At 29.3% G+C, this 65,730-nt stretch overlaps 4 protein-coding genes and 2 long non-coding RNA genes across 10 annotated transcripts; 2 read left to right on the top strand and 4 right to left on the bottom strand.

Moving 5' to 3' along the window:
* The first annotated feature begins 8,150 nt into the window (after positions 1 to 8,150).
* Positions 8,151 to 9,186, top strand: LOC124842854 (E3 ubiquitin-protein ligase MPSR1-like). The gene has a single exon (XM_047319444.2). It carries the CDS (start codon positions 8,377 to 8,379, stop codon positions 9,040 to 9,042), a length of 666 nt encoding a protein of 221 aa, XP_047175400.1. The 5' UTR covers positions 8,151 to 8,376; the 3' UTR covers positions 9,043 to 9,186.
* LOC124842853 (Glucose-methanol-choline (GMC) oxidoreductase family protein) lies at positions 8,897 to 11,595 on the bottom strand. The gene is made up of 3 exons (XM_047319443.2): positions 11,284 to 11,595; positions 10,561 to 11,211; positions 8,897 to 10,383 (listed from the first exon to the last, which is right to left on the bottom strand). The coding sequence occupies exons 1-3, from the start codon at positions 11,456 to 11,458 to the stop codon at positions 9,506 to 9,508; spliced, it is 1,704 nt and encodes a 567-aa protein (XP_047175399.1). The 5' UTR covers positions 11,459 to 11,595; the 3' UTR covers positions 8,897 to 9,505.
* Positions 11,596 to 14,697: 3,102 nt separating this feature from the next.
* Positions 14,698 to 20,228, bottom strand: LOC124842866 (myb family transcription factor PHL8-like). Of its 5 annotated transcripts, none has more exons than XM_088111117.1 (6): positions 20,024 to 20,228; positions 16,218 to 16,294; positions 16,060 to 16,117; positions 15,897 to 15,972; positions 15,712 to 15,781; positions 14,698 to 15,473 (listed from the first exon to the last, which is right to left on the bottom strand). In XM_088111117.1, exons 2-6 carry the CDS (start codon positions 16,272 to 16,274, stop codon positions 14,853 to 14,855), a joined length of 882 nt encoding a protein of 293 aa, XP_087967243.1. In that variant the 5' UTR covers positions 16,275 to 16,294; positions 20,024 to 20,228; the 3' UTR covers positions 14,698 to 14,852. The 5 variants fall into 5 exon arrangements, with proteins under 5 accessions (XP_087967243.1, XP_087967246.1, XP_047175411.1 ...); XM_088111120.1 differs by lacking the exon at positions 20,024 to 20,228 and adding an exon at positions 16,406 to 18,470 and having other exon boundaries at positions 16,201 to 16,294; XM_047319455.2 differs by lacking the exon at positions 20,024 to 20,228 and adding an exon at positions 16,410 to 18,412.
* Positions 20,229 to 47,282: 27,054 nt separating this feature from the next.
* On the bottom strand, positions 47,283 to 50,064 carry LOC148202943 (uncharacterized). Its single transcript, XR_015785330.1, has 3 exons — positions 49,926 to 50,064; positions 48,187 to 48,390; positions 47,283 to 47,969 (listed from the first exon to the last, which is right to left on the bottom strand). It is a non-coding gene; the product is annotated as an uncharacterized LOC148202943 (long non-coding RNA).
* LOC124842846 (cyclic dof factor 1-like) lies at positions 48,201 to 51,660 on the top strand. The gene is made up of 2 exons (XM_047319431.2): positions 48,201 to 48,407; positions 49,903 to 51,660. The coding sequence occupies exons 1-2, from the start codon at positions 48,201 to 48,203 to the stop codon at positions 51,142 to 51,144; spliced, it is 1,449 nt and encodes a 482-aa protein (XP_047175387.1). The 3' UTR covers positions 51,145 to 51,660.
* Positions 51,661 to 53,856: 2,196 nt separating this feature from the next.
* Positions 53,857 to 56,196, bottom strand: LOC148202942 (uncharacterized). Its single transcript, XR_015785192.1, has 2 exons — positions 55,904 to 56,196; positions 53,857 to 54,050 (listed from the first exon to the last, which is right to left on the bottom strand). It is a non-coding gene; the product is annotated as an uncharacterized LOC148202942 (long non-coding RNA).
* Between the last annotated feature and the right edge of the window lie 9,534 nt (positions 56,197 to 65,730).

The raw sequence follows: 65,730 nt of genomic DNA, 5'->3' as shown, positions 1-65,730 counted from the left end.
TTAGTTTGTTTGCAAAATTTAATTAGACTCTTACATTTTATTTGGTTCAATTAATTTTTTTTTTAATTATAAAAAATATTCAATTAGATCTTTTATGTTAAATTAAGGTTAACGTTCTGTTTTTACATGTGTCACTTTGTGATATTTTTTGCAATTTTTTTAATTATTATTTTTTATATTTTAATAAAAAATTGCTGCATATGAAGTCATTGCTATTGCTAGTGTCATAATGTTGACTATTAATATTACTTAAAAAGTGTCATGTATTCCATTTAATTTATATATTTAAAATTTTGATTTAATTGAATTCAATTTTTTTCAAATAGAACATTGTTTTTTTAAAATGGAACTTAGTAATTAAACTTAATATATATATATATATATATATATATATATAATAAAATAATTTTTTAGAATTTATATATTAAATTATTCAATTCAAAATATTCAAATTAATTTTATTTTTTTACATTTTTAATTTCAGTAAAAGAATTTAAACTTATCATTTTTTTTAAATATTAAAAATAAAAATATAAAGTGACACTTGTAATTTTTATATAAATTAAAAAAGATGTAAAATATATTAAGTTAAAAGATTAAATGTATTTCTCACATTAAATCTATAAATAAGTGAGCAAAGAAAATACACTTTTTTTTAATTATTTCAAAAATTAAAATTTAAAAATTACAAGTGCAGTTTTACATTTACATTTTTAATATTTTGAAAAAATTATAAATTTGAAAAAATATTTTAACATTACATATAAGTTGTATTAGACTTAATTACTAATTTGGTTTTATTTTGGAAAAAAACAATATTATTTCATTTTAAAAAATATTAAAACTCAATTGTATCAAAATTTTAAATATATGAACCAAATTTGAATACAAAACATTATCATGTGACAAATGACACTATTAATAATGTCATTAATTTGTTGGGGTGAGTAAAGTAGTCCAACAAGTGGAACACGAGTTTTATTTGTTGGGCGATCAGGATAATCGACTGATGTTGAAACTTTTAAAAATTAAAATAAATAAACTTAGAAATGTTGGGTTTCCTAATGACAACAACTTGTTTAATGTCTTATAGCTCGGTGCCTATAAGCTCAAATATATGTTCTTTTCAGGTGTTGCCTCACTTCAACACCTGAATGGTCTCAATCTTTATCGGGCAACTAGTTTAGTTCAGGAGCTTCAATTTCAACACTTTTATAAGCTTTGACTTCTTTAATAACCCACAATCTTTATCCTTTTGATTATGTTCTTCCATTGAAAAAATTTAGCTTGGGTTTCTTTAAAAAATTATGTTAGCCTAGTCTGAATTCATTCCTTCTCATCAAATTGTGGTCATGAACTAGAACATTCTTTTTTAAGTGTAGAATAGGAACTCCATTGGTCTTTAGTGTCTCTTTGGTGTGTTTTTGCACACATTCCTCCTCTTTTTCTTTAGCTAATTGTGAAGAGACACACTTGGCATAATCCCTAATTTCAAACACCTTGAAAGACATCTCTTCATCTTGAGCTCTGATTTTCAGTTTACCACCATTAGTATTTATAATTACTAGCGATTTTCATGAATGGTCTGTCCAAAATGAGAGAGGCATCAATGTCTTCTTTTATATCAAGAATGACAAAATCAGTGACTCCATAAGGACATTTGACAAGCCGATCTGGCAGTAAAGTCATCTCAATATTGGTTTTAAATTTTTTATCAAAATTTTCCTCTAATTTCTTTGTGAGTTGAACCCCTTCTCCAAATTATGGATTAAGGCTTATGTGCTCTTGTGATTAGAGATGAAAACTTGCATAAATTTGTTGAAGTGTCTCTTCAAGCTTTGACATCTTTCATGCAAGGAAGGTTGTTGTTGTAGATTTTGTTGATGTGATGGTCTATTTCAAGATCCAACTTGTAGCATATTTAGGTGAGACTTCCATCCTTGATTATAATTCTCATAATTACCTTGGCAACCTTGATTATCCATATAATTCACTTTTTCATGGAAAATATTTTTCATGACATGTTGTTCATTAGCATGATCTCCATCACATAACTCGCAATTTTGCAATTGTTGTTGATGTTGAGCTTGAGCAACATTTTGGAGCTCTTGAGGAAATGTTGAGAGTTTCTTCATAAGAGTTTTTAATTGTTTAGTCATTAGTTTGTTTTGAGTTAATAACACATTTTGAGTTTGAAGCTCCTTTATTAGCTTTTTCTGAATTTGAGTTCTCTCATTTTTTCTCTCAAAATCATTTGAACCTATATTCTCTATCAATTCCTTAACGTCTTTAATTTTATCATAACTTCAGTCTAGGCATCTAACATCAACTTTATCACATGCTCGACTCAATGATTCATCATATTTATATGAATGTTGATAATATCAGGGCTGTTATGGGACATTGTGAACCCAAAGTTGTTGATTCTCTGTGATTGCATTTCGTTTTACTTTTCTTGAAGTGATCCATCCTACTCCTATTCCAATCAAGTGAGATGAGTGATATGAAAGATCTTGTCACATCTAGGGATGACAACCGGTCGGGTCGGGCACAGATAGTGCCTACCCGCAACCCGACTCAACAAAAAAAATTCACCCGTTATCCGACCCGCTACCCGCACGGATATCCACTTAAAAAATACCCACGAATATCCATGGATACCCGCAAATATTTTAAAAAATATAATTTTATAAAATATTATAATAAAACTTAAATAAAATTCAAAAAATATATAAAATATAATATATATTAAATTAAATATAAATTAAAATTTAATTTTAATTATATTTAACCTTATAAAATATAAGTTAATGTTAATTTTAATTAAATTTAACTTATTAAAATATAAATTAAATTTTTATTTTTATTTTTTGTGGGTAGTAGATATTCACGGGTACGATAGTATAATACCCGCATTTGGCTTGTTTATAAGCGGGTATTAAAAAATCCACTATCCGCCACTCACATATATATTCACGGATACCAACTATCCGTCGTGGATTTTATCGTGGATATCCGTGAGCGCAACATCTTAATCTCATCTTATATCATTTGTTTTTTATATGAATAATGGGGAGAATGAGAAATTAGTTTAATATGCATTGAGTGCAAATGGTGCTACTAAATGAGGTTTAAATTAGATGGAAGTCATGACCCACTTTTGCCATGCATGCAGGGATTTGGAATCTTATTGGAGCCTTTTTATTCTCTTTCGGCTTTGCCTTCTGCATGTTTCTAAGGCCATCATATGCCATTTTAATGTATACTAGGTTTCATTTTTATGGCATAGTATATAGGCATGATGCATTATTTTAATGGAACATTTATGTCATGTATTTGGCTAACGTACATTCAATAACGTCATTGGGTCTTAGTATGATATGATTCTATTATGAATGAGCCCTCTATGTAATGTGCATAAGCTTTACTTTTTTTTAAATAATAAAAAAATATAAAATAAAAATGATAAAAATGAAAAAATAGTTTTTTTTTCTCTTTTGTGTTTTTCTGGCCACACGTCAGACACTTATTTTTAAATAATTCAAAAACACCAATAAGAAAATAATTTATCTTTTCTATTTTCTAGCATTTGTATGATCATTCACATAGCATAAGATTTATTTTCAAGAAATTCACAAAATATAAAAAATAGTTTTATATTTCACTTTTTTTTTTGTGTTTGTTCCATCGATCACATCATGTGACACTCATTTTCAAGTAATTAGTTTACACTTAACAAATTGGTTTTTACTATAATGAAACTCTTTTTTCTAATATCATTAAAATTCTCCTTGGGTTAAAGAGATAAAAAAACAAATAAACAATAAGACATACCTCACCAAGTAATGAACATGGTTTTTGTCCTACGAAGAAGACCAATGAGGAGGGAAACTTTGCAAAATCCCATTCACATTTTATAAACCCTAGATCTTAACGGCTAGTTTATAGGACAAAAGCTCATTAGTTATATTCTTTTTCACGTATGAATGTGTTGGAAGTTCCACATATAAAAAAAGAGAAACAAACACATCATTCCAACACTGCCAACGTGTATAATATTTAATTGACGATTTAGAGAAAAAAGACCAAATTAAATATAAATTAAGAAATTTGTGACCATATTGAACATCCAAAAAAAATGAGTCAAACATTGAACAAAGTTAACCAAAATAGGGATCAAAAGAGTATTTAAGCCCACGATTAATTTATATTATATAAATTATTTTATCATAAAAATAAAATTATAATTATAAAAAGAAATATAATTAATTTTTAAAATATTATTATAATCAATTTTATATATTTTGTAGATAATTTTTATTATAAATATTTATTTTAATTTTAAAAAATAGTTAAATTTAAAAAAAATCAAACAATTAAATTAAAAAAATCTGAAAAGATAAAATTAAGAGCAAATTGATCTTGATATAAAAAAACGATTACTTATCGAAAAATAAAATTAAAAAAACAAAGATGTGCAAAAAAAAAATGTAAAACTAAATCTCTTTATAAAATAATAATGATAAAATATTGTTTTAAAATTAAAAATGAATTCCATTCAATCTCATTTTCTAATAATTAAAAAAAAAAATCATCAAAGCCATGTGTTCCACGGTTTACATTTTAGAAGTATATATTTGTTTCACAAAGATCTTGATTATTCTTTTGGTGAGCTCAACACACGCACCAGAATTTTTGGTAATTTTATAAAGATTGAGTGTACCTAATTAGTGTAAGTTCTAGACAGACCTAGATTTTATAGTTAGAAAGATCAATATCGTTGAATTGAAGCATAACAAATAGCAGCCAGAGATTTCATCACACAATTTTTTAATAATATAACTAACTAAGAAGATTAATTAGTAGTGTGACTATGATTTATTTACTTAACCAAAGTTTTTGAATATAGTTGGTAGGCATTATTATTTGCCACCCAGCTGTCCACAAAGATTAATAATTCTCATGTAATTAAAAACATTGAATGTATCACAAATGCAACAGCATGTGATGAAACTATTAACATTAAAATATGCATGCTTTGCTCCATCCATATTTTTTTATTATACTCATACTTCAATTGCTACTGAAGTTCTCAACTTCTTGTCTCATTTATTGACCTAACAACATTATTTACATTTTCACGAAGCAACAGAAACAACTTTCCTTTTATATAAAAAGATAAATGTAAATTTTCAGTTTCTTGATAATTTTAGTCTTATTTTCTAACTAAATCAGAATATAACTTTAATAATCTAGAAATTAAAGATATATATTTAAGATCTGTATAAAAATCTACGGGGATGAAGCTATAATTCTAATTAAACAACACTAAAGATATGTAGTAATTGCACTTTAATTTATATTTTTAAAAACTTAAGAAATAATAATAAATGAATTTAGGAATGATAATGGGGCTGGGATGGTTTCATTATCAATATAAAAATTCATCCCATCTTCATATATTCATGTTTATATCTAATTTTAATGTTTTAATATTAATTAATTTTTATAAAATAAAAATCAATAAAAAATATAATATTATTTAATATTTAATATTAAAGAGATATATTCTCCTATCTTTATATTCTCCTATCTTCGTATTTATTGTCAAATATTGAAAAAAAATTATAACTATATAAATTTTAAATTAAAGTTTATAAATTTTAAATCTGAGAAAGAAGTTTTTAACGTAATTAATAGTGTGTCACGTCCTCAAGATATGTGTAATGATGTTCTTAACATGTCATTTCATTTTTTGTTAGGTCATTGTACACATGTTAATTATAATTTTGTTTATAGTTGTAATTAAAAATAAAAAGAAAACATTAAACGTGTAGGGCCAAAACATGAAATCCCTCTTCTTCTTCATTCACAGATGAGGAATCTTTTCCTTTCTTGATTCATGCCAAACAGAAGCATCCAAGGTGCAACATCTTCAACAAATTTCTTAGCATTGTCATTAATGGAGAGCGTGAATGGTGACGATGATGATGAATAAATGCATTATGTTTAACCCTCGGCTTCACACATGACTTTCTATGCTCACCATGATTCCCCCACCATCTATCACTCATAAACCCATACGAATTTGTCACTAAATTCCATAGATTTTTGCTTCACAACATCCAACTCATAACACTGTTATTCATTACATTTTTCTCATCATTGATCTTTGCCTATTACCAGCCTTTCAATCACTACATCATTAGTGTGTATCACTCTCATCTTCACAGTATCCTCTATTACCTTCTCTATTCCTAAGCTCAACTGCTCCATTATGTATACTTAATATAATTTTGCATTCTATACCCCTTTAAGCACAAAAAAATAAATCTTCTTGTTCTCACATTCATATATGCTACCCACTATCATTTTAACCCTGACGTCTACGACAACATAGAAATGTGCGGTGAGACAGAGGCTTGAATGGGGCTACAGTGCTTACGACAAAGAGTGATGGTGAGAGAAACCTTGAAGGAAAGGGTTGTGTTGGTGACATTGATGTATGACACCAATGATAACCACAGTTACAAGCAACAAGGGCGGTCTAATGGTTGTGACTTTGAATGGTATGCTAGGAGAGCGATGCCATTTTCAATTTTAGAAGAGAGGGAATGGAGGGGGAAAAAGGCTATAAACCTTGGATGCTTTCGTTTGGCATAAATAAAGAAGGAGAAAGTTTCCCATGCGTGAATGAAGAAGTTTTGTCCTACATGTTTAATGTTTTTTTTCTTTTAATTTTAATTACAACCATAAACAAAATTATAATTGATATGTGTACAATGACGTATCTAAAATATCAAATGACATAGTGGGAACATCACTACACGTGTCTTGAGAACATGACACATGGTTAGTCACGTCATAAAAAGCTAACATCTTTGGTCATGAAAGACTAAATATGATGCTTTTTTTTAAAAAAAAAAGACAAAAATAGATCAAAGTTTCAATAAGGAACAAAAATCAAAATGATGTGATAATTTAAGAATAAAAAACATATTTAACTCTATTATTAAGTTGTTATATTATAGTAAATGAAAGATAGTTAGTAAAAATAATTACAATTAGAATAATAAATCAAAAAATAAAAATAATTATATAAAATTTTATCAGTATCACACATAATAAAAATAAATAAAAAATATATTAAAAGTGTAAAAATATTATATTATAGTAATAATTTTATTATATAATAATTTTTATATAAATCATTATAAAATAACTTTTTAATATATTACAAACAAAGGTTTTATTACGAAATGAAAAAGTAATAAAATATTTTATAAATTTAGAATTATTAAACAATCATTCCTTTTTTTTTAGTTTTCAAGCCTTACATAATTTAAAAATAGTATAAAATAATTATTTTAAATTCCTCTAAATATGGTCATGTCTTAATTTAGTGTTTTCTTAATTTTATTTTAAATCTTTTACAATTTTCCAGCGTTAATTTTTAATATTTATTATTAATTATAACTAATGTAAGAAAAAATATAAAATATATTTATTATTTTTACTTTTAAAGATAAAACTTTATTTATAATATATTAGAAAATAAATCACTTTACCATAATTCAAAAATAAGATATTAAAACTACTATCTAAAAAAATTATAAATGTCAACTTAAATTATAATTTCTTTTTAATAAAACTAAAATATTAAAAATACAAAAGTTAAATTAAAATTAGAAACAATATAAAATTATTTAACTTATATTAAATGACAAATATATTAATTAAATATATTAAATTAGTATAATTATATTAGTCAATATCTTTTTACTTTTATTAAACTAACTATTTATATCTATTAAAGTTAAAAAATGTGAGAAATTTTAGGCTAATAAATATTATTTTACAGTGACAAAAAAAAACCCATATTTTTGGAATAAAACTTTTACTCCTAATTCTGAAAAAAGAAAAACTATTTAAATGAGGTGAAAAAGAGATCTACCAAAATGACAGAACAAATTGGAAGTGTTTAGTGAAGGAAGTTGCCTCATGATCTGTCTAAACCAAAAAGCTCTATCCTATAATACAAGGTCTGCACATAGACAACCCAAATTCTTCCTTAAATATCTTGGTCTAATGAATGAGACAGATTGAATTGAATTTTGGGGATAAACATGCTCTGTTACCTCATTGGCACACACAATACAGCACAGCACAACAACCCAAACAACTTCCAGATCCTTCCACAACATTCTGTGAGTCATATCAGTGGGTGCATCCTTCTCCCTCCCCCTGTTTCCCCTTATATTCACTCCCCATTTCCCCTCCTTTTTCCATTCTCAAACAATTTTTCCATTATTTTCAATCATTCATCACACCCTCTTCCTCTCTCACCAAACAAAACAGCTTTTCTGAATAAAAATCATGGCTTCAGGAACTGAGGTGCCGGAGAATTCTGTTTTCGAGAGGTTCGACCGAAACAGAGACATAACTCTGTTTCTTCCCTTTCTCTTTGGCCTCTCGGAGGCCGCCCCAGGAAGAGATGGCGACGACCCACGTCACGAAAACGGGAACACTGAAGGCCCCCAGCGTCAAAGAATCATCTTGGTGAACCCCTTCACTCAGGGCATGGTTGTCATCGACGCCGACTCGCGCCTCGAAGCTCTGTTTCGCGAACTCGGCAGCGGAAAAGGTGGTCGGCCTCCGGCTTCCAAAGAATCCATTGAGGCCATGCCAAGTGTGGAAGTTGGAGAGGGTGAAGATTTGGAGTGCGTGGTTTGTTTGGAGGAGTTTGAGGTTGGTGTGGTGGCGAAGGAGATGCCGTGTAAGCACAAGTTTCATGGTGATTGTATTGAGAAGTGGTTGGGGCTTCATGGGTCTTGCCCTGTGTGTAGGTATGAGATGCCCGTGGAGAAGAATTGCGTGATGAAGAGCGAGGAAGAAGGGGGAGAGAGGAGAAGGGACGGTGGTGATGAAGTTTGGGTTAGTTTTTCTTACAATAGGATTAGGAGAGGCCAGGATCATGATCAAGCTGCTTCTTCAAATGATGATTCTCGATCAAGTCCTGAAGATGCTGCTGCAGAGAGTTAGAGAATGGTTTTGATTTTGGGTGTAGAGTGTTGTCGGTTTTGAAATTGGGGAAGGATTGATAAATATATGTACAGGCAAAATTGCACGAAATTGTTAATTATATGATATATTTTCTTGCAATGAATAAATGATGATTTTTTTACACTTCTTGGTTGCATAGATGTGGATTACCGCGACACAAATTTCTGGAATTGCTATTTGGACCGTGTTGAACTCAGAAATTTATATAATTTTTAGGACTAGCGAGAAAGAAAGAAAGGAAAAATTCATGAAGGTTTTCTTGTTCTCTGGTTCAATGTTAATCAATGAATTGGATGAGATGAGAGTGAATGAATTGAAATGAAATGAATTTACATTGCTGAAGCAGAATTATTATTTTGCATGGTACACACTGTTAGGCTTCTAAGCGCTGCCTTGTTGTTTTTTACAAGCTGGTTTTGTTTGGAAGGTAATAATAGAGAAATCATTTTGTTTTATCTTTGGCATTTGAGTCAGAAACTGCATTCCTTTCGCTCAGAATTTTGAGTCCTTGGTACCTTCCTAGCATGAGAAGGGTGGCCATTGGGTTTGTGCCCGGTGACTCTGAAAAAGTCGAGCCATCCAATATTCTCAATCCCTTTAAACCATAAACCTTGTAGTGCTCATCAACCACTGATCCAACCGTGCAACCTCCATGATAATGATAGATTGTTCTCACATTTTTCTTGCAGAAGTTTCTTAGATCAACATCAGCGGATGTCAGTTTTTCTTGCCGTGACTCACCTAGGAAAAATGCAATAGACTTTGACCTTGCAATTCTGTCAAGCAGTTTTGTCATCTTGACACATTCTTCCATGTCATTTTCACTAGCTAGATAGTTGAACCTCACAGAAGGGTTCAGCCTGGGGTCTGTGTTGTTCAGGTGAAGTGCACCTTTTGAAGTAGGCATAGCTATCTTGGCAGCAACATTAACCCTTGTGGAATTGGAACTTAGAGGAAGTATTGATGCTTCAACTATAATTTTGTAGTCATCTGTTATGCCTGCAATTTGGGGTGGATCAGGAAGCCTATTCTGTGGCTTAGAATCCACCAAAACTGCTATACAAGGGTTGTCTTGCATTCCTTTCCCAACCCCTTCAATGTCACGCACTAACGAAATGTTGAACCTTCTCAGCTGTTCTTTTGGCCCTATGCCACTTAGCAGCAGAAGTTGAGGACTACCCAATGCACCTGCTGCCAATATGACATCACCCCTTGAACTTGAATTCTGGACTTCTTTTATGTAGGCTTCATGTGCTTCATCTAATGTGCTATTGCTCTGCATGAAACTTATACCCTTAGCTCTGGTTTCATTCCTGTAACCTGCACTTCAACGATCAAAATTCTGAATTATGAATTGGTCGCTTAAAAATGCTAATCAGACTCAATCAATTTGAGATATTTTTTTTCCAACTACTGACAAAAAGGCTTATTCAATTTAGACTTCAAACTACCTGTTATAGCTAGTTACAAAAAGGCTTATATTTTTGTTTTACTTACTACTGTGATGAAAGAGGATTCTCTTGACAGTGGCATTTATGAGAACTGTGAGGTTCTTTGGGTTCCCTGCATTCAGAAGGTCTGCTGAGGTATGTCTCTTTCCAAATTCATCAAACACACTTCCAGAAATCTTGGTTCCCTTGATATGTTCCAAGCTGAAGCCATTGTATGGTAAAACTCCTGCTTCAAGTATGCTGAATTCAGCAACAGATTGCCATGGTGAGAGATAAAAAGGAGGAAAGACAACCTTTGATTCCACCCATTCATAAGCTTCTTTGACCAGCTTCTTGTCCCAACCAGCTCTGCAAACAAATTCCTCACTTGCTCTACTGTAAAAGCCCCCATTTATAGCTGATGACCCCCCCAGAACTCTTCCTCTCACATTGCCAACTCCATCCTGTGATATGAAACTTTGTGCCACTGACATGTATTTGTCAGTCTCAAGTAATGGAATTCCATAGTTCCTCCTTTCTATCACCAAAGGATTCCCATACGGTGAACCACCCCTTTCTACAAGCAGCACAGAGAATTTCTCTGATAGAGTAGCAGCTAATGGACAACCACATGTGCCTCCACCCACTATAATATAGTCATAAGACTTCCCTGCTACTTCCTTTACATCAGAAGTCATGTGCCATTGCCTAACATTGCCTACGAAGGGAAATCAAGTGAAAATTGTTTCAAGCTCAATAAGAAAACAAAGAAAAATTATATACAACTTACCTGGAGGCTCAAAAGGAAAAGACAGAACCAAAGTTGCAAGAAGAAACAACAAAAATGCTATGAGAAGCCTATTGACTTGGTTAATTTGTGGAAGTTCCATATTACAATGAGCTAATGCTTGACTAGTGAGGAAGTTGTTGATTTTATGTGCCAAAATGTGGGCTGTGCAAATCATTTTCTTTCTCTTGGCTGGTGACACCAATTGATTAAAGTTTACACTGCATAAAACATTTAAAAAATGCGCATGGTGTTACTAATAATTCCTTCTTCCTTTGTTGGCCACAACCGTTGTCTGTTACGGGCATGATGTTTTTGTCTAACCTTGAATTTCATAGGTGGTTGTGATATCAAAAAAGAGAAGGTTTTGTTAAAATAATATTTCGTGTGAATTAAGTCCACACAGTTTTTTGAAGATCAAGGCTAATGATTCCATTCAATCAGTGTTTTTAGTTTCTTAAATCCATCAAAATATCACTTTGTTAGCATGGTCCAAGAGACTTTTTTACGTTAACCAAAGTGAAAATTATTACAAAGTGTGGGCATAATTGCATGTGGGTAAAAATGGAATAATCTATGATGTGGGCTGTAACAATAATAATTATGCATGTAGACATAATTAATGATCTGCTTAATCACATTATAAGTATTCCATTGCATGATGATATGTTTGGAAGAAAAAATAAAGTGAGTGGAAAAGGTGTCACGTGCCTCGCATACGACCATATATGTATTCCATTGTTGACTATGAATATGATAATGAATGAAGGGACCCAGAGGAGTGAGTGTGACTCTTTCATTTCTATAACTTTTTATACAAGTAGTAAATGAAATGATTAAGACTTAATTATTGAGACAACTGAGTTTAAGTATCTAATTCTAATAATAGTATTTACTTTGCCTTTATGCATTATTTTGTAGTACAGAATAAGATGAATTAGCTGCAATTTAGAAAGTATTTTACAATATCATTCATTGTTCACAAACATTTAATCAATATCAATTTTTTTAATCTTTTTCTTTCAATCACATCATATTAATTATATATTCTTTCTAGTTGTTATTTAGAATTTTGGATATTTATGTATAGTTATTATTTTTCTATGCATAATTATTTCAGTTCAATATAACAAAAAATTTAATATATTTTATTTTTTGTATAAAAAAAAACAGTAGTAAATACCAAGATTTTAATTCTGAGTTTTCCTTACAATCTCATAATGATTAAGGTAATTAAATAAATGTTTGATCTTTAATAACTAACATATATATTTATTTAAAGAAAAAATAACTTTAATGTGTGTAATGATCCTTTGAGATAATTCCTACATACTAAACACATTCTTATTAAATATGTAATGAACCTAACTCTTAGAATTCATGTGAATATTCTAATTTCATACTTTTAACTACACATTAACTGGATGCTCATTTTACATTAAATTTTTTTTCTTAAATAGAATATATCAATTCTTATTATATTAAAATAACTATTTACCCCTTTTTTCTTAATTGAATTCTTTTAATTATATTGTTTTTATAATTATAATTAGGTTATATCTTAGATTAATAATATACTAACATTCAATTCTTTAATCTAGTCATAAGTAAACATTCATTCATCATTAAAGGACTAAAAGAAGATTTCTTATTACTTGACCATGTAATTTATATTTGAATACTGTTAAACCAATTTCAAACTGCTAAGAAAAGCAGTGGCTATAGAAAACTAGTTTTAATAGATATATGTTTTCAAATTTTTTTTATTGAATTTTCAATTTAGTATAAAACGTTTTAAAATAATAACTCATAAATCATAAATTTTAATCAATATACTATTAATCACAAAAAAACTGTTTCTCAGAAAAAATAGTTTTACAAACTATTTGTAATACATCTCCATTATATATATATATATATATATATATATATATATATATATATATATATATATATATATATATATATATATATATATATATATATATATATATATAATGGGTTTTTCTACTTATAGCTATTTTCCTTTTGGTGAATCGAAAAGGGTTGTTAGGGTTAGCCGTTACTAAAGTGTAATACTGATCTCAACCTTTTTTAAAAAAAAAAACTCGTAACAACCATCTTAAGACACTGTTAGGCTTTGTGCTTTCTTTTCTTAGTTAAGGTTTCATTGATTTTGTTGTAGTTAGATAGACAATGAAAATATACCAATTGACTTTTCTATTACTTTAATAGGCGAGTAATTTTAGTTTCTGCAGTTTTAATTCTTTAATTTTAGTTTGTTTATTTAAAAAACAGACAATTTTCATCTTTGTATCATTACCAATTTGATTTTAGTTTAATAGTTAAGAAATAGACAATTTTAAGATCAATATTTGTTTATCATCTAATTTTGACACATATGATATGTGATAAACACTACACATTGTAAATCATTAGCAAGTATTAGGTAAGTAGATTTAAGCTAATATACTAATTCTACTTATATGAAGTCATTTGGGTGTTTAAAAAAAAGGGTGAAAGTGTTCTTAATCCACATATATGCACAGTCTTGGATTCCTAAGAGATAATCATTAGAAACCAACAAAATAATTTATGAAAGAACTTGCAGAGATTTATCTATTTATTAAATGGTGTTGAAGGATATGATTATTTAAGAAGAGAATGTCGTTTTCATGAGAACAAACTTCTTTTTCAATTAATTTTATTTATGGTTTATTTAAACAAACCAAAGGGCTGTAAGATGCTCATGAACTTGTTTAATAACAGTGTTCCACATCTAAACATGATATGGATAATGCATTCATTGTAGAGTTAAGGAAGAACATATCATATAATTTAACTAAGTCAATTATTCAAACAACAAGGTTGCCTCCTAATAATCGACAACATTATATCAATAAATTAAAGTTAGACCTCATCAATCAATTATATTTTTCAACTGCATAAGTTTTTTTTTGACTCATCATTCATTCATTCCTTAATTGTTTCCTTTTGTCCACAACTTATGCTCATCACACATCATTATATATAGGTCATAAGTTTCTTTCTTCCCTTTAGACAGTTCAAGTAAACTTACCAAGTAACTTTATTTGAACAACATGGCTAATGTGCCTTCCTAACACCACAGTTTCAGTGAGTTACTTGGAGGTAAACAAGGGTTCAAATTGGAATAATACGGATCATTGTTAGACGTTACCAACACATTTTGGTAGGGCCTTTAGAAGGCGCTAATAATTCAACCAAACCAGTGGGTACCATTACCAACTTGTAACAGCAGAAATTTGTTATTCTCTGGCCCAATATCAGCAACACCAATAGATGGCAAAAGAGAGAGAGTGCTTACTGGTTGGAGAGATATGCCTCACCTCACCATATCATTATACATGCCTAATACCTTTTTTCTTCACCAGGATATACAGTCAAATTCTTCTTTCTTTTCATTATAATCATAAAAGATATACATACTATATTAACAGATTTGTTTAATGACAGATTTTGCCGCATATATTATACATACATACATATACATATACATATATATAATATTAGGGAGTATGTAAAAACTATCTTCATGGTTCCCAAAAGTTTAAGCTGCAATTTAAGTCTAATGTTTTTGAAGTTGTTGAGTCGATGTCAATCTGGCATTGGCTGTTCAAGTCAAGCATTTCTGGTTTTCTGAACTTGTTGCCACTTCTTTTTCCACATGGTTGTTCAACAGCACACTTACCATCATTAGATTTTGTTGCTGCACTTCTCTTTCTCCCACTAGCCTCATTGCTAGAGCCTGTGTTGGATGCTTTATTCTCAGTGTGAAAGCCCATCAACGGCAATTCAACTGAAGCATTATTGGAGCTTTTGAACTCCTCTATCTCTTCCATTGACTGTTTCTCTTCCTTTCTCCCAGAGCTTTCAGAAGATGTTAAGGAACTTTCCAGTGAACACATAGTGCCTCTGTCTCTTTTCCTGTCCCCACAGCTTAAACTCAACCCTCTTGTCTCTGTTAGTTCTGAGATGGGAGAGCTTGGACAAGCATTGTTGATGATGGTGACAAGCTGGGAAAGTTCAGCTTTTGTGAGCTCTATCCCCACTGGGGCAGAATTGTATCCAGCAAGTGCTTCCTGTGCCTTCTTTAGCACTGATTGCAAGTATTTCCCTTGAGCTTCAATTCGGAGCTTCAAATGTTTCTGCACCTGAAATCACCATCCAAAATGATTCACATGTCTTTATGCATCATTCAGAATTGAAACAAGGGCAAGGTTTTTAGAAGATGATCAACAATCGCCATTTTGGCTGCAACTTCAAATATTTTTTCAGTATATATGATCACATTTTGCATATCAAGGAACATTACAAAACAGCAATCGTGGCCACAGTTTTAAAACCTTGATACGAGCAAGTTTAAATTCATAATCATATCTAATGTGCTACCTCAATTTGTTCATAAAGTTTCCTTTGTACTTCCATTTGCATTTGGAGGGCCTGAGCTATCTGCATGTTTCTGGTAAACGAACACAGAACTTGACGAATTAATTCTCTAGGAAATACTATTTCTATGTGAGACACGAAGTCTTTGAAAATAAAATAAAAATATTTGATTAATTTCAAATTATTACTCAGTAATTTGATTCTGGGCCCCAAGACTGATTTCCCTGCTGCAATGGCCATCACTGCTCTTGGTTTCTATGTAATCTGCACCAAAAAAAGGAGATACTATGCCAAGTGAGATAAATACTAATCATGCTATTTTGCTGTTGAAGTAGACACACTACTAGTCACCTTCTTGTTTGCTGTCAGAGCTGGTATCTAGTTGTTGGCTTTTCCCAAGTCTATATTTCTGTAATCCGAAACAGAAAAAATGTCACAACTTATGATTTCCATGTTCAGTGAAGGAAAAACAAAGAATTATAATATCATTACAAAAGGGGAATGAATGCCTGTAAATGGCTCTTCAGGTGGTACAAAGTAAGTCCTGGAATCCCCAACACCCTCATAAGACTCTTTGGAGTTGCTTCTGCCACAAGATGCCAGTGTGAAAAATAGTATCAGATAAGATGTACTACAAAATCTAATGATAACAATGATAGTAATAGAAATACTAAGGTTTATGAAGTTTGTGTTATACTCACTATCTGCACCTCCAAGCTGATTTGTGGCCTCAATGAACCGTTGGTGAAGTTCAGGAGTCCACTTCAGCCTTGGTTTGGCATCAGTGGACAACACAAAATGCATGCTCTGATTTTGCATGTTTTGTAGATCCATTTGCTATTTATGGAGGAGTTACTACTTACTTACTGGCAAAGGACTGAAAAATATGTCTTTTGATCCTTTTAGCTATGCATCAATATGTGCCAGCTATAGTTCTCTTTATAACTTGGAGTTGGTTGTGTTGTTCTATGATCTCACTCCATATCAGGAAACATGAGTGGGGTTATGTTGGGGGAATATATGCCATGAGATGTGGTTCTTCCTCTCTCATCCCATTTCATACCAACTTTTTCTTTTTTCTTAAAAAAAAAATTCCCTCTATTCTTTCTTCTTTGACTTGAATGGGGAGGAGAGAATCTCTGATGCAGCAATAACAGGGAAAGCAAAACAGCCCAATTTTGAGTCTTAAAAGGAGAGAAAAGAGGGAAAGTGTGTGGTTTGTTTTTATCTTTCTGTTTTCTCACTTCACAATCTCCCTCTATGGTTGATTCCCTACTGAATTAGGTAGGCCCACCATAATGAATAATAGGGTACTACTTTCCTAATGCTGTGAGAAAAACTTTGAGGTAAAATAAAAATCATGGGCATGCCGTAAACCAGTTCAGGATATTTTCATCTTGCAATCAAAAGTGAAAAAACTGGACCAACTAATCTTATTTCAACTTTCATTTCTAAAAGGAGATTTTCTGACAGTTATTTTTCCTATGAAGGAAAACTAATTTCAAGCCCAAAAAATGATCATGTTATGGAAAAAATATAACTGTTCATTTAAATACATTATTCCAAACTTATATTCTGAAACAAAAAAAAAGTGGAGTCAAATACTTTAATTATGTTTTTCTTTCATGTAGTGTTTGTTTGTGGTGGCATTGGAAGATTCTTTTTGTTCCATGTAGGGATGGAGGAATCAAAGAATCTAGGATTGGATTTTTGGACCCAGAGTCCCCATGTTTGTACAAAGAAAGTAATGTAGAAGAAAGAGAACTAATCAGGCCTGTTCAAAGATCAAGATGGAGCTGCTATGAAAAGGAAACTAATAAAATACTTGCTTGTTCAAGACACTTAACAGGTAACAATTAATTTGTTACATTATCCTTGCAAAGGAATCGCAACCCCCAAGTTCATTAAGGGACCATCACCACAGTTCAGTGCTTGTCATGACATAACTAAGCACTAACCCAATCAATCAGTGGGGTCATATGTATATATATATATATATAAATCCATCATTGATTGTAAAGCTGTATTCCATCAAGGAATTGAACCTTAACAAAACATGCATAATATAAGAGTCTACAGCACACACAGATCAAAAAATTTCTATTCCAATTGTGTTGTACTTAGAAGTTCCTCCACATGTTGCTGTTGGCTGCAAGGCAACAAAGTAACTAATGGGAGTAAAAATTATTAGTCAGAAGGAGATGACAGAACATACATATGTGGCTGTGCATGCAGATGCAGTTAACTTTTCTTTGTAATATGAATTATTAAGCAAGCCATCTACAGGGCTCACTCATCCATCACAGAAAGAATTTATTCTAAAGGGAATGCGTGCTTTAATGCTGTGATATATATCCAAGCTGAGGAGAATAAAAGAAGTTTTGGCCAAAAATAAAAGGAAAAAAGAAAAGGGTAAAGGGGGTTTATAATGGCCAACAACAAATTGTAAAAGTCAATTCAAGCAAGCCACTCTTCACAGTCTTCTTAGGGTGGCGTTAAGAGTTTGATCACTATAATCAAAATTCAATTATTTGGCCTTAGAAACACTACCATTCCAGTACCATGAAATCCCATGAATTACTCAACAGTGTACCATGATTCAAAACTGAGGAAAATCGACCCCAATTTACTTTAAGCTATCCATTGGAAGAGCAATAACACTTCCACACACATGCACTACACTGGTTAGTTGACTTAGCACGATTCAACTGCTAGTGGAATGTAAGACACAATATTTGGTGTAAAAAACTTAGAAATCCACTAAGAAACAGTTATGAATTCAGATAAGTTTACAATAAAGGGTAGGGTGGGTCCTCCAAGACCAAGAGGGAGAAGGGTAGGTTCTTCCTATGTAAGCATATGCTGCTGCTTTGTGTATGTATCGAAATACATTCAACTGTAGTGGGAAGCTTGGCTGAGATTGGAAGAAAGGAATATTATTATTATTATTATTATTATTGATTGATGACACGTATTTGTGGTGAGTGGAGCAAAGGTTTGAAAGAGAAGGAAAAAAGAGGGAGAGTAATTGCAAGAGGTTAGTCTTTAACAGGTGGTGTACTTGAAGCTCCTTTCTTGCTTTAATATATTCCACAACAGGTAAAGGAGATTCCATGATGATGCTAAATCCAAAGGGACCCCGGTATTTTTATTAGATCAGTAGGAGAAGGTCCGGTGAATCAAAAGTCATTTAAGCAAAGTTGCCTCATCAATTATTACTCTTTTAATGGACCCATCAAGGAAGATCTCACAAATCCAAAAGCAGTGAAAGAAGATGAGAAGAATGTGGCCTCAGGAATCACAAAAAGAGAAGCAAAAGGAACTTGTCAACGTCCCACCATAGAATAATTCAATTTTACTGAAACAAAAACATTTTGTCAAACATAACATGCTCACTTCCTCAAAATGACGTGAGCCATATGTCACTAGGTAAATGCAGGACTTCAACCTAGACTGGTAGAGTAGGCATGAAGCATAGCATTTTCTTTTCTTTTTATCTGCAACATTGCTATTGCTACATGCTTTTTTCTCCATTTCCTTTGCTTAATCTGTGTCACCACAACACCGATGAAAAACCAAAACCAAGACATATTCCGGACAATTAGGAAACTTTAACATCGTATATTCAGACCTATAAGGTGCCATAATTGTATATAGGTTTCAACAGATCAGGTCATGAAAGGTACCTCAGTTTCATCTCAGGACATGGATTCGTGGAAAGTGATAAGAATGGTACAGTTTTAAGGGGAAAAGTGAGTATATAGGAGCTCTAACTAGGCCTCCCCATGTGCTCCAAAATTCCCCTAAAGGGACACTTAACCTATTGTTTTGTATCATCAAAGCATTCTCTATCAGACCAAAGTATGAACAATGCTTCCATCTTCTTGAAGTTTTGCAAATAACTTATTCACATCAAGAATGTTCTCTCAGGCTCAATCCTAGTCTATCTCCAGTTAAAATGGCCCACTACGCATCATCAAAGTAAACACTGTCACAACACTCAGTGCTTCAAATAATTGAACTAGGTGGATGACATAAAACGCATGTATACCAATACCATCCAATTACATCATGCAAATATATATCCCAGGTTCATCAAACACCATGTACAAGAAACAGATATTTTGACATGGGATGTTACAAATTACTCTATGCGTTTTCATGGGATGATACCAACTAAAAAACGTTCTCTCATTTGAACTTGCCTAATACAAAAGTTACATGTAATCATGTGAAAATTATTAATTACATATTCAAACTCTGAAACTTGCAAATTGAAAAACTACAGATTATAACCAAGAATACAGTTTCTTACTCTATCTACAGACCCCCGACCCCCTGCACGACTACAGTTGTTAAACACTGAATGAATGCCACAGATTCATTGATTTCTGGAATCTTATTGGGGGAAACACACACTTGTGCAACCATCCAACGTCTTTCCCGAACTGCCTGAGAAGACAAAAAGAGAATCGTACCAGAATATTCCCCACGTATGTAATTCAGCCAAACCATCACATTTTTTCTGGGCCTCTGCCACACCAATTTCATAGTAATTTAAAGAGCACTGCATCAGAAATTTTCAGAATTAATTTGTTTTCTTTTTTTATTTGGAAATTACCTTCAAGTGGTAATTCTTTTAAAACTTGAACAAAATTGGTAATTTTAGTGTTAAATTGCTCCAAATTAATAAAAAGACCTATAATTAATGTTACCTTACAATATCCATATAGTTCGACAATTTAGTACATATCTGATTCAATTTTTCTAAAAAAAAGTTATTTGAAAAAAATCTTACATGAAGTTAAAAGTTAATCTAAGCAGGCATTTGCACCGCTAATGACAGGGTATTATGAAAATATTTCTCTTTTTAATTTATAGGATGTTGCTTGGATTTAAATTATTATCTAATTTATTTAAGTTTAACATATGTTACCTTTAAATTAAGAAATTTGTTTTCTCTTTTAATTAAGAAATTACTTTCAAGTTGTAATTTTTTTAAAACTTGGATCACATAGGTAATTTTAGTGTTAAATTGCTCTAAATTAATAAAAAAACTTATGATTAATGTTACTTTAAAATATGCATAGTTCAACAATTTAGTACATATTTGATTTAATTTAAAAAAAAAACGTTTCTTTGAAAAAAATCTTACAAAAAGTTAAAAAACAATCTAAACATGCATTTTCACGGCTAATGACAGGGTATTAAGAAAATTCTTGTCTTTTTTAATTTATAGGATGTTGCTTGGATTTAAATTATTATCTAGGTTATTTAAATTTAACATGCTACCTTTAAATTAGGAAATTTGTTCCACTTTTAATTCGGAAATTACCTTCAAGTTGTAATTCTTTTAAAACTTGGACCACTTTTGGTAATTTCAGTGTTAAATTGTTCCAAATTAATAAAAAAATGTATGATTAATGCTACTTTAAAATATGCATGATTCAGCTATTGAGGACATATCTGATTGAATTTTTATAAAGTGAAAGGTTCTTTGAGAAAAATCTTATAAGAAGTTAAAAATTAATGTAAACACGTACTTGCCCCGTTAATGACAATATATTAAGAAAATAATTGTCTTTTAATTTATATGATGTTCCTTGAATTTAAATTATTATCTACTAATATATTAAGAAAATAATTGACTTTCAATTTATATGATCTTCCTTGAATTTAAATTATTATCTCGATTATTTAAATTTAACATGTTACCTATTAAATTAGGAAATTGTTTCCTCCTTTTATATTAAGATTTAAGATTATAAATAGAATATTGTATTAGTTGAAGAATCAACCTATTTGTTTTTAGGAAAAAGAAAAAGTTTTCAAGTTTGTCTAAAAAAATATATAAATTATTTGTCATTTTTTAAGAATTTTTATACTTTTAGAAAATATTAGTACATAGTATTTGTAAGAGTCTATAAAATCATGTTTTAAAATTGATAGTTTATTCTAAATAATAAAACTCGGTTATTATAGTATTAAAAGTTCAACGTATAAATAGAATTTCTATATACGAGTTTTATTATCTAAAAATGGACTATCTTTCTAAAACTTTTTCTCTAAGAGTTCTCTACTCTTTTTCTAAGTTTTCTAAACTCATGTTTATTTGGTTGAAGATCAAATACCATCTGAGTGATCTTTGAAGTGAGATCTTCAACTTCATCTGATTAGTTTTTGCAAAAGAGTAATTTAATTTCTGTTTTTTCCCTTAGTTTGAGTCAGAACCCTTAATTTCTGTAGAGAAAGTGGAAGCCAGGTAGAGGGGTGAGAATTTAGAAATTCAGAAAGTGAAAGACAGGTGTGAGCAACAGAGTAGACCGATCGGTTTTTGACGGTAGTATATAAAGGAAAATTTTAAAATCTGGTGCCACTCTCTGCATGCAACTCATCTTTCTAAAATTTTGAAACCTTCTTTTCTCTTCCTTCTGTCTAACTTTTCTCTAAATTATCCTCATTTTCTCTATAAATTCTCATGTTCTTCTCCATCTAATCATCAATCAGATTGTGTCTGAAGCTTTCCGGGTGGCAAGAGTTCTCTTTTCACCGATCAAGTGATTGTTTGAGCTAGTATGTCCTTCTTGTTATGAGAAAGTCTATTTTCTGGCACATGCAAACCAAGTTTCTGTTTGCATGTGTTTATCTTCTTCTTTTAAAATTTTTGATCACATTTCTGGTCTTGTGGTTGGTCTATTTTTCCTCAATCAGTGAATCTTAGGTTTCTGAGATTTTTGGTGGTGAGCGAGTTCTTCACGGTGAGAGTTCCGTCCAGTTAAGAGGTAAGGGAAGCTATTTAATTTAATTGTTTGAGTGATGATTCTGTGTTTGTGTGAAATTGAATGATTTGATGATTTGGATATGTTGTATGAAATGTTGTGTTTATGAGTTTGGTGATCATGTATAATTCTGCAGAAGTTCTGCAGAAAAGCTGAGTGTTCGGTCTTGACCGCTCGGTCATGGTCAGTCAATAATTCATCAATATAGTTAGATTATTAGTCTTACCCGTGCATGGTCGCTCGGTCTTAGGTGAGTGATTGGCATCCTAGTGGTTTATGATTCTGTAATAATGATCAGTCTTATCGGGTTGGGTAGTCTTGTTAGCGATAATTCTTATACTAGTGTTAGATCTCGTACTTTTACTAGGCTTAAATACATTAGTTATAATGAGATAGTTGTTCTTATACATAGTTCGGTCATATTGTTGTAACGATCGGTTTCTTAAAAGTGTTAGATCTTAACAATATTATTTAGAATCAACCTTAAGTGTTCGGATTAAACTGTTAGTGGTCGTCTTAGGTTATAGCGCTCTGTTTCGTGTTAGTATTTTATTTAGTTCTAGTATTCGGACATTTTCTCATTCTTACCTAGTATGGACCGTTCGGTCCTGTTTTGTGGATAGTGAAATATCGTTCGGTCTTACACTAAGAGTTCAGTTTAATTTATAAGTATTGAGTCTAAGCTTAAGTGTTCGGTTTTGTCATAGTTAGTTAGTTTCCGTTTGGTCGTATTCATGAGTTGTGTTGTTACCGTTCGGTTTTCTTCTATGAATGAATATTTGATATTTTCACTATGTGACTCTGATTATTTGAGATAATAGTATTGGTCAAATGTGTATGGGGAATTTTATGGATATTCCAATAAGGTATATGTTTCATGTAATGTGGAAGAGAATTCTAAGGAGGAATGTCTTAGTGAAATGTGTATTGATGTGGTAAAGTATGAATATGGATAGTGAAATTCACGAAGTTCATCCTGATATTCTGATGATTACCAATTCTCAAGTAGAGATGGGTAATGCATTGTGTGAGAATGGCAGGAGGTCCTAACCCATAGGTTCTTGGGTGAGTTATAACGGACTAACCTCGGGTGCCAACTGATGGTTTTCCAGTTACTACACCACCCGAGTGCATGAACGGCCTCAAGCTACATATTCATACGATCCGGATGGTCGAGTCAAATGTTAGGTCTATACATGAGTATTACGATCGATCTTTAATATTTAAATCTTTAATTTATGTATGTTTGCTTGTGCTTGGTTTTAATCTGATGTAGCGTTCGGGTTTGCATTGTTTGAACTTGTAGAAACTGTATGTATGTATAGTAAATTAAATTAAATTAGCTTACCCTTATTTTTTGTTTGTCCATGTTTCCGTTCATTTTTTCTCTTGCAATGATCACCTTTTAGGTGTGAGCAGAAGGGGAGGAGTGTACGTTCGAGCAGGAGTTGGACGACGAGAATCCTACTGTTTAGTTTATGATCGTTCGGTCATATTAGTGTTTATAGTTTTGGGTGAACTGTTCGGTTACCACTATACTCTTGTATTAACCGATCGGTTATAATTTTGCAGTAGTATAGGAAGCTTCTATAAAGGTTTAAATTTTATGGTTATTTTGTAATAACTAAGGTTAACTTTATGGCCTATAACCGTTCTATCATATTATTAAATGATGACACTTGTATATAGTTTTATGCTATATTTTTGGGATGTTACAGTTTGTGTATTTTTCTGTACATGTGAGCTACCTTGGTTTTTGCATGTGACATCTAAGTCTTTTGTAAGATTCTCTGCTAATCAGTGGTCTTAACTGTATGTCTTGATCATGTTTCTATGGTTTGTAGGAGAATATAGAGCTTCTTAAGTTGTTAGAGTTGTCTTAGGATCTTTAAAATTGTTTGATCATCTATCAAGTAAGGAAAACTAAATATTTTTTTAAGTTTATATATATATATATATATATATATATATATATATATATATATATATATATATAATATTCTTTTCTTGAATTTTTATTTGTAAGTCTTCTACCCATGCTTTGTTTTGGTGTGTGTAGAATACATAATTGAATGATTTCTTTACTTAGTGTACAATTTCTTGATAGATGTTTCAAGAATTATTTTTGATTTTTTTAATTGCATAAATTGTCTTGTAAATGAATAAATCAAGTTTTTAGTGAACATTTCGTCTCAGATTATTTTAATGTAGATTCTGAAAAAATGAAATCAGTGTAAAGTTTTTTATATGTTCTTGTGTTTCATCTTCTATTCATTATTCAATATTTTCGTTAATTATTCTTAATATTCATTCACTCTTACACTTAATTTCTCTTATCATCCATCACTTAACAAAACTTTTCTTGAATTTTTTAAAGATATTCTGTTTTTTTTATTTCCTTTTAAGATAAAAGAAAGGTTGAGAAATTCATAGCCTGATGGAATTTGTGCTCAACAAAAGTGTGGAAGTACTTAAAATAGTTTTCCCAAATCTTAATAAAAGGGAATAGACTAAAATAGATTTCAAGTGACTTTTTTATAGTTTATTTGAGTTTTAAACATAATATTTAAATTGAATTCAAATACACTTTCATACTCAAAATCATGAAAATCATGGACGATTTTTAAATCTCTGATAAAAATAATAAAAACAAAAGTGATGTTGGATTGAAGCTACGTTCATGGTAAGGGGCATAGCCCCCGAATTTGTTTCACTTTCTTTCCTTTATACTAATGAATGCGTTACGTGTGTTTTTTCTTATTGATAATAAAAAATAATATTATAATTATAAAAGTAAATATATATAATTTTTAGTATATAGTTTTTATTTATTTTGTAGATGATTTTTATTTATTTAATTTAATATACAATAGTTAATTTTTATAAAATATTTAAATAAAAAATTAACTAAATATAAATACTAAAAAATAATTCTCTCTTTATATAATAGTATAAATACAGTTTTATATATAAGATACAAAAATTCAAATTTTTCAAAATTTATTTAATTTGAAATTTTTCTCACAAGATATAAATTTGTACTTTTTATATAAAATTTTATGATATAATGCAATAGTTTTCTATAATACATAATTTTTTTTATGATACCATAATTATATATACATATACACACACACACACACATATATATATATATATATATATATATTTGAAAAACACATTTAATCACAAATATTTTTAAATATTTATTTTATTTATTAATATCTTTAATAAAATAAATTATTAATACATTTACAAATTACTTTAATTCATTATAATTAATAATTGAAATTTAATTAAACTAAGTTCCAAATTTAAATTCTTCAGGTATTACAACCAACAAAACCAATTGTTTATATCTATTTTTAGCTCATTCATATTGAGGGCAAACATGAACAAAACTGATATATATGATATACCATTGTTAGAAGTCCCACATCGACTAGAGATAAGGCCAATTCATAGTTTATAAGTGGGTGCAAACCTCACCCTAAAAGCCGGTTTTGTGGAGTTGAGTTAGGCTTAAAGTCCACTCTTAACAACCATGTCCTGAAAAATACAAAACTATTCGTATTTTGATGCTTTTTTTATTAGGTATATGTATCATTCTTGCCAGTATAAGCTAGAAATTATGATGAAGAGAACTATTGATTTTACAGCATTTAATGTGATCTACAAGCCGGTTTTGTGGGGTTGAGTTAGGTTTAAAGTCCACTCCTAACAACCATGTCCTGAAAAATACAAAACTATTCGTATTTTAATGCTTTTTTTATTAGATATATGTATAATCATTCTTGCCACTATAAGCTAGAAATTATGATGAAGAGAACTACTGATTTTACAGCATTTAATGTGATCTAAAAGCAGTGTGGTGCCAACCATGAGTCTCTAAGAAACCAACAAGCACCAAATTCTAAGCTCCTCCTATCCATTGTTGATGTCTGCTCATGTAGACAAGCACCAACCTAATACCAATAGAGCCATGTACTAAGTTTGATTTTCTGTGAAATCTTCAAATTTCGTCAAAATATTTCTTAGATATAAAGCACTACCACACACCTAACAAACCAAATTCTCTTTTAATAATATATAAGAGATAACTTGATCACAATACCTCAATAAATAACCTATGTTTGTTGTTATATTTTAAATATCATGTATTAATCCTTAAAATTACACAAATATTGAAAATATGATAATGTTATTTAAGTCTAGTTTGGCATATTCAATTTGAAGCTTTTCATTTAAGAGTCATAGAATTTTAGCTACTATTAGTGCCATTTTGGGTTTGACATGTCAACCCAACTTATATATAAATAACATAAACTCCACTCTCTTCTCGTCACAAAGCACAATGGCTAGTTCAATTTTCGTCTATAACACGGTAAGTCATAACTTTAATTGAGTTTTACGTTAAAAAATTATAATTATATCTTTGATATTTGGAATGATTATATATATATATATATATATATATATATATATATATATATATATATATATATATATATTGGGTCCCTATAAAATTAATTTTTGATAACTTCAAATTTTAAGAACTCAAAAAAATAGTAATAGTGGTTTCAATTATGACATTCAATTGTTAAAGTTTAACTATAACTAATTTTTTAATTAGAGTTTCATTTCTTTTTTAAAATCTTTTTTTTAAATTCCTTCTTGATCTTTTCTCTAAATTTTCTACTTCATCTTTCATTTGTTTGAAAATTGAAATGCGTCATAGGACTCCTAGCATGAAGAACTACAATCTTACCTAATCAGAATCCTCAATAGAGTAAATTCATCTTTTGTCCTTCTTTTCTATATTTTAAAAATTTTGTTGTATGTAGGATTTTTGGGCTTGCATGTGACATTTAAGGATTGAGGATGGATCTTTGTTTGGTTAGGATGGTTAGATAGTTTAAATCGTTGATTATAATTTTCTATGAGTAGATAGAATAGCTTGTGTAAGATAGAGTATGTAGGAATAACTTTTTAGTCTAAGAGCTTCTTTTCAGGTGAAGGTAATAGTAATTCTACACTTATATATGTTTTTGATTTATGTATTGGTTTCAATTAAGATTATGTGACTGCTTGATTTTGGTTTTTGTTTAATTGGAATTTAACTATGATGAAAAATGTGGTGTGTTTGTAAATTCTTCACTGTGAGTTGATTTGTCAAAATGTTGAACTATTTTGGTAAAATTGATTTGCCACTATTTTTAGATCGTGATGTGGGACTAGATTTGGCTAAGATTATCTAATTTGATGTATTTTATGGCTATTTTGAACTAAAACAAAGATATTTTAAACTAAAAATGAACTAAAGTTGCTTAGATAGTCAAGTTGGACAATCTAATTAAGTCAATTTGGATATTAAAACTCTAACACAGTACCTAGCGAACCACAAAATCATTGGGAACCATTCGTGTAAACCTAAACAGTGAGCACCAAAGGTCCAGAGGTCGAGTGTTATCCTAGGAACATTGGGAACTTCCAAGTCAGTGGTTCTAGTAGTATAGATCCAAGGCCCCGAGCACCACTCTAGGGATTGTTGGGTGCTCACTTCGTAGTGAGCTCTAGGGGATCTGAATTTAGGTTTCAAGGGTAGGCACTAGGCGCCACCTTGTTTTTAGCCCTTAGTCACTCAGAAAAATTGAAATTCCTTTTCCATTAACCGTTAGATCAAGTTGAAATTTTGACAGTTGAATCTTTAGGTTGACCGTTGAGATCTTTGATTAAAGGTCTATGGTTAGAGTAATGTTTTTCATCATTTTTATGTATTTGCAAACATTCCTATATAAATAACACATGAATCATATGTAACTTTTACGCTTAATACCAACAAAAAGATGCTTTAGTAAAAGAATTCTACTAATTATTGGGGTGTTCCAGAAATGGCTATAAAAGTAACAATCTGTTAAAACTTTACTAATTTTTTTGGATCTAACAACAAAAGTTGTAGAAGATTAATACTTTAAAATATTTTTTAAATTTAGAAAGCTAATTAAAAATTATCAGTTTAAAGATCTACTTTCTATTAAGCCCTTAATCCATAAGAATTATAAGAATAATAGTTTTTACATTTTCAACCAAATTAAAATATATTTAATATATTTCTTAAGACAATCATTATAAAAGTTAACAAATTTACCGTACCTTGTAATTTTTTATTAGACTAGAATGTAAAAATCTTATATTCTTTGTTAGACTACAATGTAAATTTCTTCTACAGTATAAACACTATTTACTCATTATTTTCACCATTTTTTTCATTTTACCTTTCTTTCTTGAAAATTATTATTTTCTAACATGATTCATCTAGTACTTTCTTTTATTTCTGTCATATCTCTCTTATTGTAATAAAAAAGTTGTTGATAAATAGCATGCATGGGATTGTACAAACTAAGTAAGAATATCTTGTTATTCTTCAACACCATGATCAAATGGGTTCATCTGCATTATCAACAACTCATCCGTGGTAACAAGATTGTCTTTCTTTGCAATTTGGCAAATGCTAATTAGGGTTCTAAAAACATTGCTATAAAGAAACACAAGTATTTGTCAAACAATTTACTGGTACATCTCTAACAGCATAACTTTTTATAAGTGATTTCTTATCAAGGCACTTTCTGTTTTCATGATTTTTCAGAATTGGATACGTTCCACAGATGAAATAAAAATCAAAGTATGGTTTAAAGTTTCGCTATTATCAATAACTTTGGAGTTCTAGGCCCTTACAGAAACACTTTCCTGCGGAATTTCTTTCCTTTAAGTCTCTTCCTCTTCAAAAACTGGCTGGTACAATGTCAGTTAGGGACTGGTCCTGCCACAAAACGCATCTTTCCATTCTTTCGGAACAATGCACTTTAGAAACAACCCAGACATAATATTGAACTTTTTTTTTTTTCATAACAAGAAAATTGTGCAGAAAACATTTTTTCTTCTTCTCATTACTGTTTTTCTATGAAAAGGCTTCATGTGATCCTTTAGTTCAGAGAGGGAAATAAGATAGTTAATTTCATATTATAAAAAAGGGAAATAATAATAAACTTTCAAATAACATTTTATAATTGAAAAGAATATTTATTTAATTTGTATTTAACCTTTCTATTATTAGGATCAACTACCACAATTAAGGCATTTTCTCTTTTAAAGTTCAGTGTTACATCACAATTTTATTGTAATGAAAAATTAAATATTTAACTTCGATTCAAATTATATATATATATATATATATATATGACAAAGAAGGTTCTGTGTTGGCAACCTCGTTACATACTTGAATCATAATGTCATACAAAAGTAATCAACACAGAAATTATTACTTAATATATAGATTAATTATTTTAAAACCGACATAATTATTTTTTATGTCATATAAATACGTGAATTTTACAATTAACATAAAACATTCAAATTAACTATATAAAAAGGTCTCTCCACAACCGTGAAAGCATCAAATGCTACCGTAACTTACAAATGAGATAGAACTTAATATGTGTGGTAAAAGAATTGATTCTCATACTCATGTTTAATTAGATAATTATATTTTGATAGATTCGACTCTAAAATTTCGAACTAAAATTTGAATATGAAAAAATATATACTTCAAATAAATTACATTATCATAAATTTTGACATCTTTTAAAGTTCATTAATCATTTGTCATGATATAAAATTTTATTAAAAAATAAAATAATACAAAGCATAAAAAATCACACAAAACTCATGACAAAAATTATAATCATAAAACATAAACAATTTATACTTATTAAAAGAAATTTAAATAAATACATAAAATTAAAACATTAAATCACTTAAATTTAGCTTTGCAAATGAAACTGAATTAGCTAACTTATTGATACAATAATTTATAATTTATATTCTTATTTATAGAAAAAAAAAACTTATTTTCTTTAGTTTTTAAATAATGAGGACATTGGTACATGAGATTATGAAGCTTGAATTAAGATTCATCCGGTTACAAAGCCGAAAGTTTCAACCCACGTTGTCCTAATAAGAATGTTATATTTAATGTCGTTAATTAATCTTATTCCTTTTTTATGTTGGGAAAAAGTCTCACTAAATTATAGATTCTCAAAGGATTTATATATATATATATATATATATATATTAATACCTTCATAAAGGAGAAGCAGTTAATATATATATTTCATGTGAACATTAAATGAGAAGTTTGTTGAAATTTTGAAGTTGAGAAGAATATTTGTAGAAGGAATGATTTATTTTCCTAGTTGGTAAGTTGGTGTGCATGTAAAGGTGGTCCATGTAACATTGTAGTGAAGCTTTTAAAGTAATAAAAATGTTGAAGGTGAAGAAAAATTGTGAAATGCATTGGTGCAGTGGTAAGTAAGGAGGGAAGAATGAAGATAAGTGATGGGATGTGAAAGCAGTGAGTGACACCTCACACCCACTTTCTCCATAAAAATGGTCAATTTCTTCATCTTCATTCATGCTTTTCTATCCTTTGACAGACATCCACTAGTTTAACCCTACTTCCCAACAATCATTTCACATCCAAAAAAAAAAAAAAAAGAATATATCCAATGCTTCAAAGCAACGTCTTTTGATTCTTGCACGTGAGAATCTCCAGCAAAATGCGCAGGCAACTAACGTTAAAAAAGCCATGCTACTTACCAACTTTTTCAAACATTTTCATAATGGAAAATGCAGACCTAGTGCTACCTTTTTCTGAGTTTTCTTCTCTTTTTTCAACCTGTCTCTATCAGTGCCAAACCCTAGCTGCTGCTTCTTTCTTTCAATATGTTTAATTACGATCTACATATTTACATGAATGTTTGTATCTAACAAAAAATCAATCATTTCCACAACACTAAAATCTATCAGTCAAGATGATAGATGAATGTCATAGTTATTCAACATCATCATTGTCTGTATATATTCTCTAGTTCTTTGCACATTGTTAAATCAACATTACCTTATTCTATATTCTCTTGTTGTTTGCAATACGTTGGATGTAACGAAATCACCTGTCTCCTTTTTATGTTTCTTCCTTGTTTTGACTCAAAGAAACATGGTAAAAAACAAAAAAACAAAAGATATGTTCATATATTTCTCTCTTAGATTCTCCCTGTAACTATATAATTCAATTTATAAAATCTCTCTCATGTACCTTGAAACTTAATCCTATATGACAATTTAAGCAAATAAATAATTGAGTAACTACAATGAATTTGTATATCTTCTATGACACTAACCTTAACTTTGCACTTGACTACATCTGCATATATGCATATAAGATGTATGTATATAAGTTGAAGTAAGTATGTACTCCAACAAGACATTTTTGAACTGTGATGTTGCAACACATGTACTTCCTACAAAAACCAACCTTTTAGGTTATGTCACCTGAGTTTGATCAGATATCTTTCTGTAATCTCTTTCAGTTAATTCTGTCAATCCATCCACAATCTTATTTGTGCTATCTTGTTTTCTTATTTTGTTCAAGTATCTCACATAAGAGTTTTAATACAATGTACAGAATAAAGATACCAATGAATATAAATTCGATCAATTTGGTTTGAATCTTGATTTTTATTCCAAGAATGTGAACTAAATCAATGAACCAGATAAATTATATATTTTATTTCATTTATATTTTTATTAATTTTTAGAGTTTATGTTAATTAGAATTCAGTCTGGCTCACTTAACATTTTTTTTACTTAATTCATTAATCACATCACACCCACTTTATTCATGATAATATATTTATTACTTTTTGGTGTTAATTATCAAATCATAGTTGTGTACTATTTGCAATTTTAGTTGTGTTTTTGGTCTTCGAGTATAATGTCTTATGATTGATTTAATAGTACTGATTTCGTATGTTGCATTGAGAGAGAAAAATATGCAGAGAATGAGACATATTTCGATAAAGAATTTTCTTTTGAAGGTATTAAGATTTGTTTAGAAAATTTAAAACATTTTATGGTATAATATATTTTTTGGACATATATAATTTTTAAAAAATGAAATTTAAGAATTTATGAAAGTAAGTTAATTATCTAAAATTATGTAATCTCAAATTTTCTCTGAAAGCTAAGAATTTAAAAATATTCAACTCTTTCCTCTTTCAAAAATTACGTCACTCCTCTCTCAAAAATTACGTCACTTCTATATATTCAGGTCGTCTCACTTCAATTAACATGTCATGATGAGCTTAATTAAGGTAAAACAAAACAAAATCATTAGATTGACATTACTTTTATGATTGATATCCATTTATTTTTGTTAAACCCGACTATGCTCATTCGTTTGCTAACATGTTATTATTTTTTTTTGTTAGGATTTAATATTTGTTATGATCTTGTTAGGATTTAATATTTGTTATGATTCAATAACTTGTTAGGATTTAATATCTTATTTGTTATTATTTCTGTTTGGTATTATTATGTTGATATTATAACTAATTTTGTTATAATCTTAATGTATAAATATCTATATCTGCATTATGCAGATTTGGAATAATACACAAATTATTTTTGCTTCTCTATTTTTCTTCCTCTGCATTGCAATCTCAATATTGAGTTTAAATGATGATTCTCATTATTTAAGATTTTTCTTCGCAAATATAGGTTATAAGTGTTATTTCGTAGTTGATGTTAGTAGGAATTTTATTTATCAATATCAATGTTTTTCATATGATGTCAAACAAAATTTTTTCAATTTTTTTGTATTGACATTAATTAAAATTATTTTTACTTGATATTAGTTGAAGTTTATTTTTTTATCAACGCCGACAATAAAATAGGTTAAAGTTATTTTTAAACTAATGATAATTAAAGTTTTCTGGACTAATATGATAATATTTTTCAATGATGTCAGCTAAGGTTTTTTTATCCGCAATGAGACTATTTTAATGTGAATTAAACTTTTTTTTATCTACGTTAACAATAGTTATTTTCTGGTTGAAATGATTAGGATTGTCCATATGTCAATATAAGCCAGCAATATATCTCAATTATCAACAGTTAACTTTTTCTTAATAAATATTACTAGAATTAGTAGTTTATAAATGTAAGCTGACATTTTTTATTTGTAGTTATTATACAAAGATTGTTAGTGATAATTTATGTATTTAATATTCGATGGTAACTAAACTATTTTATATAAATAATAAAATAAAATGTAATCAACTTGTATAATCTTATTTAAACTAAACACATAAAAAGTTAATTAATTTATAAAAATATATTTAAATTTCAAAAATATCACAAAATTTGCTATCTAAAAGACAAATAATAAAATATGGAAACAAATGACTTCCATCCTTCTTTTTCTTTTTCAAATAATGTTTGCCCTTCTTTTTCTTTTTCAAATAATATTTTCCTGGTGCGAGAAAATACCTTTGGCACACAGTGAAAAAAAGTGAATACTTAAGACATGAGAGATCACACACTTCTAGGACACTGCTTCTCATGACCCCCAAAGTACATTATCCTACTCATCTAAAGGAATTTTTCCATATCAACCTATAATGTGATATATTGATATTAAAGTATTACCTAGCTGTGGAATGACCCTGTTTGGATGATTTGATTGGAACTTTAGGGATATACATTCGTAAAACCTAAGAGAAAAGGGATCTCGTAGCTATAAAAATTGCCTAAAAAAGAAAACAAAAAGTCAAGTAGAAATACATGCTACATACTCTTCCATATTTGGTTTTCCAACTATATGATGGTTTTGCTTTGTAAAAAACCATGGCCGCAAGTCATGTCATCAAATATTTAGAAGATTATATAGTATGGTTTCGGACGTAGGGTCGAGAGTCTCCACAAAACACATTTTCACATTTTGTTCTAAGTTAGCTTAGGTAATCCTGTGTGTTTTAGTCCAATTCTTTTTTGTTTGCACTCCAGATCGTCTGAGATGTACCTATTAAAGACACTCTGACACTCAAGTTAGTAATTGATCCGATCAAAGGTTAGAGCAAAATCTTAAATTCACAATAAATTAATTCACCTACCTTCTTACGTTTGACCTCTATTTATAGGTTTTGAGATGAGCTTGAGATTAGTGAAGCCTTAATCATGGCCCAAAATCTCCTAAGCAATATTTATCCGTAATCTTGATTTGACAGGGTATTTAAGAATGGTGGATGTCAGGATACGTACGCTCAGCTTCCTCACATTAATGTACAATACAAAAATAAGATTTTAAATGAGTTAAATTGAAATTAGTAGTAAATAAAATAAGTGACAATTTTAAAATTTAGAAAAGAGATATTGCATAAGTTAAACTAAACCCATAATAAACATGAAATAATGTTGATTCATTGGAGTAACAGTTATAATTGATTTTTTTTTAAAAAAAGTAGGTGAAAAAGATATTACTTGTTGCTCTATGAACGGATGTAATATTTTATGTTTTGTAAAAAATAACGGGAGAAAGAGATATTACATCATTTATTCTCATAATCAATGTAATATTCTATGATTTTAAAGGGATATTACACTGGTTCTAAAAATAATTCATGTAATCAGACACCAAATAATATTGATTTATTGGGATAATTGTTGTAATTGGAAATTGCTTTAGAAAAAATAGAGAAAAAGATATTAAATTGATTGTTTAATGAACTGACATAATATTGAAGATACACAATACATCTATCTTTTTAGAATTTAATTTTTTCCTTTTTCATTCATTTTCTTTTTCATGTTTGGCTTTTATTTTCGCACAACTTCAAGGATTTTCTTGGGCATTTCCCAAAATCGTTTCTATTTTTATAAAGAATTACCGTATTAACTGAATATGGCTATAAATAATACTCGATTTTTTTTCATCATATCAATATATTTTATATCTTTATTCTATTCTAGCTAAATTAAAATAGAGGTTAAGAACAAAATCGAGAGGGGAGATATATTAAGGATTTGAATATAGAGAAAAGTTAAAAAAAAATGAAAAAAGTAATATTTATGATAGATGGTGGAGGAGAGATTTGAGAGAAAAGTATGTTGAGAGGATGAAAGGAGGAATTAGTTTGATGAGAATGTTGTTTGGAGAGTAGAAACTAGAACAACAATAAGATTTTGCAATGATAAGTGAGTTGGAGAACAAATGCCTCTCATTCCAAAAATTCCTAGGTTATACATAAACATAAATTTCAAGGAAGCAACACTTGAAGAAGTAGGTTGAATAATGATGAATGAGAGGAGGTTCTCGTTTGAATGGGAAAGACCTAAAGTTGCAATCTTGATGTAGGAGTTATTAGGAAAAACCTTAAATATATATTGTTACATCCATTTACACAAAAAATTACAAAACCTTATTAGAGGGAAGATTGACTTTACTATAATATTAAATAAAGTAGCAAGGAAAAATATATGGTAGCGTGTATAGAATCCATGCAAAAGTATTAGAAGGAGGAATATAACGAATACATTATATTTGCATTTTTAGATGTGAGTTGTAGGGTTTATATATGACACTAAGGATTGCATAACTATGATGGGAAACAAGGGTTGATACAGAGTAACATAGTGGGATTATGTACGAAATGGGGTAATTTTGAATGGTACTTACGTAATGGGGGGTTGTTTTTAATAAAATATGTTTTTAGTTTTTTAATTTTCATTTAAAATTAAAATTAGTTCATTTTTAAAACTTTGGATTAGTTTAATTTTTTATCTTTAAAAATGTATGAATTTAATTTTTTTTAACCAAATTTTATCAAGTTTATTTTTATTGTTTCAAATGGATTTCTCAACTAAATTGAAGTAGAAATGTGTCAAATATTATTCTAACAATTGGAAATATTACTCATATAAACAATAATATATTATTTTATAATATTTATTTTCTCACTTTATTAAAATTCTATTATTATTTCAAACTATAGAATTTATTTGAGTCTTATTCTATTAAATTTCCCAACTGTTCACTCTGTTAATATAAATAACTATATTCATTTAAATTAACTAAAATATTAATATTAAAAATTATAACATTATATTATATGATAAAAAAGTATTTATTCTAGTTTTATTCTATTAAAATTTTAATTACTCATTTTATTAATATAAATAACTATAAATTATTCAATATTATTACAATAAAGTACTTTAATAAAAATTATTCAATTAAATATTTTAATATTATAATTCTAATTTTAAGCTATTAAAATTTTCAATTATTCATTTTATTAAGAAAGTATTTATCCAGTTTTATTCTATTAAAATTTTCAATTATTCCTTTTATAATATAAATAATTGTAAATTATTCAATATTATTACAATAAAGTATTTAAATTAAAATTATTCAATTAAAATATTCTACCAAAAAAAGAGAACCTGATTAGCACAGTAAGATACAAGAAAGGGAAAAAATATGTTAATTCTATAAATATAAGGCACTTCCACTTATTTTCATAATTCAATACAAAATTACATGAAATTGAAAAGTCTATCTAAAAAAACAAAAAATGCTTTACCAATATTTAAAAGTAGTTAGTTCAATAACTATAGTGGTGTCTATCGTTAAAGATACATTGTGGGTCCAAATTAACCAAATGGTGACAAACCAAACAAAACATCATATCTGCATTACCAAATTAGCCAAATGGTGACGAACCAAACAAATCATTATATGTGCACTGCCTTATTTTAATTCTGAAGGATCCAATTAATACAAAAAAATTTCTTCTTCAACTTATCTTTAGTTAATATGTATAATCAATCTCCAAATAAAGATTACAATCTAAACATTAGAAAGTGTCTAGATTTTCTTATCTATCTGGATTATAAATATAACTAATTTGAAATATATCTTTTCATTTTAGATATATTTATAGTAAATGTAGAACATATGGTGTTTCCAATATTTTTTTTATATCAATGATATAATATAATATGTTATAGTAATCTCTATATTATGTTTACGTGGATTTCATTTTCAATCATTTTCGGTGTAATTTTTCTCAACACATGCACCGTTATGAGATTATTGGCATGAGATTTAATACCTCCTTTAATTAGTTCCACTACCTCTAAATAAATGTTTAATGTTTTTCTTTAATTTTCCTTTACTTAATATACTTAATAGACTCGACATTTATTAAAAAGAGTCAATATAATCATTTATATTTAATCAACGTTAATTAGATAGAAATAATGATTTAGCATAATAATAATATAAATATTTTTAGTCTTATTAAAACATAAATAGGTAAATAGTTTTTATGGACATAGGTCTCCACAAAGTAATAGAAAAATATAAAAGAAATTTTGAGACTGTACCTGTAGGGACCGGACAGCGAACAGACTGGACGTCCGCATAATAATTGTCCAGTCACGCTACCTTGCTGCTCGTCATCAAGAGGGATCGGGCAGCGATAAACCGGACGTCCGTAGGTTCACGATGATCCAATTACGCGACCATGTCGCTCGCCATCTGGATGAACATCAACCCATATGAAGTCAGCCGGCCACATCGCCAATTAACCAGATTGCCTATATGGGCCGGCTGGTCGTAGGACCAAACTTCGGGAGACCGACCGATCACATCGCTAATTAACTAGGTTAGAATTAAGATTAAGGTAAGTAGTCACTAAAAGCTATTGGGCTGACTTTGGGCCGTGATTAACTTTTCACTAATCCCAAGCCTATAGCAAAAATTATAAATACAGATCCAGGATGAGTGGCAGATGGGTGGCATTTACTACGCATTTATTACTGTTCTATTAAAATACGCCATTGCTCTCAAACTGACTTTGGCATCGGAGAATCTTTGACAGGTCTCCACCCACACGTAGCGGAGGAAATGGAGGGAAACGTGAAGAGGGAAACGTGGAGGTATTAGACGACTCAGCCCCTACAACCGAAACAGAGACCGACAGAGATTAATCCTCGAGTTAAAGAAGGAAGAAAATTTAACAACAAGACTTATTCATTGAACAAACATGAAAGTTAGCCTTAATGATCTAACCGTGTCGAATGGTATGATCGTCTTTTAATGGATAAAAGTTACTCTAGGAATAACCGACTAATATTTTTCAAAAACTCACATTAAAATGAAGGTTTGATATTTTGATGTCATGAAACATTTTTCATACCATTCTCACTCTTCCAAATCATTATTTTCTAAAAACATTAAAATTGATCTAAGGAAATGAATTATATTGACTCTTGTAACAAACATTAGAACTACATCAAGTAAAAGAATAAATTGAAAAAAAAATTAACTAATTACTATAAATACTATGAGAAATAAAGGTATTAATTTAAAAAGACAAACTAAAAACAACATTGAAGAATGGCAAACTTGTCATGCTATCTCCAAAAGATAGTGTACTATAGGATACCTAATCCTCCAACTGTCGACCAATAACCCGACGACAATTAAACCAATGCAGGACATTCTCATGCCCGTAATGACATCCGACCACTTAGTGTGGTCGACCACTAGACAACCGACTATAATAACATACGACCATGTGGCGTTGTCGACTAGTTGAGGCTCGACAATCGACACGTCGTCCGCCCAGATCGACACGCATGATGATCGACATACAATATGCGACAACCATATAAGTGATGTCGCGACATGAAGCATTCGTGCGACAAGTCGTCCACTTATGTTGGCACGCAGGATGAGTGATATACAGAAAGCGATACCGCGGTCTAGCGGTTACAGGTAAACAGTTACGCATATTGGCTAACAAGCGCCGCGAATCATGGAAGTACTTGACTAAATATCTGGCAGTTATAACTTATAGATAGCCAACTCCAGTAACCACCCGAGATCTCAGGTAAACGGTTTATTTTACTACTTTAAATACACACAGCATACCAGAAAAAAGGTACGTTTTTCCCCTAAGAGAAAATTAAGAAAGATTCAGTTGCTCTAACCAAGACCATTATTGACTTGAGCGTCGGAGTGCCTTTGCAGGTACCCAGCCCACCGTACTCAGAGATTTGGAGAAGAGAGAAAGAAGACATAGTGAAAGCAACACAGAGAAGGAAGAAAGTAAGGTTGTTAGGTTCGTATCTTGGTCCCTACATCCCTACTGAAACAGATAGCTTTCTGCTTTACTAAAGGTTTCTATAGGTGGGTGGGTTTCATTTGAAGTCGTCAATCAAAAGTTTTAGGATAGTGCCCTAACACAACCTAAATATTAATGGGTAGACATTATAATGAGAATACTGCCAAAATTGACGAAGGAACATTTTTTTTTAATCTTTTGTGTGCAATTTGTTCGTAAAATGGAAGTAATATTATGGTTTGTTGTAAACATTGTTATCTCTTTACCAAACTAGCTTTCAATTTATACTTTATACTTATTCATTAATAATTTATTGGCATGAACATTGGAAGTGACACAAACTTTAAAGTAAAAATAAAAAAAGCACAAAGAGTTGTACTAGAAATAGTGGAATGGAAAACTTTTCTACGCGGGATTACCAAACTTGCCATTTTATCTCAAAAAGTTGGTTTTTTCTTTACAAAAGGTTCCTAGGTGGGATTTATTTAAAGCAACCAATCAAAAACTTTTACTATAGTACACTTTTTTTTTTCTTTTGATCATTGAAAAAATAATCATGTTTAAACAATAGATATGTAGATTTTTTTAATAGATTAAATTCTTGATTTATTACCATATAAAATTAATCCCTTCTTATATTAACTTAATTGTATGTACTATATTGTGGTTACGTTTGGATGTTGTCTTATTCAATTATCACCAAGAGTTCAAGGGCACAATTCCATGACATTGACATGTAATATTTTTTAAATTGTTTTTGGTGTGTCAAAGTTGGAATTTTATTTTATTAACTAATCGGCGAGATAAGCATAAAAACTAATGTTACAATTGTTAAAGTAAAATTCTAATTCAATTAAAGAATAATACTAAAACCAATATTACATCCATATTATTAAAACTCTCTCGTTCTTTCTTCTTCATTCATGCAACTTTTTTCTTTTCTCTTTAAATTTTTCTACTTCAACATCTCTCTAATAATTTTTTTCAAGGATTTGAATCCACCTTCCACTAATTAATGCGCTGAAAATTGTTTCTCGTTGAATAATTTTCAAATTAGAATAAATATATTTACTTTAAATATCATACATTCTTCTTTTCTTTCTTATATTATAGATCTATCTTGGTTTTAGTCAATTTAGTAAATGATCAATCTCATCTTGTTTAGTCTTCTATTGAAATTATCGTGTTTGTTTATGTAGTTTAAATTTGGGTTAAATATGTTTTTAGTTCCTAAACTATTGATCGTTTCTGGTTTTCGTCCCTCTTCCAAAGTAAGATACAATTTAGTCCTCAATCTTTAAAAACCGTTCGTTTTAGTCGAAAAAACGAACGTTTTGAGGACTAAAACGAGGACTAAAAACAAAATTTTGAGGACTAAAACGAACGTTTTTCTAAAGAATGAGGACCAAATTGTACCTTACTTTGGAAGAGGGACGAAAACCAGAAACGACCAATAGTTTAGGGACTAAAAACATATTTAACCCTTTAAATTTTTAGAAGTTTGAAATTTTTTAGCTATTAAAGGTGTTTTGCTCGAACGACTTTTCCGACAGGGAAATGATAACTTTTGCATTTTGTGAGTAAGTTTATGATGTGCTAGAAACATTTAATATAATTTAAAAAGTAAATAAATAAATAAAATATTTTATTGTTATTAATATTTTTATTAACTATTAATGTTATAAATAAATTTTATTTATTCGGTTAAAGGTTTACACTTTATTATGAATTTATTTAGTTATATTTATTACAATTTATTCTTATTTTATTATCTTTCATTTATAAATATTATCTATTTTCATGAAGAAAATATAAAGAAAACAACATTTTATATATAACTGCTCTCACTTTTATATGTTTTTAAAACATTGATGTTCATATGATTCAAAGATTTTTCACTTCACTCGATTATGAATTGTTGTATCTTGAGAAAAAAGAATATAATATTTTTTTCTCTATGGAGAGTGCTATGCTTATTTTAACTCAAATTCTTTCTAATCTTTTTCTCATTTATAATTTTATCTTATACTCTTATCCTTTTAGTAATAGTTTGATTTTATCAATTTTATTATTATTATTTTTTTATTTTTTCTAATATTCTTAGAGAAAAGATATATGTTATTTTACTTTATTGATCATTATTCTTGTTATTGTAAAAGACAAAGATAATATTAAAAGTGTATTTTTTTTTCTGCTGGTAACAAGAAAATGAGATTTTGGTTCACTGAATATTTTATACGTGATTTATAAACTTATTGATTTTTCTATTATATTAATTGAATTTTAACATCTTATAAAATTAATTGAGATATTTTATAATAATTTGTCATACTAAAACACTTATAGAAGCACGAACTAAAAATATGTATCTACGCTTAAAAGAAAGTTTATCTAAAAATTAATTTAATTTCAAATGAAGGATGATAAATCTAATTTTGATCAAATTAATGAATTTGAAATATTTTTTATTACATAAACTTAAAAGAAGTGTTTTACTTGACATTATACTTATGAGTTTTATGACTAAAATTTGTTTCCTTCAGGTTGTAGTTTTGAAAAATGAAAATTTTATTTATGAGTAAGCTGTTTTAACTTCATCTCCAATTACTATTTTATTTAATTATATTTATTATAATTTATTTTTATTTTATTTTATTATATTTATAAATACTACCTATTTTTATTGAGAAATTATGCAACCTAATAACAACTTTTATATAAAGTTGTTTTTAGTCTTATGTTTTATATTATTTTTTAAAACATAAGTATATTCGTTGTACTAATCGATTGTTGTATTTTGAGAAAGAAGAACATAATATTTTTCTTTATAAAAAATTTTAAAACTCATTTTTGAGATATAGATGAATAAGATTAATATATTAATTTTTGTTTTATCCTAAATATATATTGTTATAGTATATTCTAAAAAACACTTTTGATATATAATAGTACATGTTGAAAATTTATATGTAATATGGTTTTGTTAGTACTATAATTCGTTATAAATAGCATTACTGAATTTCAAGTTGAGAAAAAACAAAATATCATTAAATTTCAAATAGAGAAAACAGTTTTGAAAATTAAAAGAAAAAAACATGAGTAGGATAACAAAGTAAATTCTAAGAGAAAAAAAAGATATATGTATTTGCTTATGATGAAAATGAAAATTGTTGTAAATATAATATTTATATAAATAACTAAATCAGTGGATTCGAGATTTTAATGCTCTTTTATTACGCACTTAGTAGGTAAAAAAAAGACATTTAAAATTTATTATTAATTTCAGATCCTATATTATAGGAGACTTTGGATATACCTAACATCTATCAACTAAGACAATTAGAAGAGTCTCATAATTTGGTGACTTATAAATAAGTACGTTATGTTCCACCTAAATTCCTTACTACAAAACACAAATGTTGAAGCAATTTTGTTTTTCAATTTTAACATAAACATAAATATTCACCTTTTTTATTTTTATAAAATGATGGTTACATTTTTTTAAAAAATTAAATGAAAATTAACCTATATTTTCAATGAATAATATTCATTTTTTTAGATTTTTAAAATGGACAGTCATTTTTTATTTCATTTATAGAAATACTTTTTAGTTTTTGTTAAATTATTAAATTTTATAGTTTAAAATTTGAACGTTTAAATTTAATATTTTTTTAGTATAAGTTTTAGTTAATATAATATTTATAAATAAAATAAGAAAAGTAAATGCTAGTTAATCAAAGATAAAAGAGAGATAGATGTAATTTATTTAAAAATATATAATAAACAAACGTTTAGTTAAAAAATTACAAGAAATGTTAATATTATTTTATTAAAATATAAAATAAATAAAATATCCAGAGAGTAACTTACTACAGGATACTCCTGGCACACCTTTTAAAAAAACAAGTGAAATTTCCACATATTAAACGAAATAGATCCTTTAAATTTGTTTAAATATATCACTATTACAAAAGATTATTTAATAGTAATTGATTTTGCTTCTATAGTTGCACTAAGCAAGCAAGCATGGGAGAAAAAAATACTTTTACAAAAGAATTCTTTTCATAGCTTTAAAAAGAATTTCTGTAAATTAAAAATATTTTATATATAAATTGAATATAAGAATTTACAAATGCTATATGATATAACTTTTACAAATTATTATTATATATATATATATATATATATATATATATAAGTTAACTTTAACTTATAAAAAATAATTTTTATTTTTATTTTTATCTAAAAAAGATGGTACAAATAAACAATGTTTCGTTACCTTTGAAAACAGGTACAAATTATTTTTATTTTTCTCTAATTTGAAGAGGCAAGTTTTTCTAATTTTAACTCAATATATGTAATGTAAGTAATCCTTTTGGTACTACAAAAAATGTTATAATAGATATTTAGAAGGTTATTGCAAATGCTGATTATTCGTTAATTTAATTGGTTTTTCTCAGAAAATAATCGTATTGGGCCAAATGTTTAAACACTCAAACTCTTTGCATGAATTGGGATTACTATTAGTACCCCCATATGACCCTTCCCTTCTATAGGGATGTTTTATTTTTTAAAATATTGTTGACTTTGGACCAAGGGTGGATATTGGAGTAGTTGCCCCCGCATACTTTTAAGTTTTTCTAAAGAAAATGTCTACGCGTAATTATAAATTAATCTTATATTTTGAAATATAGTAAACAAAATTAATATATATTCCTTATAATATAATATTATTGGATCTTCTCATGTTGTAGTCACCTTCCATAACTCGACAAGAATTAGTTTTTGTTTTGAATATTGATAGCAATCACGATGTGATTTTCTTTTGTTGTGTATGCCCACTAGATATACAATGCAAACAAGCTTTTGTTGTGTATTGACCAACTCATTATTTAAAAAGTTTATTAAAAGCTTTTATATATATATATATATACTTACTAATTTGTTCTTTGAATATGTAGACTGACCGATTTGTTCTTGAAATGAATGAAAAAATTAATTTAATCCTTAAATACATAAAAATATACAAATTGAAAATTAAATTTTAAATTTTAATATTTAATATCAAATTAATTAAAGAATAGTAAAATGATAAAAAAATTCATAAAACTTAGTTTATAATTAAGTGTGAACCTATGTGAGATTCATAAAAAATTCATAAAACTTAATAGTTTATAATTCACAAAAGTCACTAGGATAAGCTTATACTTGAGAACTTCTACAAGACCTTCATTGTGAGGTTAGCTTTCTTTATCTTCTCCATTTGAAGGCTTCAATATGCCACACTTACATTCCTTGATAACAGATATATCGATCGACACAACTGTTGGAAATCTCACATCGATTAAAGATAAGGCCAATTCATAGTTTATAAATGGGTGCAAACCTCACCCGACAAGCCAGTTTTGTGAGGTTGAGTTAGGCTTAAAGTCCACTTCTAACATGGTATCAGAGTCATGGTTTAGAGCCTATCCTAGCAATATTTGTTGTTTGCTGGGTATATTGTTCCACCCACTATCGGGCCGCTATCGAACCACCAATTAAAAAATGTCTAATCCCACGCTCGGAACCACCAATTAAAAAATGTCTAATCCCACGCTCGAGATGTATATACCTCGGCGTGAGGGGGGTGTTGGAAGTCCCACATCGACTAGAGATAAGACCAAATCATAGTTTATAAGTGGGTGCAAACCTTACCCTACAAGCCGGTTTTGTAGATTGAGTTAGACTTAAAGTCCACTTCTAACATTCTTAACTCCAAGTTTTTGCAACTTTTATTTAACTCCATCAAGAAATCCATCATTTGGTATAAAACATTGTTCAACAGAAGATAAGTGTCTTATCTTTTCTTATTGAGTTGATTTCATTACTTTTCTTTACTTGTTTGGTGTTTCTTATTTAGTTACTGGTGTTTCTTATTTAGTTATATGCAATACATGTCTTAAAACTTTAGTTTAAAACTATTTGTATCATCTCCTTAGGTCATCTTGTCTTGTGCCGGTAGTTTCTCACTAAATTTATATATGCTTTTTTTTTTTCTTGAGTCTTATTTGATTTGAATTGGTTCAAATGTTTCATATTTGAGTAATTGTAATTTTGATGATCAACAAGTTTTTTCTCTAGAGCCGTGTTAGTCCTTAATTGTCTACAACTTCCTATTATTTAGTCATTTTGCTTTTTCGCTTTTAAGTTTCAAAATTCATCTAGTAGCCTATGTATGATTTTTGTTTTTGTAACTTTGAATTTATATTTGCTAATAGACCTTTATAAAATCATTAGAGTTAAGTTTCTCATATGTCTTAATTCTATTTGTGAAAGTTTATTAATTCTTTTAGGTGTGCTTATTCAACAATTTACATCTAATTGTTATTAGTAAAAAGACATTTAAAATATTTTTAAATTTGAAATGTGTTTTCTTTTTTAAAAATTTTTAAAATTAATTTTAAATTTTATCAACTTTGTTTTATTAACATTTGTAAATTTAATAAATGTTTTGGTTTTCATAAAATTTTATTTGGTACTTTAATTTGAAATGTAGATAATTATAATTTCTTTCTAAATATTTAATATTGAAGAAACATTAATATGTCTTTTTGATATTGAATGATAATATTATGTTTCATTTGCAATAATTTTTTATTATTTTATAAAAATTAATTAATTGATATTGAAACAGTAAGTATACATGTATTGGTACGAGCACGAATACATGTGTATATTGGTGGGGATGAGGATGAGACAAAAATTTCATATTCGGTGGGTTTAGGTGTAGGGATGGAGAATAATTTTTTCTTTAGAGATATGTATGAGATAAGGAAACTTGTCATTGTCTTGTTGTGATCCCTAAAGATGATGATAAAGTAACTTTTTTTTGCCATCAAGTAAGTGAGGAGAGAAAAATGTCCTTAGCAACATTAAGCTTCTAAGGTTATGTCATGTATTATAAGACCTCCCTTAAGTAAGAGAAATGCCTTCATAATAATCCTTTGATTCAATACAGGAATGATCTTAGGGGTGTTATGATGAGGAAATTTATTCCCTCTTACTATAAAAGTAAGCTTTTGAGGAAGCTCTAAATGGCCCACAAGAAGGACATCAGTATAGAGGAATATAGATAACATGTGGGATTATATATGAATAAGGCAGGGATAAGGAAGGAGGAAAATACCATTATTTTTAAGTTCTTAAGTGGGCTTAATCTAATTATAAGAGTTAAAGTTGAACTCTTAAATTCTAGAGATTTGAATGATTAATTGCAACTTTGTATCAAGGTAAAGATTTTACAAAGAGAAAATAAAGTCTTACTAATGTGATGGAAGTGATATGAGACACATGATTAGTTAAGAAATTTGGCTAATGTGATGACTTTTGAATGTCCTTTAACCTTTCACTATTTTTGGGCTTAAAGTCAAAATGTGTGATATGAATTTCTTTCCATCGTTATCGAATCCTCGCATTTATTTTCTCAACTTTTCTCCATTTGAGAGTCTGTATTTGACTATGAAGCTCAAGTAACAAAAGAACACCATTCGTATTGTTTTTCTAGAGTTCTTTTGATTGTTGCTAGTTGTTCGTCATGTTATCAATAGGTACCATGGTTTCTTGCCTCGACCGATGGTAAATGTCAAATATTCTTAGATAAGACTGAAATGATCTATACAAAACATTCAAACTTCCAATCCTATATTTCCTTTTTCATTTTAAGTCAAGTCATTTTTTGTTGTTGATATTTACAATTTAAAAAATGATGAGTTGAACTCAAATTAACTTTGAGATAAAATGCTAGCTTATTTCATTATGAACCTTATTCACAATTCAGTTCCAATATTAGGAATTAAATAATCTCCTAGTCCCCATGTACCCATCTAACAAATAATGTTGTTTAATTCTCAAGCATATTTCATACACTACTAATAAAAAAAAGATAGACCTTTACCCTAGTTGATGCATATGTTGATCATAAAGGCATTAAGTCTGGCCTTTTTCTTCCTTCCATTAGTATTTAGAAAGTTTTGTGTAAGAGCAATAAAAAAATGAGGAGGTTAAAATTGCCAAAAAGAGAAAACAGTTAAAAATGGGAAAGAAAAGAGCGAAAGCCGAAGCAGACAGCATTGAAACGAAGAAGGTTAAGGTCAAAAACGAAAGGTTGGGAAGTTATTTGACCAACTATTGAGAAAGAAGGCAGAAAAAGAAGAAAGAGGAAGAGATTGACAAAAAGGCAAAAGATGAAAGCAGATGACATGGAATGAAAAAGGGGTGGGACACACACAGAGCACTATCTTTATATGTAACTTGGGGGAATCCAACCGCACACGAAGATCTCATAGGCCACAAGAACTTGTGGCTCACAAAATTTCCCCTTTGCTGAAGTGGCATTCCATTCCAACCTTGTTAATAAACCAGTTCACACAACACTTCTCTCTCTCTCTCTTTCTTTCTTTTATCCATTTTTTCCCTGCACACGATGATCAGGTAATCAGAGAGAGAAAAGAAACAAAGCCAACACTGCTGGCTACACTTGCAACAACAACAACTACTGCTACAACTGTTACTTTTCTTTATATACGTTTGTTTCTATTTTTTTCTCATTTATTTTCAAAGAGCCTGAGAAAAAGTAGAAAAGAGAGAGAGAGATAGAGAGAGTGGTGAAGCTGAGTTGTTAGTTTAGTTACAATATAACACAGGAATGTCTGAGGCTGCTAAAGACTCAGCCATAAAGCTGTTTGGTAGAACAATTTCTCTGCCACGCCACAACGAGGTTTCTGCTAATGGTTCTTCTTCTGAACCTGCTCCTCCTCAAGATTATTCTCACCATCACAGTCCTCCTTCGTCTTCATCTTTTCCACGTGAAGTGACCTCCACAACGAACCATGAACCTGATGAGAGTGATAAGGTATGAGCCATGATGGTGTCTGTATAAGGCTTGAGCTTCAAACATGACAAAAAAACATATCATGGCCCAAGCTAATTTGTACTACTGTATTTTCCAAATTTAAGAGTGACCCTTTTTTCAGAAGCTCACGATTGATAATGGGTTCATGCAATTTTTCATCTTTTTGGCTCCTTGTTAAGGGGCCAAGCAATCTCCATGGCTGTTTTGAGAACCTTTTTGTTTGAAAACTACACCAAGTGTTTTGCATGATCACATATGGTTCATGAAATTGTTTACTTCTTTCTTTTAATTTTGCTGAATAGTTTCTTTAGTGGTTGCTACAAGTCATTGTGGGGCACTGTCATCGAAACTGGATCCAGTTCATTCCCAGAATATAATTTTGAGAATAACGAATAATATTATGTGGTTGGACTCGCTTTGCTTCTGTCCATTCTATTGGTGGATCAATAATTTTGCTTTAGACTTTTCTAATAATCCAAATTCCAAACCAGTTTTTCCAGCTCACTTTATTCATATTTGAAAAACATTTATCCTAAACTGGTTGTTAATTTGCAACTTCGAGTTCATTTCTTATTGGATCTCTTGCAGCAAGTTCTGTAGCCATTTGGATGGTTTGAACTTTGAAGATTTGTTATTGAATTTCTTGTTCTACCAAACTATAATTGCTTTTCACGCGTCGAACTTCTATTGGATCTAACTTTATTATAGTTTAACACTGTCCACATTCAATTGCTTATTTTGTTTCCGATTAAGACTTGTCACATAGAAATGCTTAAAGAATATTTCGCCTTTTTTTTTATTGTTGAACTATATTATACTCTTTTAATTTCTTGCTTAGACCTTTTCATAAGGGGTTGAAAATTTTTTTTAAAGAAAAAACAACTTGTCCCTTCAATGTTGGTTGATTTATAACAGTTGTATTCCGGATTAATTTGGTTTCTCACTTTTTGAATTCTCCTCCAATGACCATAATCTAGTTTGTTTCCTCTGAAAACTTTGTTTAATTATATAATTCAAGAAATATCAGTCAGTATTCACCTCTTTTATTCAGAAGTTACCGAAATTTCCATTATATTGTTCTGATATTCAATTGATTATCTTCTCTGTACTTTCCCACAACACTCTCTTGCATCAAGAAAAGGTCATATATGAGAGATTAAAACCTGATGAAAAAGAAGAATAAATCATATACCTAAACTCTGTTTTCTCCCCTGTTCTATCTAAAATGCTTCAAATTACCAGAAGAAAGCAATATCTTCGTGAATCCTAATCACTACAAAATACAAAATTACGTTTTGTGCCTCTAAAACATGAGACTTGAAAAACTGACATATAACACAGTTTTCTTTGCCCCTAAAGGATGTGAATTAGACCGTATAATTAGTTTCTTACATAGAAAAAATCCTATTCTTGTGATACATGATAGTTTATAATACAAAAATCTTGACAATACAAGTGCATCATGTCTTACCAAAGTATTGTGTATTAATCTCAGGAACCATCAAGGAAAGAACTCACCTCAACACAAGATGACGAAGTCTTGCATGAAGAACTGAAATCTCCAACATCTTCATGCAATCTCGAGAACCCCAAGACACCCTCAACGGAAATAGAAACTTCCTTAACGAAATCACCTAAAAAGGGAGACCAAAGCGACACGACAAGCGCATCAGAGGACAAAACTCCAAAGAAACCAGACAAGATCCTTCCATGCCCTCGTTGCAACAGCATGGACACCAAGTTCTGCTACTACAACAACTATAACGTGAATCAGCCACGCCACTTCTGCAAGCACTGCCAGAGATACTGGACTGCAGGAGGAACCATGAGGAATGTGCCAGTTGGTGCAGGTCGCCGCAAGAACAAAAACTCTTCTTCTGCTGCATCTCATTATCGTCAAATCATGGTTCCTGAAACCCTTCAGAACGGATCATTGCACAGTGCTGTGTTGACCTTTGGATCAGATTTCCCTCTCTGTGACTCCATGGCTTCTGTGTTGAACCTTGCTGAGAAAACACAAAACGGTGTCCTCAACGGGTTTCATTCACCTAAGCATAATGCTAGCACTGTTAATAATAACAAGACTGGTGATGATATTAAGTCAGTTGGTGCTTCTGTTATGGCTTCATCTTTGTGTGAGAAGAGAGACAATGCTACTAGCTCTCATGAAGAATCAGTGGATAAGATTTATCATCAAGGTTTCAGTCCTCAATTGTGCCTCACAGGTTCTTCTTCATCATCATCTTCTCCTTGGCCTTATCCATGGAACCCTGCAATGGCTTCTTCTGCTTTTTACCAACCTGTGTCCTTCTACCCCACACCAGCATTCTGGAGATGCATGCCACCACCATCTTGGAGTTTAAATTACCAATCTGCCCCTTGCTCTGGTCCAAACTCACCAACCTTGGGGAAACATTCAAGAGAAGGGGACATCTTGTTCCAAAAGCCTGGCACTGAAAGCAGCAGCAACATGGCAGAAAATAACAACACTGTGTTGATCCCCAAGACGCTGAGAATTGATGACCCTACAGAAGCTGCAAAGAGCTCGATATGGTCAACACTAGGGATCGAAAAGGAGAAGGGTAACTCTCTGAATGGAGGAGGGCTTTTCAAGGCATTTGCATCAAAGGGGGGCAGTGATGACAAGAAGAACCATGTGGTGGTTGAAGCATCCCCAGTGTTGCAAGCCAACCCTGCAGCTTTGTCAAGGTCTCTTGTATTCCATGAGAGAACATAGTTGGGAATTCCTGAGCTTCATCCAAAAATGTTTCTCATATAGGCCACGCTAGTTCAATTACAACAACCTTGTTCTTAGGTGGTGATGACATGATTTTGCTTTTCTCCGTCAGAACTTGTATTATTGACCAACCTTTCTGCAGGATGTGTAGGACAGGAGAGTTATATATAGCTTAGTTTCCATCTTCAGCCTGTCAGACTGAACAGGTGTTTTTTCAGATTTCGATGACTTGTTAGTAAATATCTTTGCTGTACATATATATCTATATATATATATACATCTATATATATATATATATATATATATATATATATATATATAAATATAAGAGACAGCATAAATAACAAGGAGAAAAGACAAAGTAAAGTAGATTCTTGGACTAAAATCCAATGTTGTTTTAGTTGAGGGTCTTCATTTCAAACCTGCTGTTGCTTCTTTTGTTTTGTTTCGAGATTCTGAGCATTGATATAGTAATTTTCTTATTAGTACGACATTTAATTCAGTGTTTTTTTTTAATGTGTTATGTCAGTTTCCGTGAGTTGTTGATGTTTACGATGCTGTTTCATAATACTAGGCCTATTTTTGACTTTTAACTTTTATTATTTTGTGTTCATTTAATATTTTGTTTCGCCACCTGGGACAAATATAAAATATCTTGCAGCATCACCCACCTAACAACCATTGCAGAAATGATAATGGGTATACAGTGCAGAGATTTATGATGTGCCAAAGAGATAAAGCACTGATACGACCTTCACACGCGTGGAGTCAAAGAGCGTTTTCTTTTTCTTTCTCTTTTTTTTTTTTCTCTTTGTGGTGGCTGACGACTAAAGACACTACTACATCACTTAGTAAAGTTGATAACACCAATGAAAAAATAATTGTTGAAATTTATGAAAATATTTATTCCCACTTTTACATTTTTTACATTATCCTTATTAAGTTATCAACTCACAAAATAGATAATTACTTTTCCAAATTTTCTTACTTAAAGATTCAATAATTTCACCATCATGATCTTGCTTTTCAAAAAAAGTCTTCATTTTTACTAGGCAATTTTATCTTGACTATCCTCCTCACTTCTGAAAACGATAAACTAGTTTTGAAACTAAATAATTTAAAATATATATTTTTGTACTTTTTTTTTTCATGCATGATGACAAGTATGAAAGTTATTTACAAACCCACACCACACATAGCTACCTGTCTCTTGTTTGATCAAGTAGTGGCAGGAAAACAACATTTACTTTATATTGCATGTATGGTTAAGCTATGCAAATCCAATATATATAAGATGGGGTTGAAAGAGAAAAATCTATTAAAACTTATTAAATTCTTAAAGGAAAGTTAGTCATCAACTAAATTTGTAAATACTTTTTATTAATTATTGTATCGTGTGTCCGGACGACCATACAATCATCTCATTATCAAGCTAGCCGGATGATCATGGAGAGCAGGACGTAGCTGAACAATGATTGAACGAGGAAAAATTGGACAATAAGGAATAGAACGTCCGACCTCAGTCAATAATCAGATTTTCCTACAAAGATTAAGGTAAACAGTAATTAGAGGTATTGAGCTGAGATTGGGCCGTGATTAAGATTTCACTTATCTTAAGCCCATGTCGAAAACTATAAATATAGGTTAAAGATAAGACTTAAGTGATTGCATTTATTACCATTGCACTAAACTCCACTATGGACAGTTAACTGACTTTAAGCATCCTACAATGGAATACCTTTGACAGATACAACAGTGACTCGACCTCACTCTCGAAACAATTATAAATGTAAAAAATCTAATATGTATAAAAAAAAATCCAATATCTAAGAGGTGTTTATGATACATTTTTTATTCCTATAACATGAAAACTTTTATTATAAAAAAGTGAAAAAAGTTTAAATCACATTTCTTTTAGTAAATATTAGTTGTTAATATATCAGTAAGACCTTTAATCTACTTGTTATTTGTTACTTTCTTTCTTTATTTTTTCACTAAATTAACTTTATATTTCCTAATATAAAATATATATTTAATTACAAATTTCACATTATCTCTTATTAAAAGAAAAACCATGTGAGTTTTATAATTAAATATTATATATATATAACTTTATTTGACGTCGTAAACTAAAACTAAATTTAATATGATATATTTATATTTAAGTATTTTCTTAAAATTTAACTTGTTTTGCATCTAATTTTAATACATTAGCAAGTTGTGTAGTTGATAATATATTTGGTTCTTTTAAGCAAAGTATCGAGTTTGAGTTTTGAAAAATATAATACTTCTCTTGAATATACTTTTAATAATGTGTGTTGAAAAATATGATATACTTGTCTTGAATAATAGATTGGAATGATATTATTTTTCATTTTCTTTAAGTATTTTGAGATTGAGTTTTGTGAATTTAAAGCGAAGATCTTAATTAAAGGTGGCTAGACAAGTTTTCCAAAGGAGAGAAATCATTAACAAAGCGGGTAGACACTTCGCACCAACAACGTAATATAAAAAAAATACTTTTAATTTATCATGCAGTTATCAGACAAAGAATAGAATGTCCACACAAAACCTATCATAGCGAGTTCTATGTGGGTATTCTATTCTTCTATTTCACCTGCTATCGGGCCGTTATCAGACTACCCAATTTCTACTATCACACACGAGATGTCTATACCTCGACGTGAAGTGTAACATCCCAAATTTCTCACATTGGATAATTCATAATTTATATATTGTAACATTACATTTACGGTAACATCCCGTAATCTCACACTTAAAAATTCACCGTTGATATATTTTAAACTCAGATTTCAACTATAAACTCCTAAATATAACTTGAATTCTTCTAACTTATTCTTCGATCTCTTTCTTCCTTGGTATTGTTTCAGACGACATTCCTTCATCTGCTCCCGTATAACGAATTATACGATCATCGCACATACCCAAACAAAACAAACACAAACAAGTAGGGTGAGCTAACATGCAACAAATCATTTATAAAACATATATAATTACCTTGATATAAACATCATATAATAATTATGTTCGACACTCTCATACCACAATTCCTATTAGACACTCGTCTCACAATACCCAATAGACACCACAATACCCAATAGACACTCATCCGGATGATAAGTTGATGAGCGGTCACGGGAGGTTATGCACTTGTAATGACTTCTACTTCTTTTTTTTTTTTTTTCTCTCTTTTTTTTTTATATACAAATACACTTTCAAAATACTTCATACCATTCACAAGGTTAATCCCCTCACTATGTCCAAAACCGGCACATAGACCAGGACCTCCTGCTCCTCTCACCACATAATTCATCCCTCTCTACTTGAGAATAGATGATTATTAGAGTATCAGGATAACCTCCAACTACGGGACCCTCAACATCAACATATACACAAATACCATAACATTTACTTAATCTCTCCACAAGACTCATACCATACTAATATTCCTCAACTCACATTATACCCCTACAAAATCTCCCCATACTACTCATAACATGTTCAGATGCATAAATTCAAATGCAGTATAATAAAATACAATTATCGCATAAATCACAATTATAATTCATAATTTCATATCTACCACAATAACATGAATTAATCAAACATTTTCATTCCAACAACATATATTGCATAATAATTTAACAGTACAAAATCTGTTCAATAGGATTTAAGTTAAAAACTTGTCGAGTAGACTTCCAGGAAAGAGAGGTGCGTCACAATGGACAACTTAAGTACCAAATCTTTCCTTAGCCAAAGCGTTCCTCAACTAGTTTTTAACAAATTTCTTATTTACAGATTTAAAACAACAGCATATAATATTAACACCGAAATTTAATATGGATATCAAAAAATAGAAATTAAGCAATATTAAGATCCCTGAGAAGATACGAAATTAATATCTCTAAATCTGTAACTCCGATTTCAAATCTGATTGGTCACAATAATTCACTATTTGTTATAAACTACATATTAAAATTTCAGGTTGATCCAACGGTTAACTAGATAGATATTGAGGTTTTACCAAGGTAACTCAAGTGCAGAATTTTAAGTGGTTTTCGGTTATACTCAAAATGCGAAACTAATTTCCCTAATCACAGACATTTAATTACAAATCTGAACGGTCAAAATGACTTAATATGTCTTATGAATTACACACTAAATTTTGGGCTCAATCTAACGGTAGATGAAATATATATGAAATTTGTACCATGATAGCTTAAGAACAACAATACAGTGTTCATCCGATTGTTTCACCCTTTCGAAATTTCTTTCTCTAAACATAGACCTTCAATTACAAATCCGATCGGTCAAATTGTATTAATATGTCCTAAGAATCATATATCAAATTTTGAGGTTGATCTAACGGTTAAATAGGTCAAAATCTATATTTTTACCGAGACAACTTAGTAACAGAACTATAGGGTGACTAATTTACTCAAACTTGCAGTATTTATTTCTCCAAGTACAGACTTCTATTTTCAAATCCGAACGGTCAAAGTTTAGTAATAGGTCTTAGGATTCACATACTAAAATTTTAGCTAAATCCAACGGTGAAAACAATTAATAGAAAATTTTCACAACAGTAACTCGAAAATAAGAAATTATAATAATGAAAACTAAATTTATATAAGTGAATAGATAACTACCATTACCAAAATTTTAACATACTCATAACTCATATTCATTATCATAACATGGATAAAAAATCATAAACAAGAAGGATTAGCTCCCCTACCTCTATTCCAGACTTAATCTCCTGCTCCGAATTTGTTTCCCCGAAACCCTTCAGAACCTCTACTCTTCTTGCAACTAAAAATTTCTCCCTAACTCTTTCTTCTCTATTTCTCAAGCTCTCACTTGATTCCTCTTTTCTTGGTGCAAAATACCCTTCCCTCCCATGGCTATTTATAGTAAAAAAAAATTTACTATTCATTAATATTTTAATATTATTTATTATTTTAATATTATTTAAAAATAATATTTCAATCATTTTCTCACCAAATCTGATCCTAATTTCTACCTACTACTTTCTTCCATGCTAAGGAATTTTAATGCTGAAAATTTATTTTTACTATTTACTTTTTACTATTTACTATTTACTTTTTACTATTCCATTTAAAAAAATTTTACTAAATAAGTTACCAAAAATTTGAACCTCTCCTTCTAAAATTACTATAATTTTATATCCAAAATTTACAATTTTATATCCATTAAAATTATTATTACTAATAAAATACTAAAATTTACTACTATAAATATATATATATATATATATATATATAGATTTTTTTTTTATGGGTCTTACATTCTCCCCAACAACAAAAATTTTCGTCCTCGAAAATTCGAAAATAAAAATTTTTAATTTAATACTCATCTGAACGCATTCAACTAGAAAAGTCTCACACTCATAACCTGAATCATTTCTCTACTTATTTTGTGCATAAAATTTCTAGCATCTCAAATTGAAATGTACTCACAAAAATTAAAATCATAAACCTTCCAAACACTCTTACTTTAGCCCTATCACAACCATCATTAAACCTTCCTCACTAGTCTCAAAATAATCCATTAATGTTTTAAAAGAACTCATCACTCATAAACTATAAATCACAAGATTAGAGAAAACTTTTCATTCCTACTATAATCAGAAAGTGATTCTCCTTAGAGATCCTTATTTAAGACTTCCATGACGCTCTAAAACTCTAAGAATCATTCTTTTTCCGTAACAACTTTCCATTATATTTTCTCAACACAGTTTCCACTCCTAGAAATCGTACGCCTCCAAAAGCCACTTATGTTTACCAAAATTTTATACTAGATTGCTCCACCTTACCCTATACTTCTATTTTTCGTAAAATTTCTAATTACTCTAATGATTACACGGAGTCCAAAACACTATTACTAAATAATTCATCCTTATGTTTTCTTTTCTATACTCATTTATCAAGAACTTGTCCAAAAGTAATACCTATATTGAGTATGCTTTATAACATCCATATAAACCCTTCCACACTTAAGATCATGCATCATTTCCTTCACTCGTCCTTGATGAACTTATCTGATTCTCGGTAATACTGCCTTCACCCTTAACTACAACAGTCAACTCACAATTCTTGAAGACCATAAACTTCTAAAAACATATTTGAACCAAACCATCCTTTCGATCATACCCTAGACTATAATGTCTATCCTTCACTTGCATTGGTCAGATATCCCTAAAATATTGATCCTCATCTTTTATTTAACCCACACTAAATGTTGAACCACTATTTTCTTTCCCTGATAAACACTTCTGAAATATTTAACAAAACTAGAATAATCAAGCTTATTTCAAGATTATACTCCAAATTACTTCAACCTTCATGTAATTATTTTCCTAGCAAACATTTCTAGTCTAAGTTAAAACATTCTTCAAGAATTAACTTATAAACTCCAAATTTTAGGAATATAAACCTTGTCCTCAAAATACCTTCCCACATCCTAAGCTAATATGAATTCACAAACTTAATGTTGTCTCTAATCCAGTACCTAACAATTGCATATCTCTGATAAGACTCAACAGATCACTCAATCAACAATGTTATAAATTCTGAAACCACTTATTTTAATCTCAATAAGGCCGAATTTAAAACTAACTAGATTCCTTATCAATACTGCACCTATCATAGCGAGTTCTATGTGGGTATTCTATTCTTCTATTTCACCTGCTATCGGGCCGTTATCAGACTACCCAATTTCTACTATCACACACGAGATGTCTATACCTCGACGTGAAGGGGGTGTGTTGGAAGTCTCACATCTACTAGAGATAAAGCTAAAATATAATATATAAATAAGGTGCAAATCTCACTTTACAAGCCAGTATTGTAAGGTTGAGTTAAGCTTAAAAAAATTCACTTTCTAATAACAAATAATCTAAATTTTGACATCCATTTCATAATAATTCAAATTCATATTATTTTAATATTATTTTAAGTACATGGATTGATCTTAAATTCAAATTCATATTTTTAGATTTTAAATCTAATTGATTTAATTGAATTTGAATTGGATAATTTTTTGATTTAGAAAATTCAAATATCAATCTATTTAATTGTATTTGGATTTTGAAAATCCAAATCTCATTCCATATAATTGGATTTAGATTGAATATTTTTTGGATTTTAAATAACCAAAATTAAGATGCGTCAAAGTATGTTTATAAGAGAAAATTATAAATTATCAAGTAAAAGGAAGTTATGTTTTTGTTAAGTCATAACATTGTTTTTCTCGTATGGCTTTCAATTTCCATTTATAAGATGTCATCTAATAAATAAGGTAAGGATGAAGATGTAAATTATGTCATTTAATAAAGGAAGGTTGAAGACGAAACTTATTACACAACACATTTGTATGGAGAAAGTTTAACACCATGCATATGATTTTCATTATGTGTTTAAAGCAGTTAAACATAACATAAACATGTTTATCTGAAAGACGAAGGTTAATTTCAACACCAAACGACGGACAATACAACATTATATAATCTTACTTTATGTCTAATATGACACAAATACATTCAAATGATAAGTACATAAAAGTCAATTAACATGATACTAAATAAAAAGTATATATATGTTTATTTTATGTTACAGGGAGTGTTACCACTTTGATTTTCCAAAAGTGATCATTAGACAAAAGCAAAATGTACTTTTCTTCAACATTTCCTTGAAATAAGCATGGTCAATTATGGAAGAATTGCTTACTTAGTTTGAAACTGCAATTTAGATCAATTAAGAAAATAAACATTGTCCAAGAAAAATAAGTACATACAATTATTCAGATGTTGCATAAAGAAGAAAAGAACATTTATTATTGGAATGAGTGCATTTAATACCTCCATCTTTTTTAAGTTGTTCGGAAGACATTCAAAAAGAGCTCATTGGCTCTAAACAGTTTCATAATGGCTACTTTCTTCCAAGTACACAAAGCAACCGAAGAAGGAGAAGAAAGATAGACACACTTTGTTCTATAGTGCAAAAAACGTGTTAATTTTCTGAGTTAATAAAAAGCTTCAAGAAGAACATTGTTTGTGTTCAATCAAGAGATGATCAACCTCTCTAGTGAGCAATTATGTGATCATTGATCATTAACTACAAACATTTTATCTTAGTCAAGACTAGACATTGTTCAAAGAATACTCGTTGAAGCTAGGAGTGATTTGTATAAAGAATTTTTGACGGTGTCAGTAGGAAATGGTTAGGACTCGAAAGAATACTCAAGTTAAATTAGAAGTGGCTTGTGAAAGAAAATTTTATTACGTCGATGGTGACTTGTTAAAAGAGTCGTCAAGGGGTTAGCTAAGAGTGGTCATGTGCCCAAAAAGTACTCAAGGAGTTAATCTCGAGTGTCAACAAACCCAAAGAGTACTCACATTGTACTTCATAACATTAGTGTATTTAGTGGAACTCAATCGGTTGATTGAAACCTAGACGTAATATACATGGTAACAAGAACTAGTATTAAAATGTGTATTCTTTTTTCCTCCTAATATCTTTACATTGCATGTTATTTTTATCTATACTAACTTAGAGAAGAGTCTTTTTTTTTTAAGAATAGGTAAAATAAAAAAAAATATTTTTTAATTAAGTAAATCAATTAAGCCTTAAATGTTTGATTATTGTACTTCATTAGACATAATTGTCATCAACTGATTACTTATTATATAATGTTGTCGTTTAAATATTACTTATCAAACAATATTCACGAAAAATGCTTAATAGATTTTAAAAACACAATTTAGGCCTTCATATTGTGTTTTCCTCGTTTTCAAAAAGATCAATTTGAAATCGTCATACCATCTTAAAAAGTCACTAGGCCATTAACCGATATATATCCAAATAAAATTTTTAACATAATAGACCAGTTTTTTTGTTATTGTAGCCAAGTTTGATGTGGTAGAAACTAAACAATGATGTTTAGTACAAAAGGAACTTCAAAGCATAGCAAGTTAAGTGTAACATGTTTTTGTCACTTAAAAGACTATCAACCTATACTTTGGCCCTTACAAAGTAAGAGATTTGTACACAAGTTATATCGATCTTATATAATATATCTTTAAATAGAAGTTTCACCATGCATAGCAAATAAAAATATTATCTACAATATTAACATACTTAATATATACTATTACTTTAAGATGTTAAGAGTTTGATCATAAATCATATAAAAAAATCATCATATATAAAATTTTCACTCTATCAAAATTTTGTTATAAAGAGTATTATTAATTATAAAATACCCCATAACATTAAAAATATTTTAATAAAATATAATACTTGCATTCTTTTAATTTATAACGAGATAAATATATATAAAAAAGATTTTAGTACTTATTTTATTAGTTGAATCCTTTATAATTAACAAGAAAAAGTTAAAATGTGTGAGAACCTAGAAATTGATTAAGAGTAAAAAATAACTTTTATAGAATGAAAATTTGAATTTTTTATTATTAAATAAAGTTAAGTATAAATTGAACTTTATTAGAATCAAATTCTTTTTATAAAAAAAAATTATCTCTAGAACTTTATCCTTAGACCTTCTCTACCCTCTCTAGAATTCTATTTTCACTATCCAAGCACACCTTTGTATTCCTCGCATCAAAAGTGACACATCTAATTGATCATTTTATCGAATAAAGTAAGTTAAATTTATGCCGTCTTCTTGAGTCAATGACTGATCTTAATGCAGATAAGTGATATAGGTCTTGCATGTGGACTTAGGAGGTTCTTTAGAGATCCTTGTTCTATTGTGATTCTAACTAAGCATATGCTTAGATCATTAATTGAGTTCTCCTTATGTTTTTAGAGGATCCTATAAGTTATAGAGCTTAAGAGCATCTATGAGGAAAGAAGGCATCCCTACAACTGGAAGGGAAGTTAGTTTTTCTTTTAAGCTTGAATTACTCTAATGAATTGTGATGTATGAAATGTTGAATTGGATACATGGGATTGTAAAATCTATTGAGAATGATGAATTTCATACATGCAAATACCTTATGGAATTGATATTTTGATGTGTTTTTTTAGTTGTTTGCCTTAATTATTCATTTGAATTGGTTATGTAATCTGATTTCATTTTTCTAAGACTATTTGCAAAGTGAAATTAGACATATTGTATTTGTAGTTGAATGAAAAAATTAGAGAAATGGACCACAGTACAATGTCAGCATGATCTGATTTGTATAATTATGTAGACTCGTTGGGCGAGTGTGCATAATTTTCAAGTTAGAGAGAGTTTTGTTCTTTGTTGGGAAAATTTGTAAAGAATTTAGTTATAATGCTCTTTCGTTGAGTGAACCTAAATGTTGTTGAGTGAATATCAATGTTGAGTTTGACAAAGAGGCAAATGAGGCTTGTTTGTTGGGCAAGTCATTTAGTCACTGAGTGAGTGCCTTTCTAGAGGTCACTCACTAAGCGAGTAAACAGGCTTGTTGAGCAAGCCTTCAAATTCTATTGTCCAATTCAATAGATCATGTGCTCGTGCATAGTATGCAAATCGTCACACTTTATAGTAGTCAACGTACTCATCAATGTCCCAACGAGGGACTTGTTAGTAGTTTGGGAGGGCTCTTCCACAAAATTCATAAACTTTTTCATATTTTCATTTTTTGGAAGAGCATACCTAATGTTGCTTGTTATGCTCATTCACACAAACATCATACTAAGTTTGTTTAACCTTTCTCAAGCTTTATAATAGGCTTTCTTTTCATTACTATGGTTGAAAAACCAAATCAAGATCCAATACACCTAAGTGAAATTGGACTTTCTCACTCTAGTCAAGAAAATGTAATCCATTGAAGACTAGAATAGACGTAGAGAGTGAATATAAAGATACTGAAATAGAGACGGTAATTCACGCATGCCTAGTATTAATGCTTTTAGTCATAAAACTAAAAGTAAATACAAATTCGGACATAAATAATCATTCAATGTATACTAATTTTCTTCTTTGGAAGATCTAGTAATACATAAACATAATGATGCTAATCATATTATATAATATTAATAATAATTAAAATATGCATAAACTAAAATCACCTACTACCTTTTGATATATAAATAAAACTAGGGACACATACAGTGTAATGTTTTCAATCAATTAGCAAAGGGCAATGGTTCAATCATAATTTCATCATTCGTATAACGTGATTTCAATTATCTTAAAATCAAATAGCAGTGGAAGAAAAGGAAAATCCCTAAATCTAATAATTAGGGTTCTTAAATAAATTTAGAGATAAACTTAAATTATATTTTATGCCAATTTCATAAAAATAATCCCTAAATTCATAATAAGGGTTTATCTTGATCTGGGAAAAAATAATTTGAGCACAAACACTATAAAAAGGATAATCATAAAACTAATAACACTTGCTTTCATACATGTAAATTCATTTGTAATTTTTCTATGTTGCTAATTCATTCCTTGAAAACTATTTTAGGATCTCAAGATTCATGATTGTGACACTTTAACACACATAAATCATAATAGGATACTAACTTTTATCCATGAAAAATACAATGTCTCATTCAACCTATGTTCTTCAACCTCTTGTTTTTGATATATTTTTTTGTCTTTCTTTCTTCTCTCACATTATTGTGAAAGAACATTATGGCCAAGGATAGAACCCTAATCCTCTTTCATAAATCAACGTCCATCAAATTAATTTTTATTATAATTTTTTATAATAATTAATAAATCTTTATATTTTATTAAATTAAGTGTAAACGTGTTATAATATTTAAAATAATCACATAATAAAATTAATTTATCAATTAATTCTAACAATTCAAAATATTATTTGATGATTGGATTATTAGTTTTTTTGAAAAAAGTGATTGATAAAAGTCGTCTTATGCTCGTTTCATTGATTTTTATACTTTTTCTTTCTCTATCACTTTTAGCCTTCATCCTCGATTCGTGAGACAACTCCCAAAAGCTTTTCTTCGAAACCCACTAACCCACCATTTTCCACCAATGAGTTTAACTCTGTGGGGTTTGTCCCACAACAAATAGCACCACCACAATCTTAAAATGTGATTTTAGACTAATTATAATTAAAAATAACATTATTATCATACATGATCATCTATGATTGTATAACGTTTTAAAAAATTATCAAATAATTTTAAAAAAATACAAAATTGATTAAAACACACTAACCAATAATATTTTCTTTCTTCCTAGTTGTGTATTACTTTTATTAAAAGAAAACTGTTAACTATCACCATCTCCCACCTCTTAATTAGTGGCAGCCCACAATCTTTTTTTTTGATACATCCTTTTCTTTTTCTTTTGTATTTCCTTTTTCATAAATTACACGTATTAGTTTTTCTGTTTTTTGGTGTAACACACATTTGTTGGATTTTGAGTTCAATCACTCTTGTTAACACGAGTTTCTCTTATATTAACTTCAACTGAATTTTAAAAAAAAAAATGTGGTTGATATCTAAAGCTAGCTATTTACATGTTTGGGAGGAGTAACTTTTTTTTTTAACGATTTTAATAACTATTTTAATGTTGTATCATTGTCAAACACTCATCACCTAATTAATCTCAAATTAATGCACCATTAATGTTGTATCGGTGGATCCCCTTAAAGTAATGAGGACAAACCCATCCACCCACTTAGGAAATAAATTTACATGTGATTTTAGTGTGTGATTGCCACATAAAAAAATTTAGATTTGTCTAATATAAATTTTCATTAAAGTTCCACGTACATATATTAAATGTTAGCATGTCTACTAGGTCATTAGAATCACATTTTCTTTCTCCTTTTTAATTACGGGTGAATATCTATTATTAAATACCAATTCGGTCTAATTCATTGTAAAAAAATATTCCATATCACGACCAATTTTAGAAATAAAAAATAATTAATTATTATAGTAGCTAAATTAAATATTTATGATTAAAAAAAGTATAATACGTTTGTGAATTTAACTTTAAATTAGTCACTAACATTTATTATTAAGATTTTGATTATAAAGAAATCTTTGTTTAAAATCATCTCTAATTATCAATTTAGATAATAATTTTTTGATAGTCAAAACTTTAATACCTAATATTAGTAATCAGTTTAAAATCTAATTTATAAATAAATTATATATTTTTTTATTTATAAAAAATTAATATTTTTTAGTAGAGTAATAATTAATTCTTTTTTGTTTTTAAAATTGATTGTCATTTAAGGATTTTTTTATATGAAATTGTTATCTTACACTTAATCTTAATTCATAAACTTTTCATTTGTTCTAATATTCGAAAGTTTATGATAGGCGAAGTTAAATTTAGTAAACATTATAAACTCTAGTGATTTTTTTTCTTATTTACTTTCATATATTGAGAATAAGGGTTTGAAGATTAAAAGCGTTTTAATTGCATAAATAAGTTTTTGTTCTAATTGTTTAACTTGTTTATGTGATTTTATCATTAAAGAAATGAAATTGTTTTTTCAAATAATGCTTCAAGTGACGCTATTTTTTTTTCTCTATAACTATATTGAAATGTTAAGCAATTTGTAATTAAATCTTATATGCTAAATTATATAGGTTGAAATAAATTTAGGTGATTTTTTTTGCATTAAATAAAAAATATATATTAAATGTATTGTCAACTTGTTTTTATAATAAAAACATGAAATTATAAATAAGTTTAATAGCCTCTTTTGTCCCTAGTTTTGTTGCATAATATCAATTTAGTCCCTCATTTTAAAAGTGTTTGAAATGGGTCCTCAGTTATTAAATTTTGCGTCAAAAACGTCCATTCCGTTAAATAGAACCAAACGGAGTTAATGAGCTGATGATCTGACAGTAGTTAGTGGTAACGTGTCATAACTTAGTTGTGTGCGTACTGAGCTGATGATCTCGATATAGAATTATATTTTATATAAATTTAAACGTAATTATATAACATCAAATTTAATTTGAATTTTTAGTCAGATTATGCATCACTTTGGATAGTTTTTCTAAAAAAGATTTTTTTTTACAAAAAAAAAAAAGAGAGTAACGTTTTACAAGCTAAACATTAATAGAACTGTATAAAAAGTCTTCTACAAATTAACTTATTTTAATTTATGATAATTTTTTATTTTATAATTATATTTACAAACATAAGAAAAGCAAAAGCTAAAAAGTGAAAGGATATTAGTAGGTTTTCACTTGCATGGATAAACTCGAATAATTTGTGAGAAAAGTTCAAACACATAGTCGATATATAGCATCCAAAAAAAAACAACATAAAGTGATCTAACTTTGTACACATCCACTTTGCTTTTCTTTCTTTTTTTTCATCTTTTATGTGTAAGCCAAAGAAGGTGTGGCCAATTAGAAATGGAGAAAAGCAGCATTTATTTTATCCCTTCATCATAGGCTAATGTCGCATTCAATAAACCTAATATGTCACAGAAATGAGTCTGAGAATTTAAAAAGACTTGGATATTTTGCACCAGGTTTAAGTGGCCACAAGTTTTAGGCATGTATATATATGGCTGTTATGTGTTAAGGGACAATTGCTTATAGC

Source organism: Vigna umbellata, chromosome 3, assembly GCF_029865625.1.
Source record: "Vigna umbellata cultivar VRB3 chromosome 3, Vumbellata_1.0, whole genome shotgun sequence".
Taxonomy (NCBI): domain Eukaryota; kingdom Viridiplantae; phylum Streptophyta; class Magnoliopsida; order Fabales; family Fabaceae; genus Vigna; species Vigna umbellata.
The sequence above is the reverse complement of the archived record's forward strand: the minus strand, read 5'-3'. Positions and strand labels throughout refer to the sequence as shown.

Excerpts from the sequence above, each read along its gene's own strand:
- LOC124842853 (XM_047319443.2), bottom strand. The coding sequence starts at position 11,458 with ATGATTTGCACAGCCCACATTTTGGCACATAAAATCAACAACTTCCTC. Across the intron at positions 11,212-11,283 it reads TTTTCCTTTTGAGCCTCCAG|GCAATGTTAGGCAATGGCAC; the intron begins GTAAGTTGTATA and ends TTCCCTTCGTAG. Across the intron at positions 10,384-10,560 it reads AATCCTCTTTCATCACAGTA|GTTACAGGAATGAAACCAGA; the intron begins GTAAGTAAAACA and ends GTTGAAGTGCAG.
- LOC124842854 (XM_047319444.2), top strand. The coding sequence starts at position 8,377 with ATGGCTTCAGGAACTGAGGTGCCGGAGAATTCTGTTTTCGAGAGGTTC.
- LOC124842846 (XM_047319431.2), top strand. The coding sequence starts at position 48,201 with ATGTCTGAGGCTGCTAAAGACTCAGCCATAAAGCTGTTTGGTAGAACA. Across the intron at positions 48,408-49,902 it reads AACCTGATGAGAGTGATAAG|GAACCATCAAGGAAAGAACT; the intron begins GTATGAGCCATG and ends TATTAATCTCAG.
- LOC124842866 (XM_088111120.1), bottom strand. The coding sequence starts at position 16,542 with ATGGATCTACAAAACATGCAAAATCAGAGCATGCATTTTGTGTTGTCC. Across the intron at positions 16,295-16,405 it reads CTTGGAGGTGCAGATAGTGA|AAGCAACTCCAAAGAGTCTT; the intron begins GTATAACACAAA and ends ATCTTGTGGCAG. Across the intron at positions 15,973-16,059 it reads CTCTGACAGCAAACAAGAAG|ATTACATAGAAACCAAGAGC; the intron begins GTGACTAGTAGT and ends TTTTTGGTGCAG.